The sequence below is a fragment of the Lissotriton helveticus genome, chromosome 11, assembly GCF_964261635.1.
Source record: "Lissotriton helveticus chromosome 11, aLisHel1.1, whole genome shotgun sequence".
Classification (NCBI taxonomy): Eukaryota; Metazoa; Chordata; class Amphibia; order Caudata; family Salamandridae; genus Lissotriton; species Lissotriton helveticus.
This window is the reverse complement of record NC_136072.1, coordinates 1,065,933,206-1,066,005,294: the sequence shown is the minus strand read 5'-3', so window position 1 is coordinate 1,066,005,294 and position 72,089 is coordinate 1,065,933,206. Positions and strand designations below refer to the sequence as shown.

At 44.7% G+C, this 72,089-nt stretch overlaps 1 protein-coding gene across 2 annotated transcripts; it reads right to left on the bottom strand.

The window, feature by feature from the left end:
• Positions 1–12,550: 12,550 nt before the first annotated feature.
• Positions 12,551–55,380, bottom strand: TMED2 (transmembrane p24 trafficking protein 2). 2 transcript variants are annotated; one of them, XM_078667613.1, is made up of 5 exons: positions 55,027–55,320; positions 26,988–27,180; positions 23,936–23,956; positions 16,543–16,650; positions 12,551–14,020 (listed from the first exon to the last, which is right to left on the bottom strand). In XM_078667613.1, exons 1-5 carry the CDS (start codon positions 55,204–55,206, stop codon positions 13,896–13,898), a joined length of 627 nt encoding a protein of 208 aa, XP_078523739.1. In that variant the 5' UTR covers positions 55,207–55,320; the 3' UTR covers positions 12,551–13,895. The 2 variants fall into 2 exon arrangements, with proteins under 2 accessions (XP_078523739.1, XP_078523740.1); XM_078667614.1 differs by lacking the exon at positions 23,936–23,956 and having other exon boundaries at positions 55,027–55,380.
• Positions 55,381–72,089: the final 16,709 nt, after the last annotated feature.

Here is a 72,089-nt window from a genome sequence, read left to right as displayed (position 1 = left end):
GGGAGGCAAGGATAAGTTACTTCCCTGTAATCCTATTTCTCTTCCAGGGGTATCCTCACCAAAGTCATAAGTACTGAATATTCCCGCCCATGTGCGGGACCCCAGAAACAATACAAAAATATATATATGGAAAAACATATCTAGCTCTGCATGTATGTATGTACATATATCATTTTTTCTCACACCAATGCAGCCCCAAAACTGAGGCTAAACAATGTAATCACTCATACACGCACTGAAATTAGCAAGGAAATAAAAAACACATTAGGTGCAATAGCCCTTGAACTTTGTGTTTTAATGATTAAAAACACTCATAAATCCTGAAGATTGCTAATAAATGGACATTGTTAGCCACAGGCTGCATTGAAAAGCAATAACATAGAAAATGAAAGCATTTTCAACAAAAACTGGCACCGTGCCTTTAAGGCAGCCATGACCCCAGGCTTCCCATCATGCCTCAGGGGTGACAGTTAGGTCGGTTGTTCTTTGCAGAACCCTTTAGTCAGGGCTCAATCATAAGTCAGAAACGTACAAATCTCATTTACCTGGGGAGGCGGGTGGGTTGGTTATGACTTTGATGAGGATACCCCTGGAAGAGAACTAGGATTACAGGTAAGTAACTTATCCTTCTCTTCCAGGGGATCCTCCTCAATAGTCATAAGCACTGAACAGAATAGCAAGCCCATCAACCACCTACAGGTAAATGAGTACATGACCCAACCAAAACAATCATAACAGCCAAGAACTCAGTTGTTAAACAGATTCCGCAAGGAGGCCTGGCCTACCTGGGTATCTGCTCTAGTGTCAGAATCAAGACAGTAATGTCTGGTAAATGTATGGACGGACCTCCAGGTTGCCGCCTTACAGATCTCAGACATGGGCACATTATGGAGAAAAACCGCAGTCGCAGCTCTACCCCTGGTGGAATGCGCCTTGGGAGAAACCCCGATCGTCTTCTGCGCCAATTGGTAAGCAAGCTTGATACACGAAACGATCCATCTCGAAATAGAAAGTTTCGAGGCTGCATGACCTAGTCGGATCGATCCATAGTTAACAAATAGTTGATCAGACTGACAGACTTGGACCTATCCAGATAGAATTTTAAAACCCTTTTCAGGTCCAAAGAATGCAAAGTCCTCTCAGCTGGAGTAGAGGGATTGGGAAAGAAAGTGGGCAGAGAAATGGTTTGATTGACATGGAAATCTGACACCACTTTAGGAAGAAAAGACGGATGTGTCCTTAGTACCACTCTATTCAAATGAAACACAGTATAGGGTTCTCTGGAACAGAGAGCTTGGATCTCGCTCGCCCTACGAGCTGACGTGATTGCCACCAAAAAAGCAGCTTTCCAGGAAATATGCTGTAAAGTAGCTTTATGAATGGGTTCAAAGGGAGGACCCATTAGTTTTGATAGCACCAGGTTCAGCTCCCAGGGAGAAGGAGGACGCACTGGAGGGTACACTTTTTTCAACCCTTGCAGGAAGTCCTTTACAGCTGGCAACTGGAAAAAAGAAGGTTATATGCGGTTATAGCGGCTAAATGCACCTTAATAGAATTAAACTTTAAACCTGTCTTAGCCAGATATAATAAATAGGGAAGAACTACTTCTTCCTGACTCTTAATAGGATTATGACCATTCTGCATACACCACATATAGAAGCGCTTCATTTGCATGCATAAGAATGTCTTGTGGAAGGACACCTTGCTTCTTTCAGGATGGACATGCAGTCCTGCGGCAGTCCTAGATGGCCGTATTGTATGCCCTCAGGAGCCATGCTGCCAAGCTCAGTGACGGAAGGTTGGGATGATGAATCCTCCCGTTCATTTTGGATAACAGGTCCGGTCTGCATGGCAGCCTCTTGTGGAGGAGTCACTGACAGGTGAAGCAGGTCCGTGTACCACCATTGCCTCGGCCAGTCGGGGCAATGAGGATCATCGTTGTGCACGAGTGTGTCAGCTTGCTCACCACCTTCGGGATCAACAGAAGGGGTGGAAAAGCGTACACAAATTCCCCTGACCAGTCTATCAAAAGGGCATTCCCTTTCGATCCTGGCTGGTAGAATCTTGAGGCGAAGTCTAGGCATTTGGTGTTTTCGTCGTCCGCGAAGAGGTCTATGGTGGGACGACCCAAAGACTGGAAGATGTCTTCTACTACTGCGTCATTGAGAACCCCGTCTTCCCTGTCTTCGAAATGCCGACTTAGTGCGACCGCCCTCACATTCTGCTCTCCTGGGAGGTGGACTGCTGTGACTGACAACTTGCGAGCCAGAAGCCAATGCCAGATGCGTTGGGCTTCCAATGAAAGAGTCCTTGAGCGTGTTCCCCCCTGCTTGTTCAAGTAGTACATTGTGGTGGTGTTGTCCGTTTGTACTAATACTTCTTGAATCGAGGGCAGGAACACTTTGAGGGCTAGGTGGACAGCTCTCAACTCCAACATGTTGATTTGGTAGGTACCCTCCCTGGAAGACCACAGACCCTGCACTTGGAGATGACCCATGTGTGCTCCCCAGCCTTGCAGAGAAGCATCTGTGATCAATGTCTGTGCAGCAGGAGGTTGATGGAACAGAACTCCCACCTGCATATTCTGCTTCGTTGTCCACCACGGAATGGATGCTCGAGATGTTTGACAGAGTAATCTGGTCGTCCCAGCGAGCTGACTGTTGGTCCCACTTGTCCTCCAGATCCTGCTGAAGAGGACGCATCTGAAGCCTGGCATTCGGGACCAGGAAATGCATGATGCCATCAACCCTAGCAGGGAGGCAATTTTTTGTGCATTTTCTGAACCTTGTTGAGAAGCAGCAGCTGACACTTCTGAGCTATAGAACACTGTCTCTCCTCCGAAGGAAACACACTTCCTACCTCGGAGTCTAGCAGAGCTCCTATGAAGTGAATCTTCTGGGTGGGCTGAGAGACTGACTTGCTGAAGTGGACATGTAATCCCAGTCGTTGACAGAGGTCGATGCAGGTCTGGAATTGATTTTTTACACTGTCTAGGGAAGGACCTTTCAACAGCCAATCGTCCAGGTATGGGTACACGAAGACCCCCCTGCGGCGTAGTGCAGCTGCTACCACTGCGACACACTTCATGAACACACGGGGAGCCGACTTCAACCCAAACGGAAGGACTTTGAACTGGTAGTGGGAGGTCCCCACCCGGAACCGAAGGAATCTTCTGTGATTTAGGTGTATCGGGACATGGAAGTAGGCATCTTGTAGGTCCAGCAAACACATCCAATCTCCCCTCCTGAGATGTGGATATATATGATGAAGCGCCAACATGCGAAACATTTCTTTTTTGACATGCAGGTTGAGTGTTCTCAAGTCCAGAATGTATCTGTGTTCTGCCTTCTGACCCATTTTTCTGACCAGAAAATATCACAAGTACACTCCTTTCCCCCTTTAAGACACTGGCACCCTCTCGATGGCTGACTTTGAGGAGTGTAGCTACTTCTTTTTTTAAAGGTGCAGTTGATGATTTGATGTTGGTATTGGAGGAATGGATGGAGACATATGATGGAAACGAAGACAGTATCCATTCTGAAGTGTAGTCAACACCCATTGGTCTTTTGTAATGGCTTGCCACTCTGCCATATGATGCACGATGCTTCCCCCCACTGGAGTGGTCCACGGTGCTGGGGGATTGAAGGAAGGACTCATTGTTTGGCCTGGGTTTGTTGGAATTGTTGCCTCGGTGCTGATTCCCATCTCCTCTGGAATCACGCCTGCCTCTGAACTGAGACTTCTGTTGCCCCTGTTGGTTCTGACCCTTCTGCCAGTGAGGGGTTTGAACCCTCGGTTTAGAAGAGCCCTTGTTGTAGGAGCGATACTTCTTCTGAAACTCTTTCTTTTTCTCAAGCCCTACGGCTTTGAGGGTGTCCAACTCGAACTTCATGCGCTGCATTTCTTTGTCCGTACTTGCCCCAAACAATGATGTTCCTGAAAAAGGCAAGTTCAAGATCCAAGTTTGAGCCTCTGGCTTCAAAGCTGTGAGACGCAACCAGGAGGACATTCTTGCAGGTATCCCATGCGCATAGCCATGCGCTGCGAGGGTAGCTCCGTCCACTGCGAAGCTGATGACCTGATTAGAGACTTGGCTGCCCTCCAAGAGAATCTCTTCAAAGTCTTTTCGGTCTTCTTACGGGAGTTTCTCCACAAAACGCTGCAGGGAATCCCACAGGGACCTGTCATAATGCCCCAAAAGGGCTTCTGTGTTGGACACTTTGAGAAATGAGGCTGAAGTATTACAGACTCTTCTTCCCCATGAATCCTGCAATTTGCTTTCCTTATCCGGAGGCACTGTGGAGGAGGAAGCTACCGCACTGGATTTTTTCGCCGCAGCGATGATGACCGAGTCTGGGGGTCGATCAGCTCTGAGGAACAGAGGATCCTCCTCTGGCAAGCGGTATTTTTTGAGAATCCTCACTGAGGAGGCCTTTATCGTCGCTGGAGTGAGGAATACCTCCATCACTGGTTCTATAATCCCAGGTACCAAAGGCAAAAGAGGCTTGGGTGCAGACCTGTGAGGCAGAGTTTCGAAGATCACTGAGGTCTTGATCTGGGGAGCTGTCATGGGCACTCCCAGTTTCAGAGCCCCTCTGCCCAGAATGTCCTGAAAAGTGAAGATGTCATCAATTTGTGATATCCTCGATGGAGGAGTGTCCGTCAAAGTAGGAGAGTAACCTCTATGAGAACGGGTAGGAGAAGAAGATGCAGTTGGAGATCTTCGTTCCCTTCTCCTGCTCCTAGACCTGGTTCTTCGCCTGCTGGAACGCACCTGGGAGCGTGATCGTTCTCTGGGCCTAGAAACCGGCCTGTCTTGCATCCTGGCCGCTATTTCTGTGTCTGGAGCCCAATGATGAAGAGGTCTGTACCATCTTGGAGATAGTCTGATGGGAGGCGACTTGTGTGTTGTCCCTCGCTGGTGAATGTGCAGGAGATGGCACATCATTCTGTCCATGCAGCAAACGTGCAGGAGAACGCCTTGACCTCTCACTGTCGGATGAATAGATGACCTCACCCGGAGACCTATCACGGTGAGAAGAATAAGAGCCTGATGAAGATGAAGCAAGACTCACTGGAGGCGTGTTTTCCCTTGAAGGGTTTTTAGAAGGGGGATCTACTCCAAGAAGCACGATCCTCTGAAACTCTCTTCCGTTTCACAGGATGACTCACTGGAGAGTGTTCCATCGATCTAGACAGTCTCCCTGAGACCGATTCTCCTTCCGCAGCTGAAGCCGATCTTGGAGACCTCTGCGACCGAGGCCCATGACCTGGAGACTGAGTTGCTCAGACGCTGTGGGTTGAGACTGTGCAGAGGTTTGATGAACTCTCTGCGGAGATCCTAACCTCTGGGATCGTGAAGGAGAGGCTTGTCTCGACGACAGATGTTTCGACGGCAAACGCCGGTGAGGTGACGTTGACGGAGGATGCCTCGACGTCGGGCGTCGATGGCTGGACGCCGACGGAGGATGCCTAGACATTGAGCGCCCTTGACTGGACTCTGATGGATGCCTCGACGTCGAGCTGCGATGCCTTGGCGACGACGGAGGATGCCTCGACGTTGAGCGTCGATGGCTGGATGCCGACGGAGGATGCCTCGACGTCGAGCGTCGATGGCTGGATGCCGACGGAGGATGCCTCGACGTCGAACACCGATGACTAGGCGTCGACTGAGGAAGCTGCGACGTCGAAGACTGGTTATGCGGCTTCGACGACAGCTGTCTCGACGTCGAGCTCCTATGCTCAAACGGAGACCTCTCTCTCGACGCTGCACGTCGCCGGGTTGACGGCAGCGTAGGTACCTTGACTCTCGACGCTGAAGTCTTCGTCGAAGGAAGGTGACTCGTCAACATCGTCGGCAGAATCTTCGACGCCAAAGGAGAGCAAGTCGGGACTTCGACGTTGATCGCGTGCTTCGCTTTTTCTGTCTCTTAGGAGACCTACCTCTCTCAGAAACACCATAAATTCGTATCCTCTCTGTCTTTGAGGGTTCTCCTGGACAAAGTCTTGCAGTGTTCAGAGTTGTCTGCAGAATGTGTCTCAGGGAGACAGAGGATACACACAGGATGTGTATCAGTCCTAGCCTTCTTCCCACAGGAAGGACAGGGGTCAAAAAGCGAAGGCATTTTGACAAGAAATATCACTTTTTGAAGCTCAAAAAAGGCAGCACTTACTCTCTAAGGTCAAAAACCGTCGAGTGAAAGCAAAAATTGAAGAAAATCACCAAGAATTTTTGACAGAAAGTCAAAAAAGGTGGCAGCTGTTAAACTAGGGTCCTGACAGAAGGAGCCGGAAAGAACAACTGACCCAACGTTCACCCCTGAGGCATGATGGGAAGCCTGGGGTCATGGCTGCCTTAAAGGCACGGTGCAAGTTTTTGTTGAAAATGCTTTCATTTTCTATGTTATTGCTTTTCATTGCAGCCTGTGGCTAACAATGTCCATTTATTAGCAATCTGCAGGATTTAGGAGTGTTTTGAATCATTAAAACACAAAGTTCAAGGGCTATTGCACCTAATGTGTTTTTTATTTCCTTGCTAATTTCAGTGCATGTATGAGTGATTACATTGTTTAGCCTCAGTTTTGGGGCTGCATTGGTGTGAGAAAAAATGATATATATATATATATATATATATATATATATATATATATTTCACGCTCGTGGGGATGTCCAACAAAACGAGAGGCACTCAGGCATACAGAGCTTTTCCCCATTAGCTTTTATTTGGTCAACAATAGCTCTTGCCAGTCAATTCAGCATCGGGCTGCACATCCGGACACGTTAATAGAGAAGGTGGGGCTCCAATGGTGTTCACGGACTGCAATGCCGCCGAAGAAAGGGGACACCCGCAACGCATGACATCCCCACGAGCGTATATATATATATATATATATATATATATATATATATATATATATATATATATACACACACACACACACACATACGGAGCTAGATATATATGTTTTTCCATATATATTTTTATATTGTTTCCGGGGTCCCGCACATGGGCGGGAATATTCAGTGCTTATGACTATTGATGATGATCCCCTGGAAGAAAACAGAAAGTAGCGGGAACAACCACCACGGTCTACTTCTGAAACCGGGACACTTTTTATAGCTCCTTTCGACAAGAGAGATGTAACTTCCTCCTGGAGCACTTTCAGATGATCCTCCATCAGCCGTTGCTGATTTGGCAGAATGGGAGGAGGAAAAGAAAGGAAAGGCAGAGAATAGCCCTCCAGAATGATCTGTAAGACCCACTTGTCCGATGTTATGGTTCTCCAGTGGGGGAGATGGTGAAGAATTCTCCCGCCAACTGGGGTTGTGTGGTCTTGCAGACTCAGACTAGGAGTACTTAGCGGCTGCGGTTGCCGGGGGCAGGGTGGCCAACGACTTCTGGCCTCCATTCCTGGATCGGAATGCACAGCATCCACCTCCTCGCACAGCTTGGGCAGGGCTTCAAACCCATTCTATTGCAGCAAAAGGAAGATTGGCCACGAGGAGTAGAGGAGGCACCCAAGGACCTGGCTGTAGCTCGAGAGTCATTGATCCTGACCAGGGCTTCATCTGCCTTTTCCCCACAAAGACGGGTTACATCAAAGGGCATGTCCATGAGATTGGCCTGGACATCGCCCGAGAAGCCAGTTAATCTAATCCAGGTGCGGCACCTTATGGCCACTGTTGTCGAAACCTATCTGCCCGGCGAATCTGTCGAATCAAGGCCACACTGAATGGTGAATTTTGCTGCATCTCTCCCATCCTGGACTGCTTGGGAGAGCATAGACCGGGCCTCCTCGGAGACTTGTGGCAGCACTTGGGCAACTGACTCCCAAAGGGAGTGGGAGATACGGCTGCACAGACTGCAGGCACAAAAATAATTCTTTCCAAATACATCCAAATCTTTGATTCCCTGTCTGAAGGGGCGGAAGAGAACGTGCCCTGGGAAGTAGAGGCCTGCACCACCAACCTCTGGGGTGGGGTGTTTGCTGAGGAACTTTAGTTCATCTGATGCTGTGCAATGGTGCTATGTAATCGTCCTATTCAGAGGAGCCCCTGTGCTAGGCTTGGACCACGTGACTTGAAGGACGTCTGTAAGTGCCACACTGAAGGGCAAAAAGGGTACTGAAGTGGAAGCCACAGGCTGAAGCACTTTATCAGGAGATCAGTCCTGACATGCACTCTTCCGCATAGCAGTCAGCTTCTAAACTGCACCCAAAAACGCTTTGCTGAAGCAACTTTACATATAACCAATTCACCAAAGTGAACTTTGAAACTAAAAAATATCAGGCAATGAGTAGTGATGATTTTGGGGTCCTTCCTAACCTAGAGGGAGGACCAAGCAGATGCCTTCAACACAAAGAGCATTTCATGCTGAACAATTCAGTGGTGGTCTCATCCTCTTAGGACAACCCCAATCACAGTAATTATGGGAAAAAATACAATCCCAACCCAAGGCCCTGCAAAGCATTATGGAATGAGATTAGCAGTGGGCAGTGAATATTATAGCATCCAATATCAAAATAATTCTACAAAAAGCTGCAGTTCAACTCGTCGTTACTATGTGTCCCTCACAAGTCAAATACAAAAGCATTGAATCAAGCTGCAGTTCCACTAGTCGTTACTAGATGTCCCACACGAGTCAAATGCAAAAGCATTGAAACCCTTTCATGAAGCTGCAGTTCAGCTCTTTGTAGAATTTATAGTATTAGCTCTCAGCTCGGGGTTTCAATGTTTTTGAATTTGACCTTTGAGGGACATCTAGTAACGACTAGTGGAACTGCAGCTTGATGTAATAATTTCAATGCTTTCGCATTTGACTCGTGAGGGACATCTAGTAACGATTAGTGGAAATGCAGCTTGATTCAATGCTTTTTCATTTGACTCGTGAGTGACACCTAGTAACGAAGAGTTGAACTGCAGGTCTTTATAGAATTATTTTGATATTGGAAACTAGAATATTCACTGCCCACTGCTAATCTCGTCCCATAATGCTTTGCAGAGCCTTTGGTTGGGATCGTATTTTGCCCATAACTGTGCTTTGGGTGGTCCTAAGAGGATGAGACCATCACTTAATCGTGCAGCAAGATGTGCTCTTTGTTTTCAAGTCATCTGCGTGGTTCTCTCCCTAGGTTAGAGAGGATCCCGGAAAGGGAGTGAGGTGCAAAGTCGACCCTGGCTCTGGCTCCACAGAACCATGCCTACAGCATTGGTGCTCTTCACCCCTCTCGTAGACAGACAAAAGCAGAGGTGAAGAAGAAGTCCACTTGGACTTCTTAGCCCTCTTCCCAGTGTCCCGAGGACCTCGGGCTCCAGGAGCGGTCCTGCGACCTCTTCTTCAATCGGGAACGGGACCTCCGTGGAGTCTTGCTCGACGATGTCGACTGCAGGGCCGCAAGAATCATGGCCCGTTCCTTGAAGACCTTCGGAGCCATGGCCCAGCAATACGAGCAAGACTGAGTCGTGGCCGCACTTGAGACACCAGAGACAGATGAGACAGACGAGGTGGGGGTCAGTCGCCGACATCATGCGGTGGCAAGCACCGCGCGGCTTGAAGCCTGTCTTCCTGGAAGACATCCCTCGCACACGAAGATGAAAAAAAATTCCCAACGCGACAAGTTAAAAAAAAAAACTGTCAAAAAGCGACAGAGGTAGTTCTTACCAGATCGGTGCTTAACTGGTGCGGAAAGGAAAGAACGGACTAGGTAGGTACCGCAATATCATAACTAACACTAACAATGCCGTCACCGGGAGCCGAAAGGAGCCACCCAACGGCATGCACAAGGGGTATTGCTCAGCAAAAGTGTCTGGATCCAGCCCGAAGCATGGGAAATTCAAAGGTAAGAATCTGCAGCTAGAAGTCTATCAGATGCATACAACTACGAAATGAAGCAGCAGATTATTGTGCCTTTATCCCTTTGGGCCATGCTGCACAGATATAGCAAACACACATTTGAAAAACAATGTTTTTTGCAGATTCTGTAAACCATCACCAAAAGGCATTGGAATAGACAGTAGGTCCCAAAGGAGAGACTTATTGGCAATTCTGGAAAATCAAAGTTTCCTTTTGTTTCAGCTCCTTTTGGTGGCATGACTGCTCTCTAAACCGAAATCAGGTCTTACGAAGAAGAGCACAGAAAGCTCGGGTCGACACATCTGAAAGTAAAAGGCCCCTCAAAGAAGAATAAACAAACCAGTCAGCTGTTATCATTAACCAGGGTGTAGTTCACAAGGGCTCAAAACCTCTTCTCCACCCTTCACTGGCACATTCTTTTGCTCACCGACTCACTCCACTGCCACGTTGGGCCATATATGTGGAAACCTTACATTCCAAGCCATACATTTGAAGGCCCACATATAAAAAAAAGCATTGATAATGCATCAGTATCATGTAAAGAATAAAGACCTGCTTTCATCAATCATCGTCTGGGAGAAGGACAGAGCTCCCTGACAGATAACACAGGAGTGGAGAGGATGTGGCGCAGCAGCCACAGCTACTGACTCGAGAACTGGGGATCCTGGTTCGAGTCTCAGCGGCATCGTGCAACATCCTGTGATTCTATGCAAATCAATTAACCTCTCTGTGTATAAATTGTTATAGCAATAGCAAGAAGGCAAACCTTTATGAAAACATAGTTCCACCAAAGCGGCCCTCAGTAGCATTTCGGCGGCGGGAAATTGATGAGAAGCAGACTAGGAACAAGCATTGGTAAATGCAGGAAAATATGCCACAGCCAATAGAAAAGGAGGAAAGGTAAGTGGCACGCATAGGAACCAATGAGAAGCCAGGAAAGAGGAAGAGGGATGTAAATCACTTTTAAGTTCATATTACAAATAAAAGATTTCTCAAGCACAGCGCTATCGAAACCTAAAAATAAAATCAATCAATTACATGGTTCCCGTCCATGCTCCCATGAATGAGGCAAAAAAGGCAAGCGTTTGTCTGACGCAAGACCATTCAGTGCCATCTATTCTACTGAAGCTGGCTATCTGCGGCGCCATATTAACATCTTGATAAGCAACACTGCAGAGGAGGAGACAGCCGCTGCAAAAAGGATAACAGGCGAAGGATGAGGTCCACCATCACCCAACCCATACTGATCTGTGCCCCCTGAATTCACATTTCCATGAATATTAACATTTTCTCCCTCCTCCGCCATTACTGACCCTGATGTCTGAATTGCGCAACAGCACAAGAAAGTCTGATTTGCCTGGGAGGCCAACAAGCTCCATCTCAACGTTTTCCTTTTAAACAGCCTTTAAAAAGAGACTATGATTATGTATTTGTATAACTGACACCCAATGAAAAATCTAAACCAAAGCTGTTCCTAATAAACAGAATCATCAATTTAGTCAAAGTATCATCGTTATGGCAACTTAGGAAGGTTATTCGTCCTAAAGACATTGGGTGGGGATTCAGAGTAAAGCAACAAATTAGTTCAGATGAAACTATGTGCATGTGTAGAATTTAAGCTTCACAAGACACAAGGCTTGCTTCTCTATTTTATTTTGTTATAAGGTATGTGTCTGCCAATTATTTGACAGTTGAGGGCTGCCCACAAAAAGATCGTGACTGGGGCTGTCTACGGACAGACCAAGCCCAACATGGTAAAATGGTTTCCCTGCAGTTGTGTTTGGAAGAGGTCTAGGTTTATGTAACCAGACTACCAAACCAAGAGGACGGTAACATTTTGAGGTTTCTCACTGCAAGTCATTGTTCCACCTACCTAGTGGCAGCTGTGCCAATTAGTCCACATGATTGGATTTGGTCTCGATATACCTTGCACTGTATGGGGTACAACCATGCTTTCCTTGGGGCTGCTCACATTATAGAAACTGTATACACCGATCCTAGTGTCAAGTGGCTGGGTTGGCAATCTGACGGTTTTTATGGTCTAGACCAGCTTAAATGGGCATGTGCTGTGAGATGCACTATCTATGTAGCTCTGTACCCCTTGTACTTGTGAGTTTATCTTGTTATTCTGGGTTTCAATTCTCAAGAACATGCGAGTTTCCCACTAGCTTGGCGATCGCACCAAGACATCATCTTAGAGTTTTATGTACTCATGGGCATAGCCACTCCTCGCTTGCCCCCCTTACCACCACCTTGCAGGTGACTAAGTTTACATGACAGGTGGTCTCTGCTGCGTAAGTAAATTCCTGTGGCCTATGTGTGTGATGTGGCTGTGGGATATGGGCTTTCTCTACAATAGTGTTTTGTAGAGCAGAGGACAGATTCTGTGACACTCCAACGAACCCAAGTGAGCTAGACGCATATAATAAATTACTGTTGTTAAACATACAACTTTTTGCATTTTCCCCTCAACCAGGCAGAAAATAATCCCTAAAATAACTGCCTAACAAGTTGCATTATTTAGACAATTTACTATTAACTACATATTATCTGTAAGCCACATCTTCCATTTTAGATAAATAAAAGAAAAACACCTAATTAAGATATCACTAAATGCATTTTTTACTTAAATCAGCGATTTTGATCACTATACCCAGCAATAAATGTTAAATAGGTCAAATAATGCGAAAAAACAAATTTTAAACAATGTTGTGTTTATTATTCACTGAACTCGGGTCATTTTAAGTAATAGCAATTTAAAATGTACATCGTAGAATTTAGCCTGCAAGTGATATTTTACACAACAAATATTGGCACGCAGCAGTTACTGTGACATGTACCCAGTAAAGTCAACTGCTGCTGTAAAGGTTTGTCCGGAATCGAAAAAGGGTTGCTCGTAACACGAAAACCTGTAGTAAATCTTAAATTAATTGTAGAAAAGGTTTGTTCTTTGGAAACATTACCTCCCGCCCCTTGAAAGAAAAAAATACATGCAACTAATTCACATTAGTCACAACATAATCTGGATCATCGCCCATACTATAAACAAACACTTATATTGTTTAACTCATCATCAAAGAACAAGAAAAGTAGATTTGATTTATACAAAAACTCAAGTCTAGGTGTGTCAAAAAAAGAAGAAAATTAAAGTCTTTTGAAAAGTGTGCTCAAAACTACCCATACCCAGTAGTCCACAAGAACGCCAGTTCCATCTTAAAATACATTAGATGCAGGTCATTTCAATCACTCAACAAACCTTTAATTATTTTTGCCTCACATTCCCCAAAATTGGCTCCATAAGACTCTGATATTACCCAACTTAACAGTGGAAAAACAAAATTCAAGACACATGGCATGGAGTTATTTGTACTAAAAGTTCAGGAAATACCTGAAAGTTTGTTTGCAAAACAAAACGCATGTAGAGCATGTTTACATGTCAAATGGTAAAACCAGAAAAAGATGTAATTAAAATCGGATGCTGGCAAAGCCCGCAGTGTTCACTGTTTAGAAGTCTCGCCATAATGCAAAACAAAGGTCTTCATCTTCGTTTCTTAAAAAGCACATCAACTTGTGACCAAACTTCTTCATGAAAAGGCTACAGATGTTAAACTTAAGCTGGTATTTGGTCGTTGGTCAATTGTGGCACGCTTACTGCAGTCATCAAAATTTAAAGGAAACATACAGGCACAACCGTCCTGTGCTGAATGCCTAGGCAGAAAATGTAAGAACAAACAGAAAGAACAGGTGAAGCTAATCAATACATTTCAATTACAATCTAGAAATAGCTGGCTTGAAAATGCAGTAAACGCACACAATTCCGAGGCCAAGGTCAATAAGGTGACCTGAAGTAGTATTTTTCTTTCAGTACAAATTGCTATGGATATTAAAGTGTAAAACAGTTCATTAATTTACAAAGAAATTTAAGAAAGAAATGTAACAATGCTTGTAAAAATAAAGATCAGGAGCTAAGTGACACGGTTGTGACCAAGGTGTTTGCTGACCAGTGAATTAGGACTATGGCGACGAGCAGAAGAAAAGCTCCTTAAACGACTCTCCGGACTTCAAAAAACCGCTTCAGATAATAGATCTGTCCAAGAGTCATAGCAACTAATACAAGTGCCTCAAAAAAGGACCACAGAACCACTCGGCTGTTGGTGTTGTCATTAACTGCGGAGAGAAAAAAAAAAAAAAGGATATTTTTAATCACTTATTATACAAGCACATTTTACTAGGGTCATCACTGCTCCCTTGTACTGTCCACATGCCACTACAGTAACAATCCAATAGCCATCACATTACTGTGTGCTTGGCGATCATCCTGTACAGCAGTTCGCTGCTTTTTTGGCTAGAACCATACTACACAAATAATGCATACACAAAAGATACTGGGCAGAGATGCAGGCTACCTGCAGAAGCTGGACACTAATTATGTGCTTAACAGGGATCTGTAATCAGCAAGACTAAACATCAGCTCTTAACAAGCCTTCAGAATGAACAAATAAAGAGAAAGACCTAAGGGAGTTTTAGAATGTATCCAGACTATGAAACTCCTTGAACATGAGCCGTGGGCGAACAAAATTTCAACCGAACCAGGAAAGGCCTGAAAACAAGCGTCTCAGCTTGTATGGACTCTAACCTACATGTCCACAGGCAGTGCCTGAAGAATACCAGAGCAGCACTTGCTGTAACAGATTAGAATCTAACTTCCCCATTCTTGTACTAGTGCTTTGGCTAACCAAATGTAGACACATAGTACTCTACAAAAACTCTAAATAAAACATACTAGCTGACAATAACTAATACAGAAAATGTCTTGGTAGAAAATAGCCTTGTAGAATGCAAAGTCTGATTGAGAGCACTTAACAAGAGCATTTACCTATAAACACACAGACACACCTCTACACTTAAAATGATACAACCAAATCAAAAAGAGCATTTTCATTGGATTTACAAGTTCTCAAACCACACTCACAAACCTCTTTGGGCAAAATAAAAAACATATTGCTGTAGCATAAAGTGTGATACCACTCTTTTGTATCAGTTAAGTCGCTGTACAGGAGTCTGCAAACTACATGATAATGTTCATTTGTCTTCACTGCGTATCATAGAATTGCTCCTATTGCACACACACCTAAAAGCATAATGTCCTGTTTCAGTATTCTGTGTGCACACTTGAAACTATCACTGCATGCCTATTTTTCCATATTTTTACCTGCTTCCCTCGGTATGTCAAGCTCAAACACCACTCTTACTGCCCCATTCCGATTTCTTACTCGCTGGCTATATCAAATTCCTCTTATGGTCCTTCCAGACTTTTCTTCTGATCTCACTTTAACAAAATCTCTGGGCAGCCTGGATCTGGGTGTGTATTCATTAAAAAAACACTATTGGCACAATGCTAAAAGTTAAACAAGTATGTCACCTACAATGCCAAAGTCAAACTCTTTCCTTTCCCTTTTCTGCCAGCAGCACAGAATCTTGTGAAAGATTAGCACAAAGAAGCATTTTTATTCATTACCTTTTAGCGTTGCTGAATAAAATGCCTCAGATATTATGGCAGTTCAAAATGCCATACAAACTATTTCTAATTGTTTTCAAAACTCAGATGATTTTGGACATCTTTTGTGAAAAACACAAGTTAAGGATAGTTGAAATTGAAAAAATATATATTCTCCGGCACAAAGTGCTCAATGAAAAATACCTGCTTTCCGACAGCCATCAGAGAAGGAATATTGTATTCACAATCGGCAGCACTTCAGTAACACCATAGCTCATAAAATATTCAAAATCACTAAAACTTAAGTAAAGGGTGATGCTGCAAATGTCGAGACAAATTAGCCTTCAATCTTCATAATAAAAGCTACATCTTCAGCATTCACCTCTTGGCTGTGTTTCAGAAAACGTGTATGCGGTGGGAGAAACAAATCATATGTTGTTTCTGCACTAACATCTTTCAATTTATTAATAACATTTAGATATTTTAAAAGATAGAGGACATGGTGCCTTTTGTGCTAGCAAAATTAAAGGACTAGACTTACTTGGTTAGGTCCAAGTTAAATAACTGTTTCCCTCCAATTCACCCCTTTCTAAATGATTCAAAAATATACATTTTATTTCTAATTGTACCAATCGGTAAGCTTCCAAGCCCCGCATTACCTCCATCATTCGCTCCAAATGTAAAAATTAAAAAGAAATCTGTAGATAATTTCAGATTCAGAAGTTTAATTCATAACTTGGGTCAATGCAGTGGTTCGTTATGAAGCTGGAGCTCTTTCCACTCTGAAAAATCCACCCACGACTCTAGATCGAATTTAGGATGAACAGGACAAACCATTGCTACTGATCGTCTCAACTACTGCACTAGCGCTGCCCTGGTTTCATCAAGAAACACTTTGCCAAGTTTCAAAGCTAGGCAGCTAGATTGTGCTTAGGCTTCCACGGGACAACTATATCATACTTGCCCTTAAGCCACTAAACTGGCTACACATACACTCGAATTTCACATTTAAGGTCATCAGCACAGTGCGTAAAATCTACCAAGGAAAGATTATAGCTAAAAATAACTCAACCTAATATATTTCATTTGATCCAACTAAGACACTATATTGATCTGAAAATAAAATGAACATGAAGGGTGGGGGACATTGAAAAAAATACAAAAATATTGAAAATAAATGATTCATACTCACTCGCTCTGTGTATTCTCTCACGAACCTCCATATATTCTTGCTCATGCTTTACAGCAGTCATTGCTACAGCTAACTCGTTGATCATTTCCTCCAACTTATTCTGATGTGCTGCAAACAAAATAAATATAAATGACCGGTTTCTCATAAAACATATGCAGGATTAGCAAACTTCTTTAAATTCTGCTAAGCAATGGATTAAATGCTAGGGGTGCATAGGAGATTCATAAACTAGAATCAAATAGTGTTGTTTGTGAAGAGGAAACTGGTACAGCCAGAAAGAATGCTGATTATACGGGCTTGTGTGTACCATACCAATCAACACTAAAAGCAATTCTTTTCAAGCCCAATTACTCAAAATGAGAAATCTTTCTCAAATGCTAGGTAACTTTACAGCAACAAGCACAGACAAAGCCAACAGGTCTCACCTGCAGCTCAATGGTTTTACCAATGCGCATTTGACATCATTTACACTTTATTATTAATCTACAAATATTCCAAGATGGCCACTAGTTCATCGGCACACAAGCACTGCGGATGGCTTTTCTCATGAATTACAACTCAAAGCATTCCTAAATAAGAAAGGCGCCCCCCTGTAAAGGATACCGCTATGCAGGTCTGGGAATAAGGGGAAAAAACAACTGCAAAAATAGAAAGCCTCCTACTTGACCTATATTACTTTACTGCCAGCGGACGTCAATTTAGTGGGTCATCTCCTGTTGCACAACATATCTCCAAACATTATTTATAATTCAAATTTCATTAATTTTCTTTTTCATTTAGTTTAAAAACAAGAAACTACTGTTTTTCATTATAAAACACGATTTAAACAATACTCCTAATGTCCAAGGCAATGTATACACATGATCAATTTAATTTTCTTATTGGACAAATGTTATAAGTATATCATTTGTAAATACAGTGTACAATTCACTTATTGTCCCAAAGGACTACAATCCACTCATCACAATACAACCCCATACTCACATCTCATTCACGTACTCGTCAATGGTATCACCGACACATACTGCACACAATCGCACACCCCAGTACAACACTGCATACACAGATGGAATCACAAGGGGTGAAACATCAATCCTCAGTGGCTGTGCTGGTGACTGGGATGTCACACCATCCAGTCGCGTACGTTTCAATGGGAATTGCTGATAAACTCCATCTTCATCAGGACCAATCATTCATACTTTGATATGAGTGGAGTTTGGGGGAATCTGTTAACACTAGTCCAACTGGACTACAGTGCAACACTCCAGCCGGAGTGTTGCGACGTGTGGGCGACGCTTATATTCTCATAGAGACAGTGCCTCAGATATTGATCTCGAGAATCATGTGGTACTCTCAATAAGAATGTGGTCGGTCCTCCCATGGGTGGCCATCCGTTCCTCCGAAAAGACCTCTATGGAAATGTTCAATACCAGGGTGGGGCTTGGAATTTCATAAGAGATGGTTTCTGCTGTAAATCACAGATGCCATATAATATTCATAGTCCGCGTTGCTTCCTGATTTTGTAACAGCTTGCGTTAAAGGAGACAATGCCCAGATGGGTTATTTAATCCTAAGTCACTTATTTCTGTTCTCCCTGGTTCTGTCTTTGAATTCAGAGACCACCGAGTGCCGCACGCACAGCAGCCGACCGGACTACCGTGCAGAGGAGCGACCCACAGTCAGTAGAGGAGCCGGGCTCTCGTTCAGTCTTTGAATTAAGAGCCAACCGAGTGGCACAAGCACAGCAGCCGACCGGACTATAGTGCAGAGGAGCGACCCTCAGTCAGTAGAGAAGCCAGGCTCTGAAATCAAAGAAACCAGGGAGAACAGCCATAAGTGACTTATGATCGAGTAACCCGTCGGGGCATTGTCTCCTTTAACGCAAGCTATTACAAAATCAGGAAGCAACACGGTCTATGATTATTATATGTATAAACAAAGAGAATCCACTAGGATAGTGTCGGTGATCCCTACAGTGGTGGGGAGCAACCAGTGTTGTTTAAATACCCCTCACACACCAAAAGGCCCCTTGGTGTCATGCTTCATCATCGGGGTCTTCGCAAACCTCTACGGAATGCGGCGTGCTACGACTCACGACTACGTAGGAGCACTGAAGGTGAACTATGTGTTGGTGTGTGTGGAGTAATAATGTGCGAGTGGTGAGGTGAAAGTGTTGGTTAAAAAATACCTGGCTCGTAGGAAAAAAACAAAAACTCTTTATTAAGTCCTCGTCTGGTATCATTAAAAAAAGTGCAGGAGAGGTTGTTTACTTACTGATTATGGTATGTCAACCTCAAAAGTGCGTCGACATGTTTCGAAGTTTAAGACTCCTTCTTCAGGACGAGGATGTGCACTGATTATCCTTACCTTACTCACATGTATATGTAGATGTCAAAGTGTGCTCTACAAAAATAAATATAGTGAAATGTACCTATCTGTTTTTAAGAAAAAGTCCATTGCGCCCAATTGGCGTTATACAGAACCTGTAAATAAACAAAAAGTCATATAAAACATAATGTCTGAATTGGAACACATGTTCATGAAAAACTGTGTTATTACACAGAAGGGTAACGACGAACCAAAAATAAGGTCCAGAAACCCTCAAAAAGAAAAAGAAAACACGGACAAACATACGGACAAACATATAGACTAGGACACACATTAATTGTTTTGAAGGTCGCCATTGGATTCCGTAAGGTGAAAGAAACGGATTGAGAATCACACCATTGTCAACATATATATATTGCTTACTTATAGTTAAGGGCTAAGCAGCCTCATCAGCCAAAAGCGTGGTATTGGGGGTTCTCTGTTCTGCTCAATGTAGCAACCTGTGGGGTGTTAAAGGAACTGAGTTTTAGGGTCTAAGATACTCGTTCGCGATACAGATTTAAATAGTCACACCCTACACCATCAAACTCACGGTTACAGCAAAGCCAGATAGGCTCTCATCCCCTCAACGCGGCTCCGACGAAGTGTCAGTTCACTGAAAAACAAACACCTTATATAGTGCCTCGGGATGTTCTAATTGCCCCCTAATTGAAAACGGAATCGGCCCAAAAAAGGACATAGTCCTTAGGTTATGACCCGGTCGTGCGTTAGGTGGGTGTGTCTATTGTGCAGAAGACATGTGCGGAGAAAAGACACTAACCACAAGCTTTTGGCTCATGAGGCTACTTAGCCCTTAACTATAAGTAAGCAATATATATATATGTTGACAATGGTGTGATTCTCAATCCGTTTCTTTCACCTTACGGAATCCAATGGCGACCTTCAAAACAATTAATGTGTGTCCTAGTCTATATGTTTGTCCGTGTTTTCTTTTTCTTTTTTCTTTTTCAGGGTTCCTGGACCTTATTTTTGGTTCGTCGTTACCCTTCTGTGTAATAACACAGTTTTTCCTGAACATGTGTTCCAATTCAGACATTATGTTTTATATGCCTTTTTGTTTATTCACAGGTTCTGTATAACGCCAATTGGGCGCAACGGACTTTTTCTTAAAAACAGATAGGTACATTTCACTATATTTATTTTTGTAGAGCACACTTTGACATCTACATGTGAGTAAGGTGAGGATAATCAGTGCACATCCTCGTCCTGAAGAAGGAGTCTTAAACTCCGAAACATGTCGACGCACTTTTGAGGTTGACATACCATAATCAGTAAGTAAACAACCTCTCCTGCACTTTTTTTTAATGATACCAGACGAGGACTTAATAAAGAGTTTTTGTTTTTTTCCTACGAGCCAGGTATTTAACCAACACTTTCACCTCACCACTCACACATTATTACTCCACACATACCAACACATAGTTCACCTTCAGTGATCCTACGTAGTCGTGAGTCGTAGCACGCCGCATTCAGTAGAGGTTTGTAAAGACCCCGATGATGAAGCATGACACCAAGGGGCCTTTTGGTGTGTGAGGGGTATTTAAACAACACTGGTTGCTCCCCACCACTGTAGGGATCACCGACACTATCCTAGTGGATTCTCTTTGTTTATACATATTGCCAGGGGAGACAGAATCCACTTCTCCCTCTCCCTCCCCCCTTTTGTTAATTACTATGATTATATGACATCTGTGCTTTACATCAGAATTCCAAGCCCCACCCTGGTATTGAATATTTCCGTAGAGGTATTTTCGGAGGAACGGAGGTCCACCCATGGGAGGCCCGACCACATCCTTATTGAGAGTACCACATGATTCTCGAGATCAATATGCGAGGCACTGTCTCTATGAGAATATAAGCGTCGCCCTCGCACCTCAACACTCCAGCTGGAGTGTCGCACTGTAGTCCAGTTGGACTAGTGTTAACAGATCCCTCAAACTCCACTCTTATCAAAGTATGAATTATTGGTCCTGATGAAGATTGAGATTTTCAGCAATTTCTATTGAAACATACATCGACTGGGTGATGTGACATCCCAGTCACCAGCACAGCCACTGAGGGTTGCGGTTTCACTCCTTGTGATTCCATCTGTGTATGCAGTGTTATACTGGGGTGTGTACGAGTGTGTGCAGTATGCGTCAGTGATACGATTGACGAGTACGTGAATGAGATGGGAATGATATGGGAGTATGGGGTTGCATCAGGATGAGTGGATTTTAGTCCTTTGGGACAATAAGTTAACTGTACACTGGATTTACAAATAATACACTGATAACGTTTATTAAATTAGAAAATTAAAATAATCATGTGTATACATTGACTTGGAAATGAGGAACATTGTTTAAATTGTGTATTATAATGTCAAACAGTGTTACTTGTTTTTAAACTAAATGAAAAAGAAAATAAATGACATTTGATTTATAAATAATGTTCGGAGATATGTTGTGCAACAGGAGATGACCCACTAAATTGACGTCAGCTGGCAGTAAAGTAATATTGGTCAAGAGGGAGGCTTTCTATTTTTCCAACTCAAAGCATTGCAAAACAGCTGCCTGTGTGCACTGGCGTGCAAATACACCAGTGGCCATAATTAATTGATTGTTCCAAAATTATCAACTGCAATTTTTGAATGGTAAATTAAGAATAAAGTGTGCATGGAATACTACATCCATGCAAAGGAAGCAAGGGACACCTATGCAGCATGTAGTTGCCAATTACTCAACTTTTTTTTTATTTTTTAAAGACAGGGAGTGGGGGCGGGGGGATGGGACACCGTGGACGGACAGGGGAGAGAAAAGGAAAGGGGGTAAAGGGAGGGAGGGACGCAAATGTGTTAGAAAGGCAAGAAAGGGGGGAAGAAAGGTGAGGGGCAGGAGAGCACAGGTCAAGGGACTGTTCAATAAACCACATTCAGAGTCCACTGTCTTGCTAAACAAGTATCTTTTAAGGCAGAGCCTTGGGGTCTTCCATGTCTCCCAATTCAAGAGGGAAAAAACATACACAAATGAGTTTCCTTAAAAAAGGGCTGTTAAAGGCAGAACTGTGCTCTCAAATAAAAGTGAGGAATTCCCCGAGTGTTAAAACTAAATTAAATAAATGATCCCATGAGCACAGTGCTTAATTTGAGCCTGTGGTTTCCGTTGCTCAGCATTGGCATTTAATTGTAAACACCGGCACTTATGACAGTGTCACATGATGGTGATGTCTAATTTAGAAATTCGCACAACAGCAGCTGTTTATTAATGCCAGATAAATTAAAAAGGACTAATACCTGTCGCCCAAGCCATTCTTATAGTGTTAGGCGCCTGCAATAATTTGATTGTCACACTTGTAGGAGTGTGATGTTTAGTAGCTGTCTAGGTACTGGCAGGGGAACTGGGTGGTTCAAGCTGCAGTAGCCTCCTGACAGGGGCCCTGCCACTCATTTGTTTTACAACTTAATTACCGCATGAACATAAGCAGTGGTAGAAACATCCAGACTCGATGTAAACCAATACAAAAATAGGGAAGAAATACATCCAATAAGGAGCAGAGAAATTAGATAGGCAAGAAAACCGTGCAATCATAAGCAAGGGGCAGTCCCACAGCCATGTTATACTGAACACTATAAAGTCTTCAATAGAAGGCATCTATAGTTGTCTTTAGGCAAGATCTAAATAGCAACTGTTTTAGCACATAATTTAGCTAACAAAACACCTCACAACCAAAAAGGTGGCAGAAGAAATTACATGCAAAAGATAAAAATGCATGCTCAAAGATTCCTAAGCAATAGTTTATTGCGCAAGTTTTAGGGACAATTTTATTCTCAGGGATATAGACATTTATTCATGATTGACATCTGGCAATTGCTGCAGCCCTACATGATATTTACAAGTGAATACATAGTGATACTTTTTTATGCTATGATTTAACCTTTTACATTTGTGCTTGAATTATAATTTTCATTTTAGGGAAAACGTACACTGCTTGAAACAACTTCTGTTGAATGTGGCATCTTTGGCTAATTTGAGACAAACATTAAGCCAGCACTTCTGACAACAATGAATGTTAATATCCGAAAGTTATACGACCTTTGATTACTCTAATTCAGGCACATTAAAAGGACATTAACTGTTTAATATAACTGAAAACTACTGAATCACTAATTTTAAACGCATAAGCTTATCAATGCATTAAATTCACACACAAGCACTTGTAAAGTTGAAAAATATTAGTTACAATTATTAGTTTTTGTTTTTTGAGTCGCACGTAAGCATGCATACCTTACTGTTAAAGGCAATATATACACAGGCAATGAATAGAAATATACATTATGCATTTTGTTGTGAAAGTAACGGGTAAAACTCTGGAAAAAAAATGTTTTAACACGTCGCTACGCTGGACTTCTATTTTTTCTTTTTAACATTATTTACAGAAGGCCGGCCAACCAAACCAAAAACCTTTAATTGCCAAGTTGCACTAACTAATCGATTGTGTAAAACATTAGTAAATACTCAAATTAACACAGACACACAGTTATCAAAAGGTTCTTCAAAGCCTAGTCTGCTTTTAATTTCGTAAATTTTCAGCTTGAGTCAGTGATCATTTCAAATGACAACTACTACATCATTCCATTTCCATACTTGTTACTGCTCCTGTCCCATAGGAGGTTTCACCTACCTCGCACTACAGAAAAGCAGAGAAATCTGGGTGGAATACTTGATTAACTAAAAAAAGGAGCGGTGAAATTACTCCAGGCTAGGATTATAATTAAGGTATGTGGAACATCCACTGCATTCAAGATGCATTCATGAGAGCAGAAATATGCAAAGTCAATGAATGTATGTACGAGTATACAATAAATAGCTGAAACTTGATTTATCTTCAACGAGGAAAGATCAATACAGCCATGCCAACAAATCATGGTTAGGAAAAAGTAAAAGCAAACATTAGATGTTAAACATTCATAGATTCGCACAGCAACATATCAATGCTTAGGGGCTTTCAAACAGCATCAAACACATACCATCCCATGTATCTCCACCACCTGAAGAAAAGTGCAGGACATGAAAATATGAAGAAACAGCTACTAAGGATATTTAGCAATTTACAATAGGCTAGGCAAAACTTAAATGACATGAAATGAAAGGGGCACAAGCCAAGATTGAAAGTTCAGGCTTAATTTAATCCATATTTTCATACAAACGAACAGAAAATATATGATTTACAGTGCAACTCTGGTGGGCAGTCTCTACCGCCATTCCTTGTCACTAGATCAGATGAATTCAAGTGGGCAAAATGTGCTTCTCTCAAACTAATGGGAAAAGCTTTAAAGTAGTAAATATTATGCTCTGTTGATACTCACCAAACCATTTTCGTTTACACTACTTTAATTAGGCTGAGAAGGTCAAGAAAAGGCCTTAAGACAGTGCCTGGTCTTTTAGTTAGTGTGTGAAACTCCTATCAAAACTTTTATTTTATTAAGAGTTTTATATAGCGCGAACTAGAGAGACATAAGGTTTCAGTGCCCCTTACATAGCACCAGTTTCATTACAGAAGGACACATTAATTTGTTAGGCACGGAGTGATTACGTGATTTGCCCAGAATCACAGGATGTTGAGCTGTCCTCCCAGCTTCGAGGTTGTTTCCCAGCTTCGAGGTTGACCACTCAAATAGTAAGGCTACATCCTCTCCCCAACAGCAGCAGAGCTAAGCGGGTTGCTTAGAATCAACAGCGGTAATAGATAATGAGCAGCTATTGATAATGATCTAGTTTGAAAGGTGCGTATTAGCCGTTTAATAATAATTGGGAACAAATCTCTCAATTTAAGTCTCAAAGCAGGGACAACTGACCAAATGCACAGCTCAGGCTCTTGCAACGGAACTATACTCAAATGATTAAGTTTTAATTTGGTTGCTTGCGGATATCTTTCAAGCACTTTACTCTTCTAATCTGGCTTAAATGGAATACTATATTAGGGGTGTGGAATTTAATCAAATATCTACTTGTCCATGGGACAGGTGGTTTCATAAATTTTGTAGTCCTAAAAAGAAATCCACTGGTCCCTTTGGTACCACGTAGCGCGGTGATAAATTGTGCCAGCAATCTCATTATATAAGACCTCTGATAATAGCCTCTCTGATTAGGCCACCGCTCGTACCTTAGGAGGATTTGAATTCTAGCAATTCCTGAATTTTGCCACAGATCTACATACTGGAGCAGGAGGTAGCATTAAGTAATAGTTCCAGGGTTGGAATGCGCTTTGGAGTCTGTGCAAATCTACTAAGTTGCATGTAGTAGGGGTTTTCACTAGCTCTTCTCTAATCTTTCCCTATACTGAGAAAGGTTGGAAATTTACTCCAGGCAATGGGAGGAATAAAACTTCTTCCACTATCGGGGAAAAAAGTGGTTGGAGAGGGAAAGTGAACTTGTAAAAATCTCAACAGATATTTCATGAGCAAAAACCCATGCATATTTGCTCATGCTAAATTGCAGTTCAAATATTTTCTAGGAGTACGATTTCCTGGCCTACTTCTGTGAGGTACGGTGAATACATAAAAGCTGCAAGTCTGCACTAATGCAAGGGCATATACCATGTGGGCACTTTTGAGACTTTAAGAACTGGGCCTCTAATTAGGTCTTAAGTGAACCAAGACAAATAGTTTTTATTAAAATCTGTCCATCTATAGAATGGCTTCACTGCGAGTGACACCATTCTGCTCTTTTACAAGGAGTATATCAGCACACAAAGTAGTTTTGTTAAGTAACAGAGACTAGTGTTAATGTGTGCTTTTGGAGACCAAAAAAATATTATTGCTTTTTGCCAATGTTTGCTATAATGGTGAGGACTTGGCAGCTGCCACAACAATAAAGTTTAAGAAAAACCATTTCAACACAAGACACGCATTGACAAAACCAAAAGGCTGACCAGCAACGTTGGACCTATTGGCTTTTCAATGATTGTTTATCATCATGTTTCCCAGGATCTTGTTGAAACTGGCTGCACTGATTTTCCATTATTGAATATTTTTTGGGAGAATACTATCATGCATCAACACATTTTAGTAGCTGATGCTTCAAAGAAATGGCACCTAAAATTTCACAATAGTTTAGCAAAACGTTTTTTCCTAGGTGCATTTTTTGTGAACACTAACCCCTTTGCTGCGCGTGTCGGCCAACGGCCGTCGCAAGCACTACTTCGGTAGTTTGGCGCATGTCTGTTGGCCGACACGGCCCCACCCACACGTTTAAACCGCGGCGGAATTCGCACCGCGGTTAAATTTGAAAGCAAGATTCCTCAATCTTACTTTCAAGCTTCTGCAAATATTTGCATCTCAGCAGAGAGCAGTCTGGGAGCATTATACGTAGCCTCAGAGTATTAAACTTTGCAAACGTGTATACACATTTTTATACTGGGATCACGGTCAACAGCGCAGGCCGAGCTTACAACATTTTATTGGAGCACTCACCCTAATACTAAAGGCTTGTGCGTTAATAAACCATAAATACGAGCTGGAACAGCATTAACAAAAGGACCTTAACTGCAGACAATGCCCTTCGCCGATCCATAATATGGTGCTGTAAACTGGCGGTAAAATGGTTTGTTCTGAAGGGGGTTGGGTGTACTTGCCCAGAGGACAAAATAAACATGAAAACTTGCTATCCTTCACACCAAACAATATGTCCTGGGAGTCAGGCTATAAAGCGTTCAGGTCTAAAAGACAGCCCTGCTATGATTAAACTAGCTTTGGTAATATTGTGGATTGTAATTTGGCTGCCATATTATCCTGGAAAGTAGAGCTTACAAACATGTCTAGTGCAATCAGTTTTAAACTGATGGTCACTGATAATACAGAAGTTGTTGTTTGTTCAAAACTAATGGCTGCATTTAGAAAACGTAGCAAGGTCACTAAACTAACAGGTATGAACATACTCTATCTAACTGCATTTTCTTACGGAATTAGATCTTAAAATCATGACCATACAGTTTGCCTTGTTTAGTTCTGCCAAGGTGTTGAAGTGTGAGTAAAAGAAACTAGGCAAAAGAACATTGTCTTCTCCAAAGGCTTTACCTACCTTCAGTCTCCATGTCCTGCCCCTTTGGGGCTTCTCCAATGTCAATAGTAAACATTACTATTTTAGGAGTCATAGTAGACATTCTGTTGCTGAAACAAAACTTGTACGTTCCGTCCATGTGTGCAGCAAATGTGTATTTCCCGCTTGATTCTCGGTCGCCTTTGTATATTATTTTATCATCTGGTCCTGTAATCTGAAGTAAGAGAACATATTTTAAGAGAGGTTTATGACAAAGAAATATTTAATCAACCATTCTCAAGTCAAGTCAAATGTATGTTTATTATGACCGTAGTCTTTAAACAACGCAGTGAGCATAACGCAATCGGGGGCGTCTACAATAAATATTTGGTTATTTTTAAAAATGTTGTTCTTTAAAAAGCAATTCTACATTTCATTTTCAAAAATACAGAGTCCAAACTATGAAATACTAACAACCAGTAAAAAATTGCAAATACCTTAAAACTTGTTTATAAAAGTTAAAACCTATTCACTTTCTTACCACCATAACAGTTTCTATAGCTAAAATTCATACAATACTACATTTTTCCTTGGTTCTCAGTGCACTCAGGGCCACCTTTAAAAATTTCCCAAGGGCGATTACAATATCAATGAAGGGTATTTCTGTTAGAAGGCTGGCTGCCTGCAACCTTGTTTTTATTCCATATTTTAGGAAAACCGGGCGCAGCCATAGTTTTCTCTGCTCAAGGAGTAACAGACAGTCCAACAGAATATGCGACCAGTCTCCCTTGGTTCCCAACTTACACCTGCAACGGCCTTCTTGATCTAACAATTTTGATTTGAGCTCTTTGTTTATTATCCACGGGTTAATCCCGATTCGACACCTCAGGATCTCTTGCCTGAGCCCGCGGTTAGGTAATCTATCAAGGTAGGGGAACCAATTTTCGTTGGACCAAGCATTTATCATATGCGCCACTGATTTTTTCTTTGTTAGATAGCCTGTGTCAATCGATTTAGAAACTTCCTTCCCCTTTGCTTCAGCTCCCCTTTGGTATTTAGGACCTGAAGCGTTTCCTGGACCCAATCTAACTCTAATGAGTTACAGATTCCTTTCAGTTTGTCCCTGCAGACCTTTGCCCATTTTAGCTCGCTTCTCAGTATTTCATTGCGACACCAATGTGCTACTTTTTGGCTTTCGGAGTATTCCAATCTCTTCCAGAATCTAATCACAGCCATCTGGGTTTGTATTTTCCACGATTTTGTGCCTATTTCTATCCTGATGGCTTGTATCATCGAAGATTGAGGAAGGGATAGGAGCCTTTTTAAGCAATTCCCCTCTATCACGTCCCAGGATCCCTTACCGCTCAAATAAAGGATCTCAACGCCATACAAAACTTGAGAAGGAATCATTGCTTCGAAAGCTCTCAGCATAGGTCGGTGAGACATCTCTCCATAGACCCCATTAAACCTTTTTAGACCACCTATGGAGGAGAGTGCCTTTGCTTTTTGGGTATCCAGGTGGGAGTTCCAATTTAAAGCCCTATCGAACCATAAGCCCAAATATCGATATTCATTAACTGTCTCCAGTTTGAGATCACCTATATACCAAATAAATTTACTTTTCTTTTTCCCGAAGCATAGGGTTTTGGTTTTATCCAAATTGATTGTTAAGCGTTTACTGGCACAATATGTATTGAAAGCATTAAGCTTCCTTTGGAGGCCCCTCTCGGTCTGGTCTACTATCACCAGATCGTCAGCATACAATAAGCAGGGTATTTTATTGCCATCCATTTTAGGGCTGGCGCTACCCTCCACCTCTAAATGTGCCGGAAGATCTGACAGGAAGATTGAAAAAAGCTGTGGGGCCAACACACATCCCTGTCTTAATCCATTAGCAATGGGTATTTTTGGAGTCAAAGAGCCCACCTTATCCTTAATTACTTGCCCCCAGTTTTCCCTGTGGAGTTCTTTTATTATAATCAATAGTTCATTGGGGATCTTCAACCTCTCTAATAACTCCCATAGACAGGCCCGATCCACAGAGTCAAAGGCTGCTCTGAAGTCGACAAAACAGCAGCATAGCTTGCCGTTCTGTTCCATCGACTTCATCGCCATCGCCCATAGAGCAAAACCGTGGTCTATTGTAGAGTGGCCTGCTCTAAATCCACCCTGTTCTATGGGTATTATTTGAAACTCGTCTACCCATGCGTTCAATTGTTTCAGCACTATTTTAGAAAACACTTTCTCGCCTATGTCTAGCAGGTTGATTAGCCGGTAGTTTTTTGGCTCCTCTTTGCTCCCTTTCTTGTGAATTGGCCTAATTATGGCCCCCTTCCAGGTTGGTGGCATTACCCCTTCTTTAAGGACTACCAGGAACATCTTGGCAAGAAATCTTGCCCACCATTTAACTTCGTATTTCAAAATTATTGCAGGAAGATTGTCCGGACCTGCTGCCCGAGTTAACTTGAGTTCTTTTATTGTGAGCTCAACTTGTTCTTCATTGAATTGAGATAATAGATCCTCTGAGATTTCTTGCCATATTTTAGACTCCACCTCCTCTCTAGGAGTCCTTACCCCGTACAATTCCCTTATGTACACTTCCCATGCAGCCTCACTCACCACACAGTTCAATTCACCATCTGATGTTCCCGCTACCGACTTTACTAATCTCCAAAATTGCCTTAGATTTTTATTCTCTATGGCTTCTAATAATTCTAACCAGCATTTTTCTTTATATACCCTTTTTGCATTGGTTACCATTATCTTAAATTCTCTTTTCAGCTTAACTAGCTGGTCCTGTCTCTCTAGTGTAAAGATCTTTTTTTGTCTTCTTTGTACTGCACGTATCTCCTTTTTCTTATTTTGGCACGCCACAGAAAACCCTTTACATCGGTTTGTTTGATTCACCCTTGTGAGTTGGTTCCCTTTTAGTTTTATCTTTAGGCATTGGACCACCTCTTCTAATTTCCCTATAAACCATTCCAATTTTTTATTCTCACAGCTTTCCGGAACAATTTTTATTTGCATGGCCTTCAATTTTTCCATATATTCCACGGTGAGACGTGTCGTCACCCGTTTGGGGTACTCGACCTCCTGGGTGATCACCCTTTCTCTCTGTAGTTCCCTTCCCCCTGCTATTATTATATACAGGAGTTTGTGATCACTCACTTCTTTTTGTTCTAGCCTAAAATCCCTAATCTGGGTGAAATTCCAGGCCTGCAAGAATATATAATCAATTGGGCAATTCTGTTGCCCTTGGATGAATGTCTTTCCTGCTGGGGAGTCTGTCTCTATTCTCCCATTTACGCAGTGAAAGCCCCTACCTCCTAGGGTGTGTACTAGGCCAAGATCTTGTTTCGAGATTTCCCCAGTTGGGAACTTAGCCGGGTTTATTCCGTACACCTCTAACTGTTCCCTATTCCAAAGGTCTGACTTTTTTGGATTTAGTTTATGGTTAAAATCCCCCATTATTATTATTGTCTCTGCGGGATATTTTTCTAGGGTACTGTCTACGTCCTCTTTAAAACACTTCATTTCCCTTTCATACTCCTCCCCGTTATCCCACTGCATGTATACATTCATTACAATTATCATTTTATACTTCTGTTCCACCTTCATAAGTTCAATTCTACATGATTGTACCCATTTACATTTTGTATTCAACAGTTCAATATCCCTCATAACTTTTGTTGATATCAATGTCAGCAGCCCCCCCGAGGGCCGTCCATGGTTTTTCTTTACGGCTGGCTGCTGTATGTGGACGTATCCATCGAATGTAGGGGTGTTGTCGCATAGCCAGGTCTCTTGCAGGCAGGCAATGTCCGCTTTATTTATAACTTCCTTTATATACTCACGTTTTTGCTCGTTGCCTAGCCCGTTTATATTCCAGGATAAGAGACCTAGATCTTGCGACCCCCCTCCGTCCTATTCAACGTCACTCAAAGCTCCTTCTTCCTCCATATCCAATGAATTACTTAAGTTGTCTTCTCCCCTTGGGTTACTAAGTAACGACCAGTTACCCCATGAGAGGTCATTCCTTGTGTTGTCTATTACGACGTTCAGGTGGCTTAAATCCTTTTCTGTTTCTCTGTAGAGGATCACTTGCCTCTTCTGAAGCCCGGCATGCTGATTTAAGAAATTGTTATCATTAGAGGTTTTTATTTCCCTCTCTGGGATAATCCTTATTCCCTGTTGAGATATCTCATTTGAGGCTTTCTGGATTGCCCTTTTTACCAGGTCTGAGTGAAGGGTAATTTTTGTTAACTCTTTTCCATTCCTATTTTCTACAAACCCGACTTGCTGTAGATCTCTAGTCCCAATCCCTCTCAGGCTGCCGCATTTTTCAAATGCGGACAAAATCCGTGCCCTATTTAGGGGTCTAGGATTTCCTGTCGGCTTCTCTTTCCTCCCAGCTGGTACTAGGTCCAGAAATAACCAATTGTTCTTATCTCTTTCATGTAGATTCGTGTTTGTTATCAGCGCCTGTTGATAGGTGATTGATCTCCCTGTTTGCCGTCCGTTCTTTCTCATGTTGGGTTCTTCATGTACCTGAGGTCTTACTGTCCTTTGTTCTGTGACTCGGTCGTCCCTTTGCCTTACTTTCGGTTTCATCGTACGGATGGAAGTGGGGATCTCAATTGCTTCCATGCGTCTCTGCTTTTTCCTTAATACTCTCGGGGTCCTTGGGGTCTTTGGGGCTTTTGCCTCTACATGCGAGGGTCTAATTGTTGTAAAGGTCGGTGCCGACTCGTTTAAGCCTGACTGTACCACCCTCGTCGTTGTTTTCTTCCCTTTACTCTTCCCTACTTGTTTCAGATGCCTGTTTTTTCCAGTCCTGTTCAACCATTCAACATTGTGTCCTTTTACTTAACAATCCTTCCTCAGACAGTACTTACTAGTCTTAGAAACTGCATTAGTTAAGCAATATATTAAGAATAAGTTGCCCAAGAGCAATACAAAGTTGCAGTGCAATAGTTTGTATTGGCTTCTTCTACTGCACATGTAAAAATGTGAATTAACCCCCTCCCCCACCGCCCCCTGCCCATCACCCTCTCCCACTTCAATGTCCAGCTTTCTGCACATCTTAGAAGCACAGCCCAATAAACACTGATGTCAATCATCAGAACAGTCACCATTTGGCACATATATCATTCCTGGCATCAAGACCACTGCGTAGTTCATGGTCTCTGTAAAACTGCGGAATTCCACTAAAAAAAAGTTTCGAAACTTTTAGCTCTGCTTCCATCAGCAAATGATCACTTGAGCATGCATCTCTAGCAGAGTACAAAGCTCAGCACTGCAGTAGCTCCAATTGTAGCAGCTGGTAAAAAAACTTAAACCAAATCGGAAATTACTTTCTTTCTAGGTTGTACTTTACCCTGCAACAACTTAGACTGACCTATGCCTACACGTGGCCCATTAAGGTTTTTTAAACACTTCAAACGTTGTTCAAAGCTGTGTACCTTGCCACGTCCTTCTTCACTTGAAAAGGGTGAGCTGAAGAGATCTATGGGTAACAGCAGTGAAGTAAGTGGCAGCACTGAAGGAAGTGACTGCCTGAGAACTGATAGTCAATTGCAAAAGGAGTAAAGATAAACAGAACTAGGATCTAGTTAGGTACAGCAGCGAATAAAGATTGTGTATGTATGCAAAATATAAATATCAACTAAGCCCAGCAAACAACTATTGCACGAAGAACGTCGCTATTGGTGACAGTATTCTAATCAATTCAGCATCACTGTCATTGGTGGAAAAATGTTAAGCACTCGGCCAGCACTCAAGCAATTCCGACACACTAACATTAGTAGGGCTGGAAAAATTGAGAGGCCTGTTAAAACTGTCTGGAGCTTTCCTTAAATCGTCTTAATAGATGCAAACCATTTTATGATGGGTAATCACCAATTCTTGATTCACAGATTTCCTTTTACTCTATGGTAAGCAGTATTTCACAAAAAGGTCCTGGTCAATGAATAGGACCACAACAAAAGCAAATCCTTATGATCCCAACTTCTCCAAAGTTATAGGTTTTGCAGTGTTAAGACTAGTGTCCTTCTCTAGGAGCAGACAATGGAACCTTTGAACCAGTACTACCCCTGCCAAATCAAAAGTGGCTTTGAATACAGTCTCATCCAGAAGTTAGCTTCTTCATAGTCCTGCCAATCATATTTTAAGTGTTTTCTACGCTTGAATTTCACCTCACAGTGCAGTAGACTACTGTGTCCTGCAAAAGGACAGGGTTATAAATTTATGGAATTTGTTGTAGTTGCAGAATTTAATTATTTCACAAGGTACTTCTTTTAAAGGGGTCTATTAGGATTTGGTTTCATGTGTGATGTTTTCAGAGCAGATATTCCTCAGTGTTGGGTATGGCAGGATGTAGTCAGGTTACACAACACTGATGATAGAAATAAATATTGGACTCTTCCTCGTGATCACTACTCCTCCTACCACCCTTTATACTAGAGTTTGTGACTGGCCATCAATTTATGCAAATTGGTAACAATCCTTAAAGAACTCACAGCAGCGAGGTAATATAAATAGCACAACCAGAACCTTGCCCTATTACCAGTTTGATGCACACTTTGTACAGTACCAGCTGCTAATGATACTCTAGCGAAGCAGAGAAACACAATGAGAAACATGAGGGGGCAACCGAATACATATAAAGCAATTTAAAGTCCAATATGGTCAAAAAGGTTTCTTATTTCTTCTTTATTAAAATCCAAACGTTTTCTTCTTTTGCATAAAATAATTACGGCCAATGCATTTCATTCTACTGAACTTCAGGGCATATAGGTCTTAAATGAATATACATGCCCTCTGTATTTCTGCTATATTCACCAATTGGGTTATATATTCTCAATATCACCTCCACATCTTTAGGTCTGCTTTTTTCCAGGGTACTTTCAAACTTCCAATCTTACAACAGTTTCACGCTTGCCAGATTTCATCCACCACACACTCAGTATGTTAGGGAAAGGGTATATCACGTATTGACACCAGAATCTGTGTCTGATGGCAGAAAGGCAACCATATACTCTGAAGAAGTTCCACAGAACGAATGCAAAAGAAGGACCTGGAATTTTATATAGTAGCAACAAGAAACTTAACTGACCATATTGGACTTCTAATTGTTTCATATCTATTTTGTTACCATTCTTATCCTGGTGTCACCCCTGAAAACAGCATTTCAGCCCCCTAAACATGTCTGCAAGGTTAAGTGGGTCATCGGTTATGGAGGAAATTATTACTACTGAGTTTAGTCAGGGGGTCAATCTCTGGGGACTTTTTTTATTAGCTACCAACCAAAAGCATTGCCCCACTTTGGATGTGTACAAAACTGGTCAGGAATGTGGAGAAACATTTGTGTCTATCAAGCATTTTTCTCCACTGCTATCCACAACATGTTCAAAAGCCAGGATTTTGGGCAGGGGGGTCTAGTTTAGTGGAGCAGTACCAGAAGCAGCTCAATGAGTTGCAATCTTAAATGGACAATTTAACAGATATGTAATCTTGAATGTTTTTTTGTTAATCTGGGATTGACAATATCTGGTGCAGTCTAGAACCCTACATGTTGAAAAAAGTTCAGAGTCAAAAAGATGGCAGTATACTCAACAAGGACAGTACACCTATTTTTGGAATTTTAATGGTTTCTTATCCACACACACAAACACACACACTTTCTTCAAGATTTCATAATTAGAACAGCATTTTAATCAAGCACTTTGTAACTAAGGTCTTTAGTCCCAATTAGCACCAGTTTTGCAACATAGTCTTGTATGACTTTTCCTAATCTTCAGTTGGTTTGCTGGAAAACGTTGATTGGGAAAAGGTGACACACAGATGTTCAATGTCGACACTTAAACTTTGCAAATCCCTGCAACATTATCAGACAATCTGCACCAATTACTGATGAGCTGGACGGCACCTTACTGCCAATGTGTGAAGTTTGCACTAGAGGTTTGGTCAATTTACTTTATGGAACCAAAAAAACTTTTAAACCCAAGATAAACCTCTGGACTTTTGTTGGTGGATGCGCAATCACATAATACCACAAAGATGTTAAAGAGGTCTCAGACAGGAACTTGTAAAGGCCAAGCCCAATGATGCCCATAGAACACTGGCCACAACATACCATGGCCCTCACTGGCCTTTGTCGTGTGCCAAATGATTAACACATCAGAAAGATAAGTTTATTGTTTCAGACTTGTCTGAGCGGCCGGCTCAGGTGGCAGGCTGAATGTGTGCTTCTCTTCTGAAATATTTGAATTAAGAAATAAAGTGTGTTGTACCTACCTTATAGTCTGCGAAGATTCCTTCTTAACAGGTAGTAACAAAATGAACATGTTGGAGGATCTGTTTTTATCTTGATTAATTGAGAGGGCTTAGGAACCGAGATTTTTCTGTGAGGGTTTTTTAAACAACGTATGAAGCGTGCCTTCATTTAACTCATGTTAGCAACCTTTACTGTAAACTGTCAGAAGGTTTTTGGGTGTTAGTTTGTTTGACCTGTCATTACCTTTACATATCTTTCTGATGTGTTAAACATTGAGGGGTGGTGGAGAAGAAGAGATGCAGTTATGTAAAAAAACAGATCCTTTTGAGGCCTTCTCAATACACACTGTTTTGGAGAATTTAGATTCCTATTTTCTAACTGTTGTGGGAATCTTGACCAAAACCCAATCTGCCACATTCAAAGTTGCATCCTTGATGTGGTGTTTCTTGTACACATTTTCTTTAATTTAGCTCTGCATCAACAGCACACTGGAAACCACAGTCAACAAGCTTTTTGCCCTTCTTTTGCTTACCTCTCTTACCCAATCATGATAGACTGAGGATCTAGGAGATCTGTTGCGCAACAACAAAAATGAGCAAAGTCCTGTGGTACTATGCAGTATTACCATGTAGGAACAGATGTTTTCCCTCTGAAATGATCCCACTTTATAACCCATGGTTAAAGCTGTTTGCACTTCTACCTTCACAAATGTATTCATGCGCTCTACTAGACCAGTTGAGGAAGGAGAGTAGAGAGCCACTTTGAGATGTGCAACGTGAAACTCATTAATGAAATCCTTCACGAAAGCTGAACTGAAATGAGTGCCATTGTCAATCTCCATGGGTGCACCCTCTATGCCAAAAGTGTTTCTTAAAAAGTGGATGATTGAATCAGTGTTGGGAACTGAAATAAATCAAAATACACTCCTTACGAATGATAGTCCAGCAACACCATCATGTATGTTTTGGAATTAGGTATTAGTTCAAAAGGCCCAGCAAAATCAAGAGCTACCCTTTGCCAAGCTTCCTCCGGCAAATGTACCATGTGGATGGGAGATTCAAGCAATTTGCAATGCTTGTCGGACACTAAGCAAGTGGTACAGTAGATTATGAGTTTGGCAACCTGAAATTCCTTAGGAGGCCACTATTCACATTGTTTGAGAGTTTTACTAGTGCTGACACATAGATGGCCTTCACAAGCATCCATAAATCAGAACATTTCCAAGAGACACTGGGGACACAAACACCAGATCGTAATAGCACACCTTCCACAATAGCGAAGTCCTCAGAAACATGAACATATTGTCTTAATGAAGCATCAACATTACTCTCTTTGGGGCAAACCATCCTTCATGAACTTAACAGATTGCAAAATAAAATGGGATCTTGTTTGGATGCCTCGATCCACGTCTATGAGTGATTGTGCCTGTATCTCTCAGTATGTTGTCAACAAGAGCAATCATGCGCTCATATTCTTGATCACAGTCCATACACTCATCCACAACATGTAATCTGGCTAGGCAGTCAGCCCTCACATTCGTCCCACAAGGTATATACTTCACAGTGAAAATGTATTTCTGCAATTCGGAAAGCAACCCGACTTAACGCGCTGAAGCCTTTTCAAAACCATTGCCATTAAGCAGATGTAGTAACAGTTTATGATCAGTGTAAAGATCAAAATGCAAACTCCAAATTAATGTCTTAAATCTTTCTACTGCCTGACAGCAGTCAAATACATTCAAATCAGTATACTATAATGTGTTTCAGCATCACTGAGGGAGCGAGAGGCAAAAGCAATGGTGTGTTCTTTATCCTGAAAAAAATTGCGAAAACAGCTCCCAGACCAACTTGACTGGCATCAACAGCGATTATACTTCCTGCCAGCAATAAATGGATACAAAGCTGGTGCAGAAATGATGTGTTTAACATTTTGAAAAGCCTCATGCACTGAATTTGACCATATATATTTCACTCCCTTTTTAAGCAGTTTCCTCAACAGTTGAACAATGAAAGCATAGCCCTGCACAAAAAAAGTGAATATTACTCACTAAGCCCAAGGAAGTAGCGAACCATAAACTTGTCCTGAGGTTGTTGGGCATCCCCAATGGCTTTAATCAGGGAAAGTTACAGAGATCTCTTGTTAGGACTAATAGAATGCCCTTAAGTAATCAATATTTTGGGCCAAGTACTTACATGTGTCAGTGCGAGAGTGATGCCTGATTCTTTAAATTTCTTAAAAGCAGTTCCAAGAAAATGATTGTTGTGAGAAGTTGGCCTGATATATGATGCTCACTAGTTCTAGTGATCACCTTGTATCAGTCCAAACAACCCTTATGGTGATTGGTTGTAAGTCAACCTTATAGACCAGCTTTCCTAATGGTAGCATGGACAAAGCAGTCTTAGGCTAAACTCTTTTGGCATATGAAGCCAGCTGCTTTACCACATATAACCCCTTGAATACCAGATGAAAGGACACCACACAGGTTGTTATGAAAAATAAACAGTATATTTATTAATAACAACACCTCTGAACTCTTTATGAGGTCAGAGGGCTAAGCACATGACAATCTCTTACGAAAAATACGACAAGTTGCACAAAATTACAATGGTGCCCTAGGGGCACGACAAACCATATACTAAGTAAGTGGAATGTGAAAGTCGATAAAAGGAATGGAGCTGTCCAGAGGGTGTAGGATCGATGGGACCACGCTACACTAACCCTAGGTAAGTAATATGAGGCCCACGGAACGCGCGTGCAGAGTGTGAACTCACACGCGAGATGCGTAACAACGTCTATGGACAGTACAGTTCAAGAAACAGGTAAGTACAGTTCAAGAAACAGGTAAGTACAGACAATCCTGACTAGTTAGGACAACAACGACTGTGGAATTGGACACTAGGACAGTTAGACTACCCTTGAGCACCAAAATGCTCTCGTTACCTCACCCACGGGCTGCGGGTGCATAGGTGCCAAAGTGTGTCGGGTTCTCGCGTTGAAGTCAATGGAGCCTGAAAGAAAAGATGCTGCAGGCGACCAGGAGGAAGATGTCCGGTGCGATCCAAGCGTGGATCGGTGAAGAAGAGGACCTGAAAGCAGAGGGGACAGTGTTCAAAGTCACTAGCCAGTGACCGGTGTGGAACCAGGAAGGAACCAGGTGCTGTCGTCGCGATCAGGTGAAGAGTGGACGCTTGACTCTGCAGCCACGTGGACCACGAGGTGTCTTCGACGACCAGGATGGAGGCACGAGCTGTCCCACGCAGGCTCTCGCTGTCGGCGGTGTCGGATCCGGGATTGGACTCAACTGGCCTTGGCAAAGGCAACCCACGCGGTGAAGGGAAAAGACGTCTGGTGCGGACTAAGAGAGTCCGGGGTGCCCCTCTTTTGGAAGGGAGCAAGGGCCAGTCTGGAGCAACCAGACCAGCAGTGAAGATTCAAAGGTTCGTCGTCTAGGAGGCCACTAGCCAGCCGGCAAGTGACCAGACAATGCGTCGAGCAGCAAACAAGCAGAAGGGCCCCACGCAGATCTTGTGGATGCTGGAGGGCTGATCTTCGGTGCAGGGGCTGCTCGGGGCTGGGGCTTCTCAGTCCCCAAAGCACTTGGTCGAGTTTACCTCGGGAGTCGTGCTGGAAGCGAAGTGCAGGTTCGTTCAAGATGGCCGGTCCCACGTGTCTCGTCGCACCCACGGGTCTCAGCTTTGCTGCAGATGTGAGTTGAGGTCAGAGAGGTCTGGGAATCCGGGTCTCGTCAGGCTCTGAAGTCTGGATCCTCGAGGGAAGACGACAAAGTGAAGCCGCTTGATGGTGCCTGCAGTTGCAGGGTGGACACTCCTTGCCCACAAGGGAGATTCTTCAGTCTTCTGTGGAGCAGAACGTCGAAGGCCAGAATTTCTTCTTGTTGAATAGTTCAGGATAATCTAATTTGGAATGGGACCAGCTCCTACCTTTATTCTCCTAAAGGGGGCTGCACTACTGACTAGGTCCCTCCCCTGGGTGGGACCAGGAAGGGGGGTGGTTACACCCCCTATCCTTTGTCCGGTTTCCCGCCAGAGCTGGGGCTGGGATGCCCCAGCAACTGGTTTGAACCGGTGTATGCACAGGGCACCTTGTGTGCCCCAGGCATGTCTCATTCCTTTAAGGCCTATCCTCCCCAATACACAAAATCCTGTCTTGGGTGGTGCTAGCACCTCCCAAGGCAGGAAACCCTTTGTCCAAGCCATCCTCGCTGGAAGGACTCCCAGCGGCAGGAGGTCAGACTTGTGTCTGTGGTGGCAGAATCCATTTTGTGATGCTGAGGCTCGAGTTAACTTTAACCGGGGTTCACATTTACATACATGTCGTGTCCCTCTAGAAGGGTGGAATGCTACCCCCGTCGCCAGAATTGGTGAGGGGGTAGTATTCCAAATAGTATGACACCTTACTCGACATGTTTTGATAATGTTATACCAGAGTTAGCATTTCACCGCGAGGTTGATAATGCACTTAAGAGTATATGGTATAGCGTTATCATGGAACAGCTATTAGGACTTGGTTCCGCAAGCTGCAAACGGGCTCAGCTCATGCCAGAGCACCATCTCACATAATTCCAAGCACTCTGCCTTCAGGATTGATAAGGCCTTCCATAGGAGTGACTGATAGGAATACATGTGTCCATTTTAGGGTTAGATATAGGCATACTATATCTACAGCAAAGGGTGTTTACACCACCTTGCCCCAGCTGTCATGCAGCCAGTTGTGTCAGATTTAGATGGCCAGCCAGGGGTGGCATAATACATGCTTCAGCCCCTGGTAGGCCCTGGGTACACCCATGCCCTGGATACCTAAGGTATACTGTACAGGGACTGATAAGGTGGCCCAGCACCAATTGGTAAATGCACCTAAAGTACATGGTTGTCAATTTAGAGAGAGAACAGCTAGGCTGTGGGTCTGATTAGCAGGCCCACAGCCAGGGAAAGTCGTAAACCAGTGAAGAAAAAAGCAAAAATCTGGGGTGACCATAGGATTGCAGACCCCACTCTCCTACATAGTTCCGACAAGGACTTGGCAAAAATTAGATCATCTTGGAAAGCCTGTACTCCCATCCCCTTCCAAGATGGTATCCATCAGAGGCTGAAACATGCTAGCATCAAATGCTGGACCTAAAGAGTCTGCAACATTTGTAAGCACTAAACAGGGTGACTAATGTGATTAGATTTTGGGAGTTCTCAACTAAAGGAATCTGATGGTTCGCTGACTTTAGGTCCAATAATGAGAAACATTTAGAGTCATCAATATTAGTAGCAAGTTCTGAACTTTTTTTTTTTTTTTTGCAGAGTTTTATATAGCGCAAACTAGAACCGAACCGAATCAGTTATCAGAGCGCTTTACATAGCACCAGTTACGTTACATGAGGACACACTTTCATTTTAGGCACGGGGAGATTAAGTGATTTGCCCAGAATCACAGGGGTTTTTTGGCGTCGCTACCGAGACTCGAACCCAGATCCCCAGGTCCGAGGTCGAGAGCCTTAGCCGTTAGGCCAACCCCTCTTGGGGAGTGGGTGACAATCAACCAAAATGTTCTTATCGAGACTGCGAAGGTCAGCACACAAGCGAATGCCCCACCTTTCTTGCGGACAATTACAATGAGACCTTATCATTCAGAGGAGTTAGTTTTTTTAATAATACCATTCTTAACCAATTTCTCTAGAAAATCTTCAACTGTGCTCGAAAACGCAATGGAATCAGTGACTGGGTGTGATAGGGATGGAATTTCTTTTTCCAATTTGATAGCGTTTACATACTTTTGGATGAGACCAATTTTGTGAGAGAAAATTTCTGGAAAACTTTTGACAACATCTTCAGTAGGTTTCTGTCCATCTATATTGACCAGAGAAATAGGTATATTAGCTAATCTAATCAGTGAGTCAGCACTTGGAAACAACATGAGCTCCAATCTGCCATGGTCCTGCAACCTACAGTGTGCCTATCCTCGATTGCCACATACATTTTTGTTAAGGTTTTTCTACCAAGGCAAGCAATGTAGTCAACAAAGAACATCACCATACTGATGTCTAGGTCACCATATGCTTTGAGATGTTCGTCAGGTAACTTTAAAACCACATCAGAACCCCAATTTAACTTCTAAGAATGTATAGGAAATAGTTAAATAAAAAATAAATAAATATAGGCGCTCCCGAATCACACATCATATCCAGTGGAACACTTGAGCCCAACGTTACCCGACACACCAGGTCTTTAACTTTATCAGTGGCCACAGAATCAATCTCCAGATTCAATACCAATTTAGACAAATCTAATGTGATGTCAAGCAACATTACTAAATTCAATAATGTGACCCTTTACTGGATTCTTACCCATTCAGCATACACTGTGAAAATGCCCTAGTTTTCTGCACTTTGTGCAGGGTTCACCAATCGCTGGGCACTGCGCATAGTTACTTTAAATATGACTTGGATCCACACCTGAAACAGAAAGGGTTAGTATTGCGTTCCACCGTTTTTTGAGTTTTTATCCCTCACACAAATGGCATAGTGTTCTGTGCTCCCTATGGTATTCACAAATGTTGGTGAAGAGTGACTGTTCTCCTGAGGCATCATGCGACTTGAAAGAATTTACTGTTCAATACTTTTAGCAAGCTCAATAACCTTGCTCAGTGAAGGATCTGTGCAGCTGAAGTCGTTCCTGTATCTTCTTAGAAAAACAGCTATACACAAATTGATCCCTTATTTATGTATCAAAAGATGCTCCAAAGTTGCAGGTTGCTAGCAAAGCTCTTAACCACTTCCGCGCTCATGACGAGCTGAGCTCGTCATGAGCGACGACGCTCGCTGATGACGAGCTGAGCTCGTCATGTAACGCGGCTTTTTTTTTTAAAAACGTATCGCGCAGCGGGAAAACCGCTAGCGCGCATGCGGTTAAAGCAGAAATGTATTTTTCAACTCAGATGATTACTTCTTTTTAAAGAAATTAAATTATTCTAGTATCACGCTAGGTTCCACTGCGAATTTCGTTAGCTTCTGAGTATTCATTCCAATTTCCAGTTGACCAGATGGGGGTATTAGCTTTAGGAAAATTGACAAAAATATATTGGCCCTCATGACCTAAATAATATTGCTTTAAAGGAGACATAGGTCCTGAGCATAACTTAAATATTAGTACAATGAAGCATAGACCACAATAGGCTCTATATAACACTTTTCCTTGTCCAGCCGGACAGGAAACTTAGATTTGATAACAGTTTAATATACAGTATGAACACACAGCAACAAATCGTTACAGTATAGCACACTCCTGTGCCGTACCATGGGGAAACAGAAGAGAAAATAAAAGAATAGGAAAGGGTGTATCAGGCAAAGAGAACAGACAGGTCACTATTTTGAATTAATGCAATTTGTTAGTGTAACCTGAAGCGGCGCATACAACATAAATTAACAATGCAACAATTGTATGCCCACTCAGAGGAGTCGACGTTTCGATCCCGCAAACAAAATAACAAGGGATCATCTTCAGGACTTAATTAAATATTTGCCTGTTTGGAACTTTATCAATAGCCTGTTAGGAGTAAAACAGGGAGAGAGAAAAAATAAAAAATACAAAGGAGAAGTTAACAACGTGTGCCTGGGGAGAGAAGTCATTGCCAACAGCCTGCTGCACTTTACAACACTCGGATTCGCAGTGGGTGAGAGGTGCTCGTGAGTGTGAGCATGGATTCAAAATAGAACACTCATGGAGACAGGCATATTAGTTGCTTTACAGTTTCATCATTCGAAATCGAAGTGATAGGAATGTGGTCGATTGGAGAGGAAGCTCAAACCCAGTGTGTGAGCAGGCATGGGTAGAGCTGCATGCATTTAAGTCTAAGCCGGAAAGAGAATGGACATGGGCGTCATACCTTTGGAAAAAGTGGACCAAAGAGGGATGAACACACGGCTATGTACAAAAAATGGTCTCAATGGTAACAGCAGGGCTCGGCATGAGAGGTGCTGCGAAGGGGCAGAGGAGAAAAGGGGAGGCGGTTAAACCAACCTAATGCGACGGGCAGAACGTGCAAATGCGGCGGTGGTCGGAAAACATACCTAGTAAATTAAAGTAGGACTCCTAAACTTAGTCTCGATGGAGTGACAGCGCGTGTGCCGGCTGTGTCGTACGTGAGGCTGGTGGGGCGGTGCCTTCCGTATCTAGGGGTAAAGTTGGTTATTAGCTTGGTCACACCAAGATGGTGAACATATGCGGGGAAAAAGGGAACGCAAGCTTACCCTTTAGGAGTATGAGCAGCCCTTAGATGAGGGTTGAGTAATTTGGGGGGAACCAGCGAGGCTTGATGGCCACAATCAACAACGGTCATGAAATCTAATGATCCGCTAGGGAAGGAAAGAAAAACCTTTAGTCCCAGATATGGGTGGGCTGAGGCGTTCGGTGGCCAAGCGGGGAGAAGTCCGAGCTTACCTTAAGCGGACAGTGCCGCCACGTACAGCGATGTAACCGTCTGCTCGTTGGGAAGGCTTGCCGGTACTAGACGAGCAGCGCAGAGTCACGTGGGAGTGTGTCCTACGGTCGCCATCTTAGGTAGGGGAGGGAATTGCAGTACAGGTGAACCACGGCTACTATCTCATATTGCATCTACGCCTGCCATCTTGGAACGGTGTCCAAGTGCCGAGGTTGGTTTGTGAAGGGATGTGCCTGGGGGTGGAAGTGAATTGCGCGGAAAGCATGCGGGGCTTCATGCAAGGAATTACATGCGGAGAGCACTAGTAGTACGCTGGTACATGAAAATTGCTGCATGCATGTAACCAAGGAATGCATGGAGTGAGTTAAGTTAAATGTTAGAAAACCTAAGCTGAATTAAGCGTGAGGTACATTAAAAGCATGATGTCAGACAACAGCTCGAGAGATTTAGAGGAGATTGGTCCAATCCTCACTCCTGTTGAGTCCTGTGTGTAGGGTGTTGAATTGAATTATAGAATTCAGCTCCTCTCGATTTAATAGTTGGTTGAGATTACCCCCTCTCTGTGGTAATTTGACTGCTTTCAAAATTGTCCATTTGAGATCCTCCGCAGTATTTTTCAGTTCTGCAAAATGTTCAACCAGAGGAGCATTTGGAGTCCCTCATCTAATGCGACTTCTGTGTTGGCTTATTCGTGTCCTTGCCTTCTGGGTGGTTTGGCCAACATAAATTTTTGGGCAAGGGCATAAAATGGCATAGATAACATTATTGCTATTGCAGTTGGTAAAGCTTTTCAAATCGACAGAAATGTTCTTATGGCTAAATTTACATGTTTCAATTGTGTACTCACATACAGAACATTGTCCACATTTCACATGCCCTTGCATAGGTGGGAGGCCCCACATTGAGTCAATGGTTGTATTTGAGGTAGGGGCTGGTAGTGCTGCTCTAACCAAATGGTCCCTCAGGTTCCTGCTTTTTTTGAATGCAAAGATTGGCCTCTCTAGGTTTATATTGCCCGCATTTATGCACCTCTCATGCCGAGCCCTGCTGTTACCATTGGGACCATTTTTTGTACATAGCCGTGTGTTCATCCCTCTTTGGTCCACTTTTTCCAAAGGTATGACGCCCATGTCCATTCTCTTTCCGGCTTAGACTTAAATGCATGCAGCTCTACCCATGCCTGCTCACACACTGGGTTTGAGCTTCCTCTCCAATCGACCACATTCCTATCACTTCGATTTCGAACGATGAAACTGTAAAGCAACTAATATGCCTGTCTCCATGAGTGTTCTATTTTGAATCTATTTTGAATCCATGCTCACACTCACGAGCACCTCTCACCCACTGCGAATCCGAGTGTTGTAAAGTGCAGCAGGCTGTTGGCAATGACTTCTCTCCCCAGGCACACGTTGTTAACTTCTCCTTTGTATTTTTAATTTTTTCTCTCTCCCTGTTTTACTCCTAACAGGCTATTGATAAAGTTCCAAACAGGCAAATATTTAATTAAGTCCTGAAGATGATCCCTTGTTATTTTGTTTGCGGGATCGAAACGTCGACTCCTCTGAGTGGGCATACAATTGTTATGTTATGTTATAAAGCCTTTTATTGCGCGCTCTATTACTCAGGAGTATCCTGGCGCGGTGAGTAAGTGAGAAAAAACGGGGCAGCCAACATAACAAATAGAGAAATTACAAAGTGATATTAAACAAATGTGTTTTGAGTCCCTTCTTAAACTGAGAAAGTGAGGAAACAGTGCGAAGGGCCAAGGGAAGAGCATTCCATGCTCTGGCTGCCTTAACAGAGATGGATTTGCCTCCTGTTCTTGCAAGCTTAAACTTAGGCTGGACCATCTGGCACAAGTTGGCGGAGCGAAGAGCCCGTTTAGGAGCATAAAGAGCAAATCTATTCCGCAGATATACTGGACCCAACTGGTGGATAGCACGATAGGCCAGGACCAGAATTTTAAACAGAATTCTATTGGCAATAGGTAACCAATGGAGACTACGCAGATGTCCACGAACACTGGATCTCCTGGGTAATTGGAACATCAGTCTGACTGCCGAGTTTTGAATCACCTGGAGTCGATGGACCATATAGTCTGGTAGGCCACTAAAGAGTGCATTTGCATAGTCTAAGCGTGACAAGATCAACGCTCTTAGCACAGTCTCTCTAGCCTCGCCAGGAATGAGGGGGAAAAACCTTCTGAGGGCCTTTAGAGTGGCATAGCAGGTCCCGGTTAGTTTCTTAATATGCTCCCCGAACTTTAAATCTTGCCCGAACCAGACACCTAGGTTCTTTACAGGGTCCCCTGTTGAGTTCGGACAGGGTAGATCGGAGGGCCAGATTTGTTCCCTGAAATTATCCGGGAAAGATCCATAGAGGAGGATCTCCGTCTTCTCCTCATTACATTTAAGTTGGGCCAATGCCAACCAACGAAAAACTCGCGACAAGCAGCTCTGGACGGTCAAGGGGTCTAAGTGGTTTTTTGGCCAGGTGAAGAGCAGCTGGGTATCGTCAGCATAAGCCATTATTTTGGCACCCAGCTGCTCAGCTAGATAGACCAGAGGGGTCACATAAACATTAAAAAGTAAAGGGCTTAAGGTGGACCCCTGCGGAACTCCTGTGGTTAGTTCCTTAACCTTGGATGCATAGGGGGGCATCCACACTTGCTGTGATCTATCTTTCAAGAAAGAGGTCACCCAGTCCAGAGCACAGCCTGAAATACCAATAGCACCCAATCTGGCCAGAAGCATCGAATGGGGCACCGTATCGAAGGCGGCAGAGAGGTCTAGTAAAATCAGAACCGCCCTGCCACCTCCATCCAGGCACTCCCGAATAGCCTCTGAAACCTCAATTAATGCCGTTTCGGTGCTGTAGGCCGCTCTAAACCCCGATTGGGCAGGGTGGAGCGCGTGAGAAGACTCAATGAACCCTTCAAGTTGTCTAAAAACAATCTTTTCACATGTTTTAGCCAAGGCTGGCAGAAGAGATATGGGCCGATAGCTGGAGGGCACAGCCGGATCCAGGCCGGACTTTTTCAATAGCGGGAGGAGCTTGGCTTGCTTCCAACTCAGAGGCACAGAAGCCGAACAAAGCGATAAATTAACAATCCTAGTTACCTCCTGGCAGACTATAGACGACACCCCTCCCAAAACTCTAGCAGGGCAGGGGTCGGAGGGCGATCCAGATTTAAGGGCAGACAGGATTGGCAGAACATCCAATTCAGAAGCTGGGGAGAAGGAAGTAAACAAACCCTCCGTCGGAGCAGCTGTCAATATAGGCAGTGAAGTGGATGTCTGGGACTTGTTCAAGGCAGTTTGGAGATCCTGCTGGATCTTCAGAATCTTTTCGGAGAAGAAATTTGAAAGTTCCTCACACCATTGATTGGAAGAAGGTAGAGTGGGTAGCGCGGCTCTAGGAGAAAGAAAACTCTGGACTATGGCGAAATATTTTTTGCTATTATTACTGGCTTTTTCAATACGTCCAGCATAATAGCTGCTTTTAGCCGCCTTAATTTCATTGTAGTATTCCTTTTGGGAGCAGCGCAGCCGCTTCTTCGCCTCAGGCGAATAGTCAAGCCTCCATGTCCTCTCCAGTTTCTTATACTTCAGCTTCTGTTCCCGTAGCCCATGGGTGAACCAGGGCTGGGAAGGCAAGAAGCGAGGTCGGCAGATACGATTATTCTGCAAGGAAACTGCTGAACCGCTAGCCATCCAGGTGTTAAAAGCGTCAACCGCTGCATTGATTTCAATAGTCGGCGTCGGCTGGCAGCCAGAGAGAAATTCGGAAAGGGATGCAACATTAATACGTTGCTGATGGGCCTGGGGATGAGTTGACATTAATCCAGAGTCAGTAGCCAATGTCCAGGAAAATCGAATCAGTTCATGGTCGGTCCAGGTCATAGGTTCTGGCCGCTCCATGATGATGTCAAAATTGGAACAGACTAGATCAAGGACATGGCCACCCACATGCGTTGGGGTCTCGACCCATTGTTTAAGATGGGCCATTGATAGGGTTTCACCAAATCTAATTGCCTCACTGTGATCCGAAATATCCATGTGGATATTAAAATCCCCCAAAAGGAGATATTTTTCAAACTGAAGAGTGCGGGGTCTGATGGCATCTTCAAGATCACCTATGAAGTTGCCAACGTAGCCTGGAGGGCGATAAACTAGCGAGCCACCTAATGTCCAGTGTGAGTTAAAAGCAAGGCTGAAGTGCAGGAGCTCCGCTTCATTAAAGCCTTGCAGGGGTTCGCATACAAGGGTCCAATGCTCTCTGTAGATCACTGCGATCCCTCCCCCTCTACCACTGGGGCGGTCTGCTCTAGTGATCTTAAACCCTCGTGGAACTGCAAGTTCCACGACCGGGGCGCATGAATCGTTCATCCAGGTCTCCGTAATGAAGAATAGATCCAGCCTATTCTCCCCGAGGATGTCAGAAATAGCCGCTGCGTGTCTCACTAGAGATCTGGCATTAATAAGGGCTGCTCGAATCCGGAGGGTATCCAGACTGGTTTGTCCAGGATGGACCTCAGGCTTGGGGAGGCGGTAGCTACAAGCCGGGCACACTCTGGCCTGGCTGTCGCTTACCGCCCAAGTATGACTCTCCGCACACCCACGGGATCTAAGAGCCATCAGGTCTGCATGAGTATAACGCAGTGCAGCGCGGGGCTGGAGCGAAGTGAGACACCTTGGGGGCCCTGCCCTGGGCCCGTCCGGGGCACGGACGGGCACTCCTTTGGCGCTCCTTCGGCGCGCGCCCGCTGCGCGGTCGCTGGCACATGACGTTATAAGCGGTCGGGTGATCTGCCGACTAGAGCGTCAACCCCGGTGCAATGCGGTCCCGCCTCACTTCCGGGTACCGCTGGGGCCGAACGCTGAGACCGGCGCTAGGAGAGGGGCGTGTGCAAAACAAGCAATAGCTGTGCAAAATAGCAGAGAAAGCACCCTACTGGCTGTCAAAAGTGCAGCGATGTGAAGCGGAGCCAGCACTCGGTAAGGGAAAGGGTCGGGAGGTTAAAAACATTAAAAAGCAATAAATGAAGTCAGCTAAAAATGCTGTAGATACAGCTACACTAGCAGTGTCAGGATAGCAGCGAAAATGGTAGTGCAATGTAGCAGCGTTCGTCTCGATATACTCACAGCCCGAAGACGCGACCTCTGCCAAATATAAGCGGTCGGGTGATCTGCCGACTAGAGCGTCAACCCCGGTGCAATGCGGTCCCGCCTCACTTCCGGGTACCGCTGGGGCCGAACGCTGAGACCGGCGCTAGGAGAGGGGCGTGTGCAAAACAAGCAATAGCTGTGCAAAATAGCAGAGAAAGCACCCTACTGGCTGTCAAAAGTGCAGCGATGTGAAGCGGAGCCAGCACTCGGTAAGGGAAAGGGTCGGGAGGTTAAAAACATTAAAAAGCAATAAATGAAGTCAGCTAAAAATGCTGTAGATACAGCTACACTAGCAGTGTCAGGATAGCAGCGAAAATGGTAGTGCAATGTAGCAGCGTTCGTCTCGATATACTCACAGCCCGAAGACGTGACCTCTGCCAAATATAAGCGTTCGGGTGATCTGCCGACTAGAGCGTCAACCCCGGTGCAATGCGGTCCCGCCTCACTTCCGGGTACCGCTGGGGCCGAACGCTGAGACCGGCGCTAGGAGAGGGGCGTGTGCAAAACAAGCAATAGCTGTGCAAAATAGCAGAGAAAGCACCCTACTGGCTGTCAAAAGTGCAGCGATGTGAAGCGGAGCCAGCACTCGGTAAGGGAAAGGGTCGGGAGGTTAAAAACATTAAAAAGCAATAAATGAAGTCAGCTAAAAATGCTGTAGATACAGCTACACTAGCAGTGTCAGGATAGCAGCGAAAATGGTAGTGCAATGTAGCAGCGTTAGTCTCGATATACAATTGTTGCATTGTTAAGTTAATGTTGTATGCGCCGCTTCAGGTTACACTAACAAATTGCATTAACTCAAAATAGTGACCTGTCTGTTCTCTTTGCCTGATACACCCTTTCCTATTCTCTTATTTTCTCTTCTGTTTCCCCATGGTACGGCACAGGAGTGTGCTATACTGTAACGATTCGTTGCTGTGTGTTCATACTGTATATTAAACTGTTATCAAATCTATGATTAAAGTTTCCTGTCCGGCTGGACAAGGAAAAGTGTTATATAGAGCCTATTGTGGTCTATGCTTCATTGTACTAATATTTAAGTTATGCTCAGGACCTATGTCTCCTTTAAAGTAACTACTACCCATGGTCCTTTGCTACCCGCTGGGTTCCCTTGTTTAGAAACTAAATAATATTGCAGCATTATGATATTGTTCAAATTCATCAGCACCAACAGTAATTAAATAACTTTCAAAAGATCTCAACCAAGCATTCCATTCGACAGATGGATATCCAGGATTTTGAAGAAACAGCGAGATATGCTTAACATTGCTGGAAACCGTGGGTATAGCATTTCTAAGAACACTTGCTAAGCGACTTTAAAGAACAATGGAAATAAATAAAAATGCAAAGCACAAATAAGGTACCGTTACCAAAGTGTCAAACCATAAGCCAGCATTGTAAACATTCTTGCTGAAAGGAGACTTTAATAAAGTCCAAAGTAAATTTGAGAATTTACTGATTAGTCAACAAAGTGCAAGTATTGCCAAAAGTCTTATATTCGAATGAAGGAAATTTGGGGGGCGGGGTGTTCCCAATGCAAATGGACGAATAAAGATGGCCACTTAGTGTCTTTAGCATGATGAAGTGGCCTTTAACACGCAACCGCAACTAAGGACTCAGTTTCGGTACGAGGAAAATTGTGCTCCAATGAGTTCAAGGATGCGCATTACCAATGGGATATATCGCGCTCCACTGTGCGTGCATGAACACATGTGCAAAGAGAGTGTGCTGAAGGAACAGCTATTAGGGTGGTGGGTCCAGCTGAAAGTGCAGTAGAACAGAAATGCGCTGAGAGGCTTACCGCCAAAACTCAAAGCGCCTGCCAACAACAAATCCACAAAGCTGCAGCTGATAACATCAAAGCGCGAATCTGTCTCACACACCTGTTGTGGGCTCCATAAGTTCTCAAGTTGTCACCAAATGTTAAAAATGAATCTTCACAGGCACTAAGACAGGTACAACAGCCTTTATTTCTTAATTCTAGTATTTCAGAAGAGGAGCCCACATCCAGCCTGCCAGCAGGGCCGGACTGGGAACGGAAACCGGCCCTGGCACACTACTCAGCTGGCCCCACCTGGGTTGAGGGGGAGTGCAGCCGAGCAGTTTGCGAGGGCCGGTTTCGGACGATTTTGTTACAGGGGGGGCGATTTTGCCGACCCCCGGTAACAAAAACAGACCCCATTGGGTCCAAAACTGGCCCCCACCCTAGCAGCCCACCGGGGAAACGCCCAGTGCCCGCTATGGCCAGTCTGGCCCTGCCCTGCCTGCCACCTGCGTCGGCTGCTCAGAGAAATCTAAGACAACGAACACCGGAGGCAGCACGTGCCCAGAATTATTAATCAAATCATAACACACCAAATAAGAACAAAGCCCGCCAGCGAGGAGAACTTGCTCTAACATGAATATTAATAGCAATAAAAGAAATTCAGACAAGCAAAAGTCTCATTGTAAGCAAATTGCTTCCATAAATAACATTAGGTACAACACTATCACACATTTGCTGGTCCTCATTCAAGGATGACCAGTCCTGCCAAGTATCACGCATTCGGCGTGATACTAACGCATTTCAGTGTGGTGTTCCGCATCACCGCATTGAAATGCATTGTCATGCATAATCTGTATAGTGGCTCAGCTGTCACTGCCTAAAACTGATATGGGCTGGTGTGGTAGCAGGCAGCGCGCCGACGGTGGCATGCGCAGCCTGCTCCGCTAGGCTTGGGGCTCGTGGCTGAGCTAATGCTGCTGGGAGCAGGATCGTTGCTACAATGTTTTATTTGTTGATTCTCACAGCGCTGTGAGTCTATCAGGCAGCCTAACCTCACGCAGAGGTATTGCCCAATCATGGCTTTACTACCTAGACATCTGGGACAAACCAGTCCAGTTTTAAATTGTGAGACACATTGGCGCCGCGGGGATGTCACGTTCTGCTGCCAGAGCGGGAAGTTGTTATGGGAGGATTAAGGCAGCTGGCTATGGTTTGTGGTGGCGCTGCAAACATGGTGCTTGGCCCACAAAGGAGAGCTTCAGCGCTGCCTACTGCTCACACCGGCCCGGGGCTTCGTGGGCTGCCAGCAGTTATGTAAAAAGTGTCTGACCCTGGGCCGTGCCCAATTAAATTATTGCCCCGAGAAACGTCATGGACTGACCCTGTTGCAGCGGCGTGGGAGAGAGGCCCTGAAGTAATGCTCCTGTGTTTCAGTGGGAAACATCACTGATACCATCCCCAGCGAAGGATGTGCTCGTTAATTTTAAATTATTACCTTTTGAGGAGCATTATCGTACAGATTGTTATTGCGTGACAAACATTGTTTATCGTAAAATGACTTTTCGAATTTTCGGCTGTATATCAGTACTGGAAATATTTCCCATATTTTATTTTTTTAGCAATAACTCTTTGAAAAGCTGCATTACCTTTGCAGCATATTGGCACCCAAACCAGTGGTCCTCTCCGTTTTAAAAAAAGGCTGGCATTTAGAAAATAAAAAGCTTTATAATCTGCTACTTAATGAGCGGTTTGACAAATGAAAGCATTTTTTAGCCAGGACTGCTTTCACACTCTGCTTGTCTTTCGCCAGCATAATAGACACTCACTTGCTTCTGCTGCAGCCCTCCTGGTTTTCTTGAGGTGATGCTGTTACACGCAGCATATTACCAGGCGTTTAAGTCACTATGCTGAATGAAAATAGCATTTGAACCTTTCTGATACAAACTTGCCGCACTTTCAGACCGAGGTTTGACAATCTTATTTAAATTACTCTTTTTTGGGGGTATAAATGAGGCCAATAATACCGCAATATTTGAGTGCATAAAATGAGACATAATAGACAATGCGTGGCTTTTCCAGGCTAAACCCTGGATAGTTCATGTTTTTTTTTTTTTTAAGCACACAGTTATTGTTCAAATTCAGCACCTCTACATTAGCACATATTTTAAACATCGCGAGCAAGTGAGATAAATGCCACTTGACTCCAATGATCGGTAACTTTTTGTTAGCTAGTATTCTAATAGACAGCTATATTGCCTTTTACAAATATGTTTGAAAAAGTCTGTTTTCCCCATTTTATTACCCTACCCACGGTTTTCGGTCTTAGCAGAAAACTGTTCTTTTATGTCAAGGGGATTTGCTAGAGAACTATCGTTTCCAGCTGGTGGCATCCCAACGTGTCCCAGCTGAGTTCAATGATGAATAGGAGTGTCTTCAAAGCCCCGTGAACTTGACATGTTCATTCATTCTTTCATTTTCGTGGGAAGAGTTTCAGGCCATAGTAGTTAAGAGGGAATCTTTTTACCACCTTAACACTGCAGGAATTTGTAAGCATTGCTTGAAGACTGGGCTTTCTGTTGTGATTGCACCAAGCACATTTCTGCCCCAGGTGTGGAGTGCGATATAAGCGGGCAATAAAATTGTTTTAAAAGTAATTCTTCTAGCAAAGTGCTGCTAGTGGAGAAATGTAGTTTGTGTTTAAGCTATACGCCTAATCAAATAGGCTATGCATGCCCCTTTTAGAGATCCCACTTTTTTCATCCCACTTAAAACCCTTACGTCAAGCCCTAACATTCCTGGTGCTTTACAGCAGTTTTCAGACGTTGTTAGAGTTTCCCATTGTTCAAATGGGCATAAGTTCTAATATTTATGTTTCCCTCATCTTCATTGCTTGATTTCGCACAAAAGAAAGTGTCATTCATACTCGTTGATATGTCACGCAGAATTACAATGAAATTCTGAAAATGTCACACATAGCAATCTGAAACCTTGGCAGCTATGGACGACCCTTTGGAAAGAACCCCCCTCATGACGCCCTCTAAGAGCACAATTTAACGCCCCATCTTTTAGATATGATACAAACTCATTTGTACCCAGTTCACCCTCTCCGACGGCCCACCAACCGTAACACAGTCTTGGCAACATGAAACTTCAGTGAAAAGAAATTGGACACAGTGTGAGCCATGTAAAAGTTTGAAGATTCAAGTTGTTAACGAGCCTGAAAGCTGCCAAATGCCACGGACAATTTAAAACTGCAAAGTGCCCATAATTGTGGCTCTAGTTACTAACACCCAAATGATGGTCAATGCCAATCCTTAACGGTGACAACCTTTTCCCGAAGTGCCTTTTTGGTGAGACACCGTGAGAATATAGACTCTCGTGGCCCCTCTCCCTCCGCTGAGTTACTCTAGTCTCAAACACCTTCACACAACGACCGAAGCGTCTACACCCACCATATGGACCACTGTTAACACCTGGCTACTACATGCCAATCTTCCACCAAGACCTACAATTCAACAGGGCCCAGTGTCTAGGCCACATCCACCTGGAGAACAGTACTTTGCCCGCCCACACATAGACTGCAGTGGCCCATGCTCCCTCCAATGACGCTCCATCACAGTTTCGCCCCAAATGTTTTCCCCTTCACTTTGTGCCACCCAATACACATATCCTTGAATTTCCAAGGTGGTCCTTAAACCCTCAAGCAGATTCATTAGGTCTCTGTTGTGATGTATACTTCTCTTTATTTGTATACTTACCGTGGTTAGAGCTCTCAAGTTTTGTTTATTATTAAAGGGAGAAGATGTGTTGTGATGTATACTTATCTTTATTTGTATACTTACCGTGGTTAGAGCTCTCGAGGTACTCTTACCTTGTTTAGAGTTTCCATGTTTTTTGTGTTCTCTATGCTCGTGCCTAGAATGTAAGGCTGACGGCACTCCACAGTTGCAGCTAGGTTGTGGAGGTAGTCGGATGCCAGGTTGTGCTACGAGTAAACTTTTGTGCTTTATCTGACGTTTCCTGGTTGTTCTTTGGAGAACTCGTCACAAGTCTCCTCCTCCAATAAGCTTGTAAGTAAGTGCTCATCTCTATACTGTGACTACCACTCGGGCCATTGTGACCCGTCATCTCTCCCTCCCTAGACCTCTAACGCTTCTCCCTTTAGATCTGAAATTTGATCTACCCACTTAAATGTAGTGTCCTCCACTTGCGCCCACCAGCGGAGCCCCATGTCCATGCCCTTCTACTGTGACCCTCCTAATTCATCCTAGTGAGCCCCCTGTAACCCTGCACCTGCAGGACCTGAACTCGCCGACCTCACCACCACTCCCCCATTCAAATCCGTTCACTACCTGAATCGCACTTACCTTGGATCCTATGGCTCTATCATCTTCAATGAAACCCCCACCCTCTTTCCCTGGGCCTCACCTCCACGTCTATGTCCAGGAAGCCACCTTCGGCAACCTCGAAAATAAGGCCCATCTTGGTTCCGGAGGTCACACGCTCGTAGAAGCATTCGTCCGCGTGCGCGTCAATGCTGACGAAGTAGCCGGACGCGGTGGCGCAAAGAAAGCCGAGGAGCAGCACGAGCTCCGAAGGGGTGAACATGGCTGGGTAGCGCGGAAGCAGCTGCAGAGGCTTCTTGGGCCTCTCACTCCGTCAAGAGAGGGACACTCCCCTCAGCCACCACTGATGAGGAAGGCCCTGATAGGCCAAAGCCTACTGAATGCCACGTAACGGCTCGAACGGTGGCCGATGAGGAGCGAAAGCTTCCGGGTCTGTGACAAGTTAAAGGATTAGAGGAAGGACTAGTACTACAAGGCAGCTACTGCCCCGTTCAAAGATGGCGCTGCCGTACGCGAAATAACGGCATTGCTGTTGCCATGGTTGTTGAGCTGATAAACAAAACAAGCATTGAAAATGCAATAGGTCTCGCAATAGAAGAGTTTGAAATTTTTCGTTTTGCAAATGGATGAGTGGCGTTGCGTGGATGAGTGGCGTTGCGTGGATGAGTGGCGTTGCGTGGATGAGTGGCGTGTGTGAGTGGCGTTGCGTGTGTGAGTGGCGTTGCGTGTGTGAGTGGCGTTGCGTGTGTGAGTGGCGTTGCATGTGTGAGTGGCGTTGCGTGTGTGAGTGGCGTTGCGTGTGTGAGTGGCGTTGCATGTGTGAGTGGCGTTGCGCGGATGAGTGGGGTTGGAATGCAATAGGTCTCGCATTAGAAAAGTTGTAGTTATTGGTCTTGTAAATGACATATTTTATTTAATTTTTCGTTGTTAAAATTGCTAAATTGATGGCTTTGTCATTTACAATCCCAATAGTTATAACTTTCGCGAATGTGACACCGATAGCATTTGGAATGCAACATGTTTTGTATTTACGTGACTTATATGGCAGCTCTCGTCGTTATGCTACATCTCTAGAGAGCAGGAGAGTGCAGCAGGGGAGAGAAGCACAGCAATGCAATATGTCTCGTATTAGGAAAGTTTGAGCTATTGGTATTGTAAAGGACACATTTTTTATGTATGTGCTTGTTTTTAAAATAGCGAAATAATAGCTTTGTTATTTACAATGCCAATAGTTTTATCTTTCGCAAATGTGACACCTATTGTAACACAATATGTGTTGTGAGGGTGAGTGAGGGTGAGGGGTTGAGGGTGAGGGGTTGAGGGTGAGGCGTTGAGGGTGAGTGAGGGTGAGGGTGAGGGTGAGGGGGTGAGGGGTTGAGGGTGAGTGAGGGTGAGGGGGTGAGGGGTTGAGGGTGAGTGAGGGTGAGGGTGAGGGGTTGAGGGTGAGTGAGGGTGAGGTGTTGAGGGTGAGTGAGGGTGAGTGAGGGTGAGGTGTTGAGGGTGAGTGAGGGTGAGGGTGAGGGTGAGTGACGGTGAGGGGTTGAGGGTGAGTGAGGGTGAGGGTGAGGGTGAATGAGGGTGAGGCTGAGGGGTTGAGGGTGAGTGAGGGTGAGTGAGAGTGAGGGTGAGTGAGGGGTTGAGGGTGAAGGGTTGAGGGTGAGTGAGGGTGAGGGGTTGAGGGTGAGTGAGGGTGAGGGTGAGGGGTTGAGGGTGAGTGAGGGTGAGTGTGGGTGAGGGTGAGTGAGGGTGAGGGTGAGGGTGAGTGAGGGTGAGTGAGGGTGAGGGTGAGTGAGGGTGAGGGGTTGAGGGTGAGTGAGGGTGAGGGTGAGTGAGTGTGAGGGGTTGAGGGTGAGTGAGGGTGAGGGTGAGTGAGGGTGAGGCTGAGGTGTTGAGGGTGAGTGAGGGTGAGTGAGAGTGAGGGTGAGTGAGGGGTTGAGGGTGAAGGGTTGAGGGTGTGAGGGTGAGGGTGAGGGGTTGAGGGTGAGTGAGGGTGAGGGTGAGGGGTTGAGGGTGAGTGAGGGTAAGGCATTGAGGGTGAGTGAGGGTGAGGGTGAGTGTGGGTGAGGGTGAGTGAGGGTGAGGGTGAGTGAGGGTGAGGGGTTGAGGGTGAGGGGTTGAGGGTGAGTGAGGGTGAGGGTGAGGTGTTGAGGGTGAGTGAGGGTGAGGGGTTGAGGGTGAGTGAGGGTGAGGGTGAGTGAGGGTGAGGGGTTGAGGGTGAGTGAGGGTGAGGGTAGGTGAGGGGTTGAGGGTGAGTGAGGGTGAGGGTGAGGGTGAGTGAGGGTGAGGCTGAGGGGTTGAGGGTGAGTGAGGGTGAGTGAGAGTGAGGGTGAGTGAGGGGTTGAGGGTGAAGGGTTGAGGGTGAGTGAGGGTGAGGGTGAGGGGTTGAGGGTGAGTGAGGGTGAGGGTGAGGTGTTGAGGGTGAGTGAGGGTGAGGCGTTGAGGGTGAGTGAGGGTGAGGGTGAGTGTGGGTGAGGGTGAGTGAGGGTGAGGGTGAGGGTGAGTGAGGGTGAGTGAGGGTGAGGGTGAGTGAGGGTGAGTGAGGGTGAGGGTGAGTGAGGGTGAGTGAGTGTGAGTGAGGGTGAGTGAGGGTGAGTGAGGGTGAGGGGTTGAGGGTGAGTGAGGGTGAGGGGTTGAGGGTGAGTGAGGGTGTGGGTTTGAGGGTGAGTGAGGGTGAGGGTGAGGGTGAGTGAGGGTGAGGGTTATTGAGGGTGAGGGGTTGAGGGTGAGTGAGGGTGAGTGAGGGTGAGGGTGAGGGTGAGTGAGGGTGGGCGAGGGTGAGGGTGTGAGGCTTATTGAGAATGTGTGTGGGTGTGTGAGGATGTGTGAGAGTGTGTGAGGGCGGGTGTGTGTGAGGGTGGGGGTGTGTGAGGGTGGGGGCATGTGAGGGTGTGTGGTTGAGGTCATGAGGGTGAGTGAGGGTGTGTGAGGGTGTGAGGGTGAGTGAGGATGTGTGAGGTTGAGGGTGTGAAGGTGTGTGAGTGAGGGTGGTGGTGGGTGAGGGTGTGTGAGTGTGAGGGTGTGTGAGGGTGTGTGTGTGAGGGTTAGTAAGGGTGAGTGTGTTGTAAGGGTGGGGGGGTGAGGGTGGGTGTGAGTGAGGGTGTGTGAGGGTGAGGGTGTGTTAGGGTGTTTGTGTGTTGTGTATTTGTGTGATTGTGGTGTGTGTGCTTGTGTGACTGTCCCATAATTATATTAACGTATATAAGTTATAGCGTTCTAGTTTTTATTTGGAATCCCGTACTATTTTGATTGACGTCCGTGTCAGCCAATGAGATTTCAAAATCCTCTCACGTTGCGTAACAATTTACTCGCGTCTAATTGGAAATCCCCATATTGTTGAAAGCGGGTCCCGTGTAAGGAGTGTTGGCTTCGTTGTCTGTTCCGTGCATCGTTCGACAGGTAAGTTGTTATTTGTTGTTTGTTTTGTGTGTGTATAGTGTTATGAATTATTCGATTAGTTGTTTCCTATTAGTTTTATTGGCATAGTAGTGTCTTTGTTTTGCAACGAAGGATGTTTATTTTGAATTGTCGGCTCTTTATGTATGTAATGCATTGTATCCTATTGTTCAGATCTAATTTTTAAAATGGTTGCTTTTGGTTAGTAGTTGTGTTAATAATTAGAGCAGTTTTTTTTTTGTGTGTAATTGTGTAGTATGTTGTATATCTGCGTGAATAATTTATATTGTTTCATCTCTACGTTCTGTTATTTCAGTTATTATTAAATGTATGTTTGTATAGCTTTTTATTTTGATGTGTATGTAAATTTCGTGCTGTGGTTTGTGATACTTCCTCTTCTTTAATAATTAATGCAATGTCTCCGCTTTGTGTTACGATGTATTTTCAAAGCAATATTGTCTTGTTATATATGCTTTCTCCATGTTGCTATCAGAATTTTGACTTATGTCCATCATTACTGTAGAGTAGGGAAAAAAATTTTTTTGTATATTGGATGTAATTTCGTGTGAATAAATGCTCGTGTTATATGCGTACGGCTTTTTGTGTAACTCTTGACAATTGTGTTTAATCCGTCCCATTCCCCGGGTGAATAATGCTTATTTATTCCCCCAATAAAAAATAGGCTGTTTCACATTTGTGTTTGTACATCCTCGTCCTCGCTTCCTGCCAGATATTTCTTCGTTGTTTTGTTGGTGTTATATTGTCCGAATAATTTTTGTTTTGTGACCTGAAGCCTGATAAACATCATTGCATGCTGTAGCTCACATTTGTTTTGTGAAGCTAAGAGACCTATGTAATGTTTATTGATGCTGTTAGCGCTGAATCCAAGTTGCGTAATATGTTTCTTATATTTGATGTAATTCCGTGTGAATAACTGCTATTGTTATATGCGTACGGATTTTTGTGTAACTCATGACCATTGTGTTTAATCCGTCCCATTCCCCGGATGAATAGTGCTTGTTTATTGCCCCAATCAAAAGTTGGCTGTTTCACTTTTGTGTTTGTACATCCTCGTCCTCGCTTCCTGCCACATATTTTTCTTTGTTTTGTTGGTGTAATATTGTACGAATGATTTTTGCTTTTTGGCCTGAAGCCTGATCAACATCCTTGCATGCTGTAGCTCACTTTTGGGAAGTATATTTTGTGTGTAACGTATCTGATGCACTACTCCGTAGACCCCCATTTTTTCCGTCCTAAAAGTTGTTTATGTCTATGAAAATGGCATAACATTCATCAATTTGCAGAGTGGGTGAATGATGCAGAGTGGGTGAATGATGCAGAGTGGGTGAATGATGCAGAGTGGGTGACTGAAGCAGAGTGGGTGACTGAAGCAGAGTGGGTGACTGAAGCAGAGTGGGTGACTGAAGCAGAGTGGGTGACTGAAGCAGAGTGGGTGAAAGATGCAGAGTGGGTGAAAGATGCAGAGGGGGTGAAAGATGCAGAGTGGGTGAAAGATGCAGATTGGGTGAAAGATGCAGATTGGGTGAAAGATGCAGAGTGGGTGAAAGATGCTGAGTGGGTGAAAGATGCAGAGTGGGTGAAAGATGCAGAGTGGGCTAAAGATGCAGAGTGGGTGAAAGATGCAGAGTGGGTGAAAGATGCAGAGTGGGTGAAAGATGCAGAGTGGTTGACTGAAGCAGAGTGGTTGACTGAAGCAGAGTGGTTGACTGAAGCAGAGTGGGTGACTGAAGCAGAGTGGGTGACTGAAGCAGAGTGGGTGACTGAAGCAGAGTGGGTGACTGAAGCTGAGTTTGTTCAATTAGCCATTAGAAATGTAAATTACTTTACTGTGTTAAGTTTTTATATTTTAATGGATGCATTTCTTTAACTTATTAAAATAATTTTTTTTTAAATTAAATTAAAAATTACACACACTTGAGCTTCATATTGTTTCGAAATTTACCCCCATGGATTTTCAAAGTCTGAAATAATTATGTCGACACATGGTATTCATCCATCTCCAAGATGCCCTCTGAATTAAATAAATTTCAAGAACAAGAAAATAATTGACACGTTATCAACCCTAAATTAAACACTTGTATAGTTTCACTACCAACTATAAAGCTCTTAATATGTTTAGAACAGATAGGGACACACATTGCTATATTTTTTATTCTTTGGTTTGGGCCTGGCATAATGATGGGTTGTTTGACTTTGGAAAGATAACATGTCGGAGGACGTCTCCACACAAAGAGTATAGTGCAGGCACACAATATAGACCCCATCAGATTTGGAACCACATGGCTTACTGCTTAAATCAAGGTCAATCATTGATCTGCTGTTGGTTGTTGGGTTGTGAGTGAGCCTATTAAAGACCATATTTTGCAGGTGCTTGAAGGAAGAAGAGGTTGTTGTTGGAGGCGGTGAAAGGGTAAACACATGTTGTTTTAGTACGAGTATAATAGTTTGATGAAGCAGAGGGAGCTGAAAGCCACCAGCATCCAATCCGAACATGTTCATACAGCCTTCCACTTATCCTTCCATTCAGCTCTATCTTTCTGAATACCTACCGTACCACCTGCGTGTCTGTCTGTCTGTCTATCTATCTATCTATCTATCTATCTATCTATCTATGTATCTATCTATCTATCTATCTATCTATCTATATATATGTATATATTTATTTATCTGTCTGTCCATCCTATGTGAAGTGGCTCATCGAATTATAGCTGGCATGTTTACTCTATTGCAACAGATTGAAACCTAACATCTTTAAATGCTGATTTAACACGTCAGCTGCACTTGCTGCTTAATCATCCTTGGCAGCGTTTCATTGCCTCTGAAATACCCATTCAGCAGACATCATTGCTTAATTGCTGTATAAAGACATTATCTGACATCAACGTACTGTTCCGGGACTGGATCTTCGAGTGATGAATTACTAAATTAATAGCTGTGTTCCTACTTCAAGTGAAGCTACAATGCTCAGCGATTATCCACACATGTAGTGTCAATGTTCATCAATATACATGGAGAAAATTATATTAGCAGGGAAATTGACTTTTAGAAAATGCAATAGGTCTCGCAATAGAAGAGTTTGACATTTTTCGTTTTGCAAATGGATGAGTGGCGTTGCGTGGATGAGTGGCGTTGCGTGGATGAGTGGCGTTGCGTGGATGAGTGGCGTTGCATGGATGAGTGGCGTTGCGTGGATGAGTGGCGTTGCGTGGATGAGTGGCATGTGTGAGTGGCGTTGCATGTGTGAGTGGTGTTGCGTGTGTGAGTGGCGTTGCGTGTGTGAGTGGCGTTGCGTGTGTGAGTGGCGTTGCGTGTGTGAGTGGCGTTGCGTGTGTGAGTGGCGTTGCGTGTGTGAGTGGCGTTGCGTGGATGAGTGGGGTTGGAATACAATAGGTCTCGCATTAGAAAAGTTGTAGTTATTGGTCTTGTAAATGACATATTTTATTTATTTTTTCGTGGTTAAAATTGCTAAATTGATGGCTTTGTCATTTACAATGCCAATAGTTATAACTTTCGCGAATGTGACACCTATAGCATTTGGAATGCAACATGTTTTGTATGTACGTGACTTATATGGCACCTCTGGTCATTATGCTACATCTCTAGAGAGCAGGAGAGTGCAGCAGGGGAGAGAAGCACAGCAATGCAATATGTCTCGCATTAGGAAAGTTTGAGCTATTGGTATTGTAAAGGACACATTTTTTATGTATGTGCTTGTTTTTAAAATTTCGAATTAATAGCTTTGTTATTTACAATGCCAATAGTTTTATCTTTCGCAAATGTGACACCTATTGTAACACAATATGTGTTGTGAGGGTGAGTGAGGGTGAGGGGTTGAGGGTGAGGGGTTGAGGGTGAGGTGTTGAGGGTGAGTCAGGGTGAGGGTGAGTGAGGGTGAGGTGTTGAGGGTGAGGGGTTGAGGGTGAGTGAGGGTGAGGGTGAGGTGTTGAGGGTGAGTGAGGGTGAGGTGTTGAGGGTGAGTGAGGGTGAGGTGTTGAGGGTGAGTGAGGGTGAGGGTGAGGGTGAGTGAGGGTGAGGAGTTGAGGGTGAGTGAGGGTGAGGGTGAGGGTGAGTGAGGGTGAGGCTGAGGGGTTGAGGGTGAGTGAGGGTGAGTGAGAGTGAGGGTGAGTGAGGGGTTGAGGGTGAAGGGTTGAGGGTGAGTGAGGGTGAGGGTGAGGGGTTGAGTGTGAGTGAGGGTGAGGGTGAGGGGTTGAGGGTGAGTGAGGGTGAGGCGTTGAGGGTGAGTGAGGGTGAGTGTGGGTGAGGGTGAGTGAGGGTGAGGGTGAGGGTGAGTGAGGGTGATTGAGGGTGAGGGTGAGTGAGGGTGAGTGAGGGTGAGGGTGAGTGAGGATGAGTGAGTGTGAGTGAGGGTGAGTGAAGCTGAGGGTGTGTGACGGTGTGTGAGGGTGTGTGAGCGTCAGTGAGTGTGTTTGCTGCATGTCTGATGCTTGTGGATGTCTGTTGCTTGTGGATGTCTGTTGCTTGTGGATGTCTGTTGCTTGTGGATGTCTGCTGCTTGTGATGCTTGTGGATGTCTGATGCTTCTGGATGTTTGTTGCTTGTGGATGTCTGTTGCTTGTGGATGTCTGTTGCTTGTGGATGTCTGTTGCTTGTGGATGTCTGTTGCTTGTGGATGTCTGCTGCTTGTGATGCTTGTGGATGTCTGACGCTTGTGGATGGGTAAGTGGGTGAAAGGCACAGAGTGGATGAAAGGTACAGAGTGGGTGAAAGGTACAGAGTGGGTGAAAGGTACAGAGTGGGTGAAAGGTACAGAGTGGGTGAAAGGTACAGAGTGGGCGAAAGGTACAGAGTGGGCGAAAGGTACAGAGTGGGTGAAAGGTACAGAGTGGGTGAAAGGTACAGAGTGGGTGAAAGGTACAGAGTGGGCGAAAGGTGCAGAGTGGGCGAAAGGTACAGAGTGGGTGAAAGATACAGAGTGGGTGAAAGGTACAGAGTGGGTGAAAGGTACAGAGTGGGTGAAAGGTACAGAGTGGGTGAAAGGTACAGAGTGGGTGAAAGGTGCAGAGTGGGTGAAAGGTGCAGAATGGGTGAAAGATGCAGATTGGGTGAAAGATGCAGAGTGGGCGAAAGGTACAGAGTGGGTGAAAGATACAGAGTGGGTGAAAGGTACAGAGTGGGTGAAAGGTACTGAGTGGGTGAAAGATGCAGAGTGGGTGAAAGGTGCAGAATGGGTGAAAGATGCAGATTGGGTGAAAGATGCAGAGTGGGTGAAAGATGCAGAGTGGGTGAAAGATGCAGAATGGGTGAAAGATGCAGAGTGGGCGAAAGATGCTTAGTGGGCGAAAGATGCTTAGTGGGCGAAAGATGCTTAGTGGGTGAAAGATGCAGAGTGGGTGAAAGATGCAGAGTGGGTGAAAGATGCAGAGTGGGTGAAAGATGCAGAGTGGTTGAAAGATGCAGAGTGGGTGAAAGGTACAGAGTGTGTGAAAGGTACAGAGTGTGTGAAAGGTACAGAGTGGGTGAAAGGTACAGAGTGGGTGAAAGGTACAGAGTGGGTGAAAGGTACAGAGTGGGTGAAAGGTACAGAGTGGGTGAAAGGTACAGAGTGGGTGAAAGGTACAGAGTGGGTGAAAGGTAAAGAGTGGGTGAAAGGTACAGAGTGGGTGAAAGGTACAGAGTGGGTGAAAGGTACAGAGTGGGTGAAAGGTGCAGAGTGGGTGAAAGGTGCAGAGTGGGTGAAAGGTACAGAGTGGGTGAAAGGTACAGAGTGGGTGAAAGATTTAGAGTGGGTGAAAGATTTAGAGTGGGTGAAAGATTTAGAGTGGGTGAAAGATTTAGAGTGCGTGAAAGGTACAGAATGGGTGAAAGATGCAGATTGGGTGAAAGATGCAGAGTGGGTGAAAGATGCAGAGTGGGTGAAAGATGCAGAATGGGTGAAAGATGCAGAGTAGGTGAAAGATGCTTAGTGGGCGAAAGATGCTTAGTGGGCGAAAGATGCTTAGTGGGTGAAAGATGCAGAGTGGGTGAAAGATGCAGAGTGGTTGAAAGATGCAGAGTGGGTGAAAGGTACAGAGTGGGTGAAAGGTACAGAGTGTGCGAAAGGTACAGAGTGTGCGAAAGGTACAGAGTGTGCGAAAGGTACAGAGTGGGTGAAAGGTACAGAGTGGGTGAAAGGTACAGAGTGGGTGAAAGGTACAGAGTGGGTGAAAGGTACAGAGTGGGCGAAAGGTGCAGAGTGGGCGAAAGGTACAGAGTGGGTGAAAGATACAGAGTGGGTGAAAGGTACAGAGTGGGTGAAAGGTACAGAGTGGGTGAAAGGTACAGAGTGGGTGAAAGGTACAGAGTGGGTGAAAGATGCAGAGTGGGTGAAAGGTGCAGAATGGGTGAAAGATGCAGATTGGGTGAAAGATGCAGAGTGGGTGAAAGATGCAGAGTGGGTGAAAGATGCAGAATGGGTGAAAGATGCAGAGTGGGCGAAAGATGCTTAGTGGGCGAAAGATGCTTAGTGGGCAAAAGATGCTTAGTGGGTGAAAGATGCAGAGTGGGTGAAAGATGCAGAGTGGGTGAAAGATGCAGAGTGGGTGAAAGATGCAGAGTGGTTGAAAGATGCAGAGTGGGTGAAAGGTACAGAGTGTGTGAAAGGTACAGAGTGTGTGAAAGGTACAGAGTGGGTGAAAGGTACAGAGTGGGTGAAAGGTACAGAGTGGGTGAAAGGTAAAGAGTGGGTGAAAGGTAAAGAGTGGGTGAAAGGTACAGAGTGGGTGAAAGGTACAGAGTGGGTGAAAGGTACAGAGTGGGTGAAAGGTACAGAGTGGGTGAAAGGTACAGAGTGGGTGAAAGGTAAAGAGTGGGTGAAAGGTACAGAGTGGGTGAAAGGTACAGAGTGGGTGAAAGGTACAGAGTGGGTGAAAGGTGCAGAGTGGGTGAAAGGTGCAGAGTGGGTGAAAGGTACAGAGTGGGTGAAAGGTACAGAGTGGGTGAAAGATTTAGAGTGGGTGAAAGATTTAGAGTGGGTGAAAGATTTAGAGTTGGTGAAAGATTTAGAGTGGGTGACTGAAGCAGAGTGGGTGACTGAAGCAGAGTGGGTTACTGAAGCAGAGTGGGTGACTGAAGCAGAGTGGGTGACTGAAGCAGAGTGGGCAAATGAAGCAGAGTGGGCGAATGAAGCAGAGTGGGCGAATGAAGCAGAGTGGGCGAAAGATGCAGAGTGGGTGAAAGATGCCGAGTGGGTGAAAGATGCAGAGTGGGTGAAAGATGCAGAGTGGTTGAAAGATGCAGAGTGGGTGAAAGGTACAGAGTGGGTGAAAGGTACAGAGTGTGCGAAAGGTACAGAGTGTGCGAAAGGTACAGAGTGGGTGAAAGGTACAGAGTAGGTGAAAGGTACAGAGTGGCTGAACGGTACAGAGTGGGTGAAAGGTACAGAGTGGGTGAAAGGTACAGAGTGGGTGAAAGGTACATAGTGGGTGAAAGGTGCAGAGTGGGCGAAAGGTACAGAGTGGGTGAAAGGTACAGAGTGGGTGAAAGGTACAGAGTGGGTGAAAGGTACAGAGTGGGTGAAAGGTACAGAGTGGGTGAAAGGTGCAGAGTGGGCGAAAGGTGCAGAGTGGGTGAAAGGTACAGAGTGGGTGAAAGGTACAGAGTGGGTGAAAGGTACAGAGTGGGTGAAAGGTACAGAGTGGGTGAAAGGTACAGAGTGGGTGAAAGGTAAAGAGTGGGTGAAAGGTAAAGAGTGGGTGAAAGGTACAGAGTGGGTGAAAGGTACAGAGTGGGTGAAAGGTAAAGAGTGGGTGAAAGGTAAAGAGTGGGTGAAAGGTACAGAGTGGGTGAAAGGTACAGAGTGGGTGAAAGGTACAGAGTGGGTGAAAGGTACAGAGTGGGTGAAAGGTACAGAGTGGGTGAAAGGTAAAGAGTGGGTGAAAGGTACAGAGTGCGTAAAAGGTACAGAGTGGGTGAAAGGTACAGAGTGGGTGAAAGGTGCAGAGTGGGTGAAAGGTACAGAGTGGGTGAAAGGTGCAGAGTGGGTGAAAGGTGCAGAGTGGGTAAAAGGTACAGAGTGGGTGAAAGGTACAGAGTGGGTGAAAGATTTAGAGTGGGTGAAAGATTTAGAGTGGGTGAAAGATTTAGAGTGGGTGAAAGATTTAGAGTGGGTGAAAGATTTAGAGTGGGTGAAAGATTTATAGTGGGTGACTGAAGCAGAGTGGGTGAATGAAGCAGAGTGGGTGAATGAAGCAGAGTGGGTGAATGAAGCAGAGTGGGTGACTGAAGCAGAGTGGGTGACTGAAGCAGAGTGGGTGACTGAAGCAGAGTGGGTGACTGAAGCAGAGTGGGTGAATGAAGCAGAGTGGGTGAATATATATGTCTGATGCTTGTGGATGTCTGATGCTTGCATGTCTGCTGGGGTGACAGCGTCAGTACAAGTCAAGCTCTAAGTTGGTGTGTGTCAGAACTGGTTGCCTCGGGGAAAAATACAAGTTCTCCCTGTAAATAAAGAAAGAGGAGGTGAGAAAGGAGGGTCCGGCTTGGAGCTGGGAAAGAGGCTGAAAGGGTGGGGAGAATGCATGGAGCGCATTCCAATGAAGTCTGTTGCGAGGCGTGGGGGGCAGCCTTTGATGTGCGAGAGAGCTGCCGTGAAAGAAGTAAACAGCAGGCATGTAATTAGGGGGGAGGAGAAGTCGCGCTGGGGTGAATACCTGAGGCCAAGCTGCCCGCGGGAGGGAGGCTGATGGCTGTGATGTGGACGCGCGTCGTGAACTAGCCTCTTGTTGCCTGTGGGAGGGAAGACGGAGGGAAGGCAGAGAAGGGGAGGGGGGATGAATGCGACACGGCGGGCAGGGGAGGGGGCGGAGCGGGGAGAGCGGCATGAGGGTATGAAAGCAGCAGGGGCCTGGAGTGCGGCTAAGGGAACTGAAGAAATGCGACACGGCAGGCAGGGGAGGGGGCGGAGCGGGGGTGTGGGAGGAGTGCGGCTGAGGGAAAATACATGCAAGCAGGCGGCTGGGGGCATGTGCACGCGCTTTTAAGCTCAATGCACATGCGCATTAAGCTTGAATTTCACGGGCACTGCAAGGAATCGCCACGATTCCTTGCAAGTTGGTTAAAGACTGTTTAAGCCCCTATAGTCTCGCAAGCTCGATGCGCATGCGCATCGACAGGCGAGACCTAAAAAAGACTTGTGAGGTAGCATTTATTTATTTATTTATGCGATTTTATATAGCGCGAACTTTACCCGAAGGTGTCAGAGCGCTTTACATAGGACGCAGTTTCAACCATAAGGACTGATGGTTACATTCGGAAAAACAGATTTGCAAATTTTTGACTTACATAAGAACCAGTTGAAAACATACGGATTTAGGATTACATGCGTTACAAAAAAAGGTACAAACAGAAAAAATTGCACAAGAGATAGAGTCACACAAAGAGGAGATACAAATGGATAAACTCTAGGCATATACTAGAGATATCTCTATCTACTTAGGGAGGGGATACACATGGATATACTCTAAGAGTCACAGAGGAATGGTAGAGAGCACAGCGGACTCCTGCATAAACTAGTGATTAGAGTTATCTCTATATACATAGGGAAGGGGTAAGACTGGATATACTCTAAAAGTCACATAGGAATGGAAGAGAGCAAAGCGGACTACTGCATGTCCTAGTGATTAGAGTTATCTCTATATACATAGGGAAGGGATACACATGGAAATACTCTAAAAGTCACATAGGAGACTAGTCATTAGAGTTATCTCCAAATACATAGGAAGGGATAAGACCGGATATACTCTAATGGACACATAGGAATGGTAGAGAGTACAAAGGTCTACTGCATACACTAGTGATCAGAGTTATCTCTATATACATAGGGAGGGGATAAGACTGAATATACTAAAGAGTCACATCGCCCACAAATTGAGACCACTCGCTTTCTTATAGCAGAAAAGGCCACTTTATTCAGGATATGTAATTCATAAATTTCCCAACAGATCATCAAACATGTAAATTTGGCATTTGAACCGAAACCATTTCTTTATTTATTTATTTCCTTTCATCATAAATTTAGACTTTAAACTGAAACCATGAAACCATCTCTTTTCTTGTATTGAACTCATCATAACTTCCCCAACATTTTCTTTCATTTTTTCCCCTCCATTTTTGTGTATAATTCCCCCTATCTAACTAAATAACTGGAGGAGCCCGCTCTAGCCTCCTCCTCCCTGGGGATTTTACGCCTCTAGCCATCTGTAATGGGAAACGCATCCTGAAGTGGCAAAAACCCATAGAAGTTTATGGATATCTAAGTTTTTTTTTTTTGTTTGTTTTTGTTTTGGGAGGGTGGGTAGGAAAACGCTAAGAAAACTAAACGCCCCTCACTACACTCCCTGCGCCTAATCTCCTCACCAACTACGCAATGCTATTCCCCTGACGCTCTCCCTAACGCGCGCTCCTGGACCCTACCATTATGCGCGAAATCCGCAGGGGGAGACGTCTCGCGCCGCTCCCCCTGCGGATCCATAGGCAAGGTATATGGTGCAAGGTCTAAAGCAAATAACATTGATTAGAGTTATTACAATAAGTCAAAGAGCAGAGTTCCATAAGTGTGGATGCAGTCACAGAACAAAGGGAGGGTGGGAGGGATGCAAGGGTGTTGAAAGTTAGGCTGAAACCGTCAACATTATCGGCGCCCTCTTGCTCTCCTTAACCTTTTTGTGCGCGTAAAACAGCCGCCATTTTGAACACCATGGCTTCCCTGCTCCCGCCGAGAGCCAGCGCGCCTCTCTCCCATTCCTAACTTCGCCGGCATCCCCCGCATACTGACAACCCCCCGCCTGCACCTGCCGCGAATCATAAAACCCCTCTTCAGCGCTGCTCTGCCCCAGACCCTCGTCCTGTTCCCAGCGCGACACCTCCCTTCTTCCCATTTATGATCCCCGGCCCTTTGATGCAAACCCCATTTCCCCGTGTGCCCGTTTGTCTTCCCCGTTCCCAGGCCGACACCCAGCTCTGCCGATACCAATCCCTTGCCCCTCCCCGTACAATAGAAAGCTTTCCTCCTCAAAGGACCCCCGAGATGATCAAAGCCCCCCCCCATCCCACGAGATCCGATCGAAACCCACACACACTGTGGACCGGCGGAATATCCAGCTGCGCGATGATCATCACCTGTTGTGAACGGGGCGGGGACTTCCACTGTAACCTTGCGTGGGAACGGGCTGGGAAAGGGGGGATTCTGAGGATGTCTTTCCGTACTTCAAAGTATCAACGAGAATGTGTTACATGCAATAAACAGATAAACGTGTGTATAAGAGGCCAGGCCTCAGGGATGCAGTTAGAGCACCTCAGAACGATACCTTCTGTCCGTTTTCGTTGTGTTCTCCTCCGGAGCGAATAAAAACCTTGTTTCCTGCCTTCCAGTCTCCAGCGCCTGCCTCTTCAATAGTTTAACTTCTTTGTGGGTTCAAGAGGCGACACCGCCGGGCAATAATTAAGGATCTTATATTCTGGTTGGTAGTGCCCCCCAGTTAGTTTCCACAATTGGCGTCCCAAGCGTGGGGCCCATCAGCGACCCATGGATCCAGTGGGAGAGGTCCTGACGACAAAGTGAACGACTGCAACGATCGGGAACGCGTCTGTCCGATAGACCCTCGTCTGACAGCCGATCATCCGAACTTCACTGGTTCCGAACAGACCTCTCTCGAGTGATCTACGGTCCTGACTGGGAACCATCAGGAGTGCCGCGAGGATAACGGAGAAGAGAGGACGATCGGGCGCTGGATTCGGAAGACAGGAAACTGTCCATGCGGTCCGGGTAAGGTCGTGTAACCACGACAAGTCACGAAATAATTGTTTGATTGCCTGTTTGTTTAAAAATACTAGTATTGCTCTTTTTGTTGATTTGGAGATTCACTGTCTGCAAACGGAGAAGCAACGGTCTCTCTCTTTGCAAGCAGTGGAGGATAGGTAGGCCAGAGGCGTGCCTATTTTCTCCCCCACTCAATAATCACTTGAAACTGAACTGTTGTTCACAAACTATTGTTTCCTGGAGATTCCCTGTCTGCAAACAGGGAAGAGACCACCCTCTTTGCAGATAGTGAAAAGGGTAGGTAACGCAAATCTTTGCGGACCAACTCATTCTCCCCATTGTTATTTATCGGTCTTTTGTTATCTTGATCTATGAGGGATTCACTGTCTGCAAACGGAGAAACAACGGGCTCTCTCTTTGCAAACAGTGGAGGATAGGTAGGGCAGCAGCCGTGCTTATTTTTTCCCCCGCCCAATAATCACTTGAAATTGAACTGTTGTTCGCAAACTATTGTTTCCTGGAGATTCCCTGTCTGCAAACAGGGAAGAGACCACCCTTTTTGCAGATAGTGAAAAGGGTAGGTAACGCAAATCTTTGCGGACCTGCTCATTCTCCCCATTGTTATTTATTGGTCTTTGGTTTTTGATCCATGAGGTATTCACTGCCTGCAAACAACGTAGAATAGAAATATTCTGTCCAGTCTTTGCACCTAGTGATAAGATAGGCAGTGCTGACTTTTTAGTCCCTCGTTACGAGCCGTCATGTCTGTCTTCTCCCCACTGATTAGTAGCCTGTTTAGCCCGGACCGCTTATTAGAGGTGGACCATCCAGCCCCGCTGGAAGGCACCCCTAATAAGGACATGTTCATGAAGCATGGATTGACCGCTATTGCCTATAGTAAACTATGGCATAAATATACAAAAAAGGGTCAAGAAAGTCAATGGCCCCTGATAGGATCCTTCGATGATGATAAAATAAAAACGCTAGAAACTGCCCTGGGTAAAAACAAGACAACACCTACTATGCTTGATAGCTTCGGCATGTGGCGAAAAGAAACCGAACAGCGTAAAAAGAAAACTGAGAGTAGGTTGGAAAAAGAGCTGCAAAAAGCAGCCCACCTAGCTGCTCAGAAACTAAAAAAGGAGATAGAGGAAAGAGAGAAAGCTAAACAGAAACTAGAAAGGGAAACGCCAAGCCAGTGTCCGGTTAGAACCCCCTCCATGCTCTACCCTGATTTACCCTCGAAACGACAAGCCAATGAGGACCTGCTGTTAGGTCCTCCTATCATCTACATGCCCCCTCCATATGCCCCTTCTCAACCCTTGGCGCAGCACGCGCCACCCCCAGGTACAAACAAAGGTACCGCCACAGCGTCGGCCCCAATGGCCTCTGTGCCGGCCGAACCCCTTGTATTAAAACCCGCATCAACAACGACGTTAGACGACCATGAGACTCGAGGGGCTGGCCCTGCAAGAACAAACAGGCTAGACAAAGATGAGCGAGCGGGGATCGACAAAATAGCAAGGACACTGGTAGAAAGGAAGGATGATGAAGAGTACATCACAGATATGTTCAGCTCGTATACAGGGAGTCACAGACGACATTTTACCGTACGACTGTGTTATCATGTCTTGAATGCATACGAGGACCGATATCGAGACAAAGGTCCCGAGAGCCTAAGGACTCTGTACCGGAAGGTCGATATCGGGGATGAGGGCGAGTGTGATGTGTCGGACCTCCTCACGCGTACGCTTGAGGTTTTCCGCCACCTCACTGAACGAAAGCCGGGAGCTAAATCCGCAGCCCCCGTAGTGACCGAACCACCAACCGAGCAATCTAACACCATGATGCCGATACGTGAGGCTGCCCCTTACTGGGTTCCTCCTCGGGGTACAGGGACTCACGATGATGCAAACAACCAAGATGCGAAGGGAAGGGTAGTATACAACTGGGTCTACCAGCCATGGGACCGGCAA

Excerpts from the sequence above, each read along its gene's own strand:
- TMED2 (XM_078667613.1), bottom strand. The coding sequence starts at position 55,206 with ATGTTCACCCCTTCGGAGCTCGTGCTGCTCCTCGGCTTTCTTTGCGCC. Across the intron at positions 27,181-55,026 it reads TCCTGGACATAGACGTGGAG|ATTACAGGACCAGATGATAA; the intron begins GTGAGGCCCAGG and ends CTCTTACTTCAG. Across the intron at positions 23,957-26,987 it reads GCAGGACATGGAGACTGAAG|GTGGTGGAGATACATGGGAT; the intron begins GTAGGTAAAGCC and ends ACTTTTCTTCAG.